The sequence below is a fragment of the Vitis vinifera genome, chromosome 13, assembly GCF_030704535.1.
Source record: "Vitis vinifera cultivar Pinot Noir 40024 chromosome 13, ASM3070453v1".
In the NCBI taxonomy this organism is placed as follows: Eukaryota; Viridiplantae; Streptophyta; class Magnoliopsida; order Vitales; family Vitaceae; genus Vitis; species Vitis vinifera.
The window spans coordinates 26,240,309-26,305,592 of record NC_081817.1 but is presented as its reverse complement, the minus strand read 5'-3'; the positions used below and the strand labels follow the sequence as shown (position 1 = coordinate 26,305,592).

At 35.2% G+C, this 65,284-nt stretch overlaps 2 protein-coding genes across 26 annotated transcripts; both read right to left on the bottom strand.

The window, feature by feature from the left end:
- Positions 1-4,880: 4,880 nt before the first annotated feature.
- Positions 4,881-24,135, bottom strand: LOC109121446 (putative disease resistance RPP13-like protein 1). Of its 8 annotated transcripts, none has more exons than XM_059742276.1 (9): positions 19,880-24,135; positions 18,186-18,637; positions 16,768-16,992; positions 16,135-16,352; positions 14,477-16,037; positions 6,003-8,346; positions 5,823-5,894; positions 5,435-5,693; positions 4,881-5,347 (listed from the first exon to the last, which is right to left on the bottom strand). In XM_059742276.1, the coding sequence occupies exon 1, from the start codon at positions 23,962-23,964 to the stop codon at positions 19,927-19,929; it is 4,038 nt and encodes a 1,345-aa protein (XP_059598259.1). In that variant the 5' UTR covers positions 23,965-24,135; the 3' UTR covers positions 4,881-5,347; positions 5,435-5,693; positions 5,823-5,894; positions 6,003-8,346; positions 14,477-16,037; positions 16,135-16,352; positions 16,768-16,992; positions 18,186-18,637; positions 19,880-19,926. The 8 variants fall into 8 exon arrangements, with proteins under 8 accessions (XP_059598259.1, XP_059598257.1, XP_059598260.1 ...); XM_059742274.1 differs by having other exon boundaries at positions 4,881-5,522; positions 5,617-5,693; XM_059742277.1 differs by having other exon boundaries at positions 4,881-5,430; positions 5,617-5,693.
- A 25,551-nt stretch (positions 24,136-49,686) lies between these two features.
- LOC100253303 (putative disease resistance RPP13-like protein 1) lies at positions 49,687-60,972 on the bottom strand. 18 transcript variants are annotated; one of them, XR_009467486.1, is made up of 10 exons: positions 56,785-60,972; positions 54,820-55,060; positions 52,788-52,986; positions 52,498-52,569; positions 52,149-52,207; positions 51,292-51,417; positions 50,893-50,993; positions 50,677-50,773; positions 50,412-50,544; positions 49,687-50,274 (listed from the first exon to the last, which is right to left on the bottom strand). XR_009467486.1 is itself a non-coding variant. In XM_019217819.1 (2 exons), the coding sequence occupies exon 1, from the start codon at positions 60,816-60,818 to the stop codon at positions 56,832-56,834; it is 3,987 nt and encodes a 1,328-aa protein (XP_019073364.1). In that variant the 5' UTR covers positions 60,819-60,972; the 3' UTR covers positions 54,814-55,060; positions 56,785-56,831. The 18 variants fall into 18 exon arrangements, 1 of the variants encoding a protein (XP_019073364.1); XR_002029239.1 differs by having other exon boundaries at positions 50,677-51,417; positions 52,498-52,622; XR_002029244.1 differs by lacking the exons at positions 50,893-50,993; positions 52,498-52,569 and having other exon boundaries at positions 51,023-51,417.
- Positions 60,973-65,284: the final 4,312 nt, after the last annotated feature.

Sequence of the window (65,284 nt, the reverse complement as noted above, 5' to 3'; positions counted from 1 at the left end):
AAAAATTTGTAATTAAAATTCATTAAAAAAAATCATGTATTTTCAAATAATTTATTTTTTTTTATTGAAAAGTTACAATAAGTAAAATGAGTTTGAAATAGCATATGAAAAATAATTTACTACCTTCAATTTTTATTTTTTTTTCTTTCATTTTTTTTTTGTTTTTTTTTTTTACATTTTTCATCAAATTTTCTTAAAACCAAACATATTTTAAATAAAACCTTAGGTTACCTTTGACAGGATAAAATAAGATATAATATGTATATCCTAAGATATCATATTTCATTTGATATGATATATATATATATATATATATATATATATATATATATATATATATAATATGTTATATTATATTATATTTATATTTAATTTTTGAAATAAGTAAGAAAATAATATGAAATATATATTATTTTTAATATTTAAAATAAAAATTATATCATATTCAAATATTTTTTATTTAAAAAAAATAAAAATTTTGTAATGTTCAACAATATTCATGATTAAAATATTTAAATTTCACAAATAAATTGTTTTTATACTATGTCATTTAATATATAAAAATAATTTATATTTGATATATTAATATTATTTTATAAATGTTTTTTTTTTTCAGTTTTTCTTTTTTAATCATCAATTTAGTTTATAATAAAAAAAAATTATTTTGTATAAAGAGTATATTAAAAAGATAAAAAATTGATAAAATAAATAAAATTTTGATATAGGGATATATTTCATATCTTACCATGAGAAAAAATTGATAATATATTTCACCACTTATCATATCTTATGTTGGATTGAACATAGGATAGGAGAAAGATAATTTATTATATCTCATCACCAATCAAATATAGGATAAAATATAATATCTCATTTCTTATACTATCTCATATTATATCCAATCAATCAAACATGATCTTAAAGTTTGAATGTTGAAGATTTTACAAACCATATATAAAATAAAAAAACATAAAGAAAAAATGGAGCCAAAGAGAAAATAAAGAAAATATATTGATTTAATTTTTTTTCTTCTTCTATATAAATAATGGTGAATTAGAATTTATAATTCACATATCTTTTAATTTTAAAAATGATTAATAAAATTAAATAATCATAATTAAAATGTGGAGCCTTTTTTGAAATGTGGTCTTTCTTTCCCACCTCCAACCTAGAACAAGCTTTTGATCTAGATACAAAATGTACCAAATCATGAAACAAACCATGCAATCACAAAAAATGATTTACAATAACTAGATTGACCTTCAATCTAGAACAAAATTTTGATCCAGATACAAACTGTGTCAAAACGTGAATCAAATCATACATCACAAAAAATTATTTACAATGACTGGATTGACCTCCATCTTAGAACAAAATTTTGGTCCAAATATAAATAGTGTCAAATTATGCATCACAAAAAATGATTTACTATGATGGGAGTGTTGAAAGAATAATCTTTGATAATAGGTTCTGAAAACACATTTCACCATCTTTTAATATCTCCTCTCCTTTCAAGCCACCCATAACAAAATTAACTTCTTTTCAAATTCATAATCTTTAGAAGAGATGAAGCAATATACAAAGCTTTGCTTCAATTTTGTAGGGGCTCAAGTGTATAGCAACATACCACAACCATGTTTGGTAATGAAGGAATCAACAACTCAGTAAAATACAATGAGGAAATCCCAAACAGATGTGAAGGCCTCTGCCCTCTCAGAACTTGCTCTTAATTATATCAGATGGGTTTAATTACTTGTTCACCCTTATACAGTCAAAATATTACCCTTCCTCACAATGAAAGTACAAAAAAAAAAAGAAGGGTTCTTTAAGAACTTCCACAAATTATACAATTTTAAAGAACTGTTCTACACGGTTCAATATTGAGAAGAATGGTCAATTAATATTGAAATAAGGAAAGAAAATACAATGCATGCTTTTGATTGTTTAAACCAAAATTAGTAATTTAACTTTAATGCCTCTTATCATACTTGTATCTAACTACGAGAGTGAATTAATTCATTATACCATAAGATCTAATGTAGAAAAGAGAATATAAATATTAAAACCCAAGCATGAAAAAAAAAATCAATCAATTTGCTTTAGTCTTATCCATACTGATGGTTGTTCGGCTATCCCAACCATTTTTTCCAAACCTTGATGGTATATAAGTCAAAATTTTCTTCAACATTGGCCCTACTCTTTTGGTATGATATGAAGATATTAAAAAAGAGGCGACCTACTTCTTTTGTTTTTATTTTTATTTTTTTGTTTCATTGGGTGTACATAGAGAGTGACCCATATTCTCATCATATTAAATAAGATATTTTTGAGATTTTGAAAGAGGAAAGACTCATAAAATGTATTCTAATATATTATTCATCTGGGTTTTTTGCCAGATTAATAGAAACATATTTAATAGTTGGAATGGTATATAAAAACCTGTTTGAGAGTCATTCTGATGGGATTATAGTACTTCTTAATACTTATAAGTATGATTAACAAAGTTATTAAAATCACTTTCTAGAATTAAAGAATCTTTTGATTCTTAAACTAGCATTTAATATGTGTTTCATTAAAAAATTATTTTTCTTACATAATATATTACTAAAAATGTTATAAAAAAATTTATATAAGATACAAATACCTAGTGGATTCAAACTTAATTTTTTAACATAAAATCAATCAAAATATGGAAATTCAAATATTCGTAGAGATTAAAATCTCTACACAAGCACTTAAGCACTCCAAGCAGCAATTGAGCGCTCGAGGGGTTTTAGTGATTAAGTGCTAAGGAGTCTTTAAAGTTGTTTTTAAAAACATTTTTTATAGTTTAAAACATACGATTCACACCATACTTTAACTCACTCCAATTCGCCTTTTCCAGATCTTTTTATAATTACCTATGTTATCCCAATTAATTGTACAACAACCTTAAGTCTTGAATCTTCAATAAAGAGTAAGACAATTTAAAAAGGTCTAATGATAAAAAAATTAGGAACAAAATTGTCAACTCTTAATCACATAACCTAATTATTCAACAATTCTAAGTTTTTAAAGTCATAGGGTCTCTTCATCATGAATTCTAGAATTTCTTTTGTTATTCTCATAACATCAAATTGATCATACAAACAAACCCAAACTCTCACACCAAAATGGCTCCCCACCCTCTCATCATTGTAGATGGTCTAAGCAAAGGTTCTTTCCAATCACATCCATGCTAACAAATTAACAATGGAAATTACAAAGACTCTATTATTCATAGTTACTTCATCCAACATTAGCAATCAATAATCTTCTCCTTATTAGCATCTCTACTATAAACCTAAGTCTCATCCACCAAAGAAGTAGTTTGTAACTTTTCTTTTGTGGCAAACGAAATCCCTCCCTCCGATACCTTTCCTCAATTGAAGATCATATTAAAGGAACTATCAAAGGAGACACAAAATCAAGTGCATAAAAGGTTGGAAGACACTTCCATAAATATTTTTATAAATCTAAAAATAAATTTAAACATTTTCAACTAAAACAACAAAATTTTGTTTTAAAAAAAAAAGAAGCTTTAAGTCAAAACCGTAGTTGGTGTCTACAGTTTTACTTGTTTAAAACAAAATTAAAACTAAAATTACCCACTATTATTTTGTCACATTAAAAAAGGAAAAAAATTAGGCCACATAGATGCATATGTGGTTGAAAAAAACCAATTGGGAATTATTTTGGCCAAAAATCTAGGATATGGACTGTTTTTTAAAATGAATTATTTTTGCTCAAAATTCCATTCAAAAGCTAAACCTTTTCTTCTTTTCTCTCATTTCCTATCTTTTCCTAGTTTCCTTCTCTTATCCTTCATTTTCCTCAAATGTTTTACACTGAAATTAAAAGGAAAAAAAATGTTACAAGGTGCATCTCCAAGCTTTAGGGCATGATCTACGATAGCACATGCCAGTGCAGCAGTGAACGGTCATGACCAAAAAAATGGAATTAGTAGATGCTGAGAGATTAACCAAGAAGGTATTTTAACCCTTTCATTTGTAAAATTTACTATTTAAAAGAAAAAAGTGAATTTGTGAAGAATTTAAGTGGATGTGTTAATAAATTCTCTTTTCCATATGTTAACAATGGGTTGAACAAGTGGGTCATGGGGTAATTGAGGACTTTATTGGCATTGCCATACCCATACATCCATCAATTTCAATATATGGGTCCCCTATATTGGACCATTCACAATAATGATTCAGAATTGGTAGATTGCATGGAAGTTCTTGGCATTGTGGAGTCCACAAAGCGCGTGAATGACTTGACTAATAGAAAAGCAAGATTGATCGCTGATACCTTCTTGTTACTAAATTTCAATTTCAATGAAAAAGTATTCTTCAGTCTTTTTCTCTAGAATCTTAAGAGTCTACTCCATTCAAATTAACCATTTTATGTTCAATGTGTTTTCGAGTGTTAATGTGAAAATAATTTGGAAGTTCCAATTTTTATGCTTAAGAAGTAGCAAATACCCTCATTTTTTGAATTAGCAAAATGTCAATGAAAATAATTTGCTAAATTGAATTAGCAAGTAGCCCTAATGGGATAGAACAATCATTTTTTGAATCAAGCCCTACATTGTCGTGATCTTGAGGCCTCAATACCCTCAATGGGATCACCAATTCTACTCGATGATCAATCATGAAGTGGCAAATAGTTCTAACCACTGACTTTACAACCGAACTAATTAACCATTAATTTAGATTAAGCAGGCAATTAGCTCTAATATTAGATAAAATTCCATCAAGCAAAGGAAACAATGGCAGTCATCTACTATAAAGTGATGAAACTGAAAATGGAGGTATTTCTAGCCACTTACAAAAGTAAAATGGGAGGAGAGACATGGAACATAGTTAAAAGAAGATCATTACTATTCAAAATGCAATAATTCTTAAGATTTGGAATCATATCAGTAAAACTGAATGACTAAAAGATCCTGAATAGCCCCCTATCATGCTGAACTATAGAAATAGTACAACTTCAATAATATCTCATCATAAAACACTCCCGGGGGGAATAGAAGGAACAACATATATTGGGAAAAATGTTTCATGTATTCAAAATTAAAAGACCTAAGAACTGTTGCCATGGAGGTTTCCAACAACTACAAATGTTGCCATTTTAGTTGATATATGAATCAATAATGAAGAAGGCGGTTCCTTTCTTTCCACAATTGCCCACGTTTTAATTCCATCTATTCATTGGAGAAAAAAAAAATACTGAATAGCTTGTTCTGATGCCTAGTCATTCAGTTAGTCTGAGTGCTTATGATTCTGCACCAAATTTGCAGCAGCTATGAGAACCAATTCTCCACTCACTGCGTGATCCATACATCAATGACAAATCCTTGAAATGAATTTCCAACAATTGCTTTTGTGAAGAACATATTCAATAGTTTACCTACATCAATGACAAATCCTTGCACATTTCAGTCTACTTCAAACAGCAATACTCTGCTTTTCCAATTTTAATAGCTTCTCTTTTAATTTTTCCTGTCAAGATTTTTCGACCATGTCAAGATGCACTGCACTAGATTCTCTTGCACAGCTAAAGAACCCAATAAATTTATCTTCCATTTACTATTACCTCATTTCTCAAACTTGGTTGTCCATCATTTCTTCAAGTTAGGGAATGAGAATTAAGTTATTAGGATGAACATCAACCTGTAATTCACAAACTACACCGTTAGCATGACTGTTCAAATTTTAACGACCACTGTTGGATCATAAAAAGACTTTCATTTTTGAGTGACAATAAACTCATCTGCAGTGATCAAAAATAGGATTGCTTACACATGGTTATATGGTGACAGAAGACCGTAGTTGAAGGTGGCAGAAATCTGTCTGAATACTGTTAGCCGAAGACTGAAGGTAGAGATAATACAGATTATTTTGATGATAGAGTCAGAAAAAACTTCTCATTAATAGCAAAATAGTAATCTGAGTATGGATGTCTTTGATTCTACATCTTACCATGCATAATGATGTACTTGAGTCACATTCAAGTGAGCAGAATAGGGATGGGTATCAATTGCATATCCCTCCCATATCATTTCACTTATTTGTGATTCCACGTCACCTTCCAAAGAGTAATCTTGTTGGTTAACATCCTAAAAGCAAGCAGTTGTAAATACATCCACAAATTTCACAAAAACTCTAAAACTAAAGTGCTAGTGTGAAAATGCATCTGCTGTAGGCACAGAAACCATCCAATTTGCCTACCTTTTTATTGTGTTGAAATTCCAAAGTTTAGAACCTACCATTTAATGTTGACTTGAGAAAGGCTCATTAACCATCCTGACATGCTCCAATGAAGCCTCCATCAAATGCCTTTGCAATGGCTACTACTTTGGTTCAAGTACATTTTTCAAATGCTACAATGGTGCCAAATGAAGAAGAAACTGATAAAACAATTAAATATTTTTTATCCACCAGTAAACAGTTGAATGCTTCATTGAAGGTAAACAAATTTGTTCAATTGGACTTTATGTTACTCTTTAATTTCATGCTAACAGTCTAAAACCAATTTGGAGGAAAACATACAAACTAACAGGAAAAAAGACTATTCAAAGTAAAAGTGAAATTGATAAAGGATCGGAGTAGTATTGTTGAAATGAAAGAAGTAATTTTGTTGAGAGAAGAGATTACCTTGTTTCGGCCCTATCCTAATTATCTTGACCATCAAAATGGAAACCAGTGAAACAGAATGCATACGATAACCTCTGAACCATACTTTAAAGATAGAGAGAAGCCTAATATAACCAAAGATATATTGATAATTTTAATAGTTCAGTATTTTCTCTTGGATAGGTCATCATCTTTCAGCCTTTTACATAACTACTGAATCTAGTGCAACACATGGAGAATGCTTTGCTAATATTAACATTTATGTTTCATTTGTACTATTAAAGATTAAGAAGTAATATAGTTTACATTTATAGAAGTAAGAAATGAAAATAGGTTGTAGGACATCAAAATAAATCTCTTCTACCTTAAAAGAGACAACCTATAGTTTTTCACAATTGCTTGTATTTAATAGTAGTAAAGAAAACTCAAGCATTTTATAGAAAAGCAGGTCAATGCAAATTAAAGCTAGAAACATCATATTATCTTCAAAACTAAATAATAGAAATGAAATGCCAAAACAAAAAATCTAGGTAGAATTTCTACCTAGATTATGTCAACCAAATTAATGAGTGACAACCAAATATTATATCAACCAAAGTGTAAATTAATAAACAGAACACCAAATCACATGAGCTACAACTCTTGACAAGTAGTGCTACCTTCCAAAGAATGGAGCACTCACAATTACAATCCTTCCGCAGATGAGTAAAAAACTTTTCTTTGGAGCAAGATCATGGAATAAATGTAAATGCATGCATTTGTCTAAAGGATTCTTGACTGCTAGCAGCGACTAAAACTCCTAGGATGGCAATCTTCAGTGGTCAAAACACCAACAATAGCATAGGACAAGTTGTCTTCACATTATGAGGTTCAAATCATTTGAATCCACCATATAGGTGTGACATTCCTAGAAATAGGATATAGATAAGGAGGACATTCCTAGAAATAGGATACAAATAAGGTTATCTCCAATTGAAATTCATTGTGTGAATTCTCAGTATAAGGCAAAACAAAATATTTTTTCAGAAAATAGATGACATACCTAAAAGAAAAGGATATTTTGATAGTGTAAGTGAAACAGACATTTTGATCATGCTTATGCGACATAAATACCTCTTCCAAACTCTTCATAGCATGAATGGGAATCTAGGTGTAAGGTTAACCACATAATACAGACTTACAGTACTTCACTAAAACAATGTAGATTGAATTTTTATAGATTGTAATCCTCAATAACCAAACAAATTCCCACATTATTAAATTCAAAGCATTCAGCAAAAGTAGATATTATGTTTGATGATTATAATTTTAATATTTTTATTAAAGATGAGGGTGTAAAAGATTTAATTGAACTTTTATTAAAGGAAAAATAAAGATGTTTGTATTTTTAGGTAAATTATACTAAGAAAGTGTAAGGTCTAGTTTAATAATTCTATCTAATGTCATCAAAAGTTGAATTTGACCTTCAAATCTTGTTTTTAGCATTTAAGAAGTTTTTCCAAACATAGATTCAATAAATAACATATTATAAAAATTACTTACAAATCATTTAGGGAAATAGAAGAGTATAAGAAGATGGCAGGAATAGGTTTGAATACTTGAATTCAAGCTACTAAACCTAATAACCAAGAGAAGAATCACTCTGCATACCTGATTAAGCTCTTCCTATACAAAATGGCATGTCCAAGACCTATTTTTTTTTTTGATACGTAAATCGAAATATATTAAGCAAAAAAGGCCAATAGCCACACAGTATACAGGAGATATACAAGGCGACTATAACCTCTCAACAAAAAAACAAAAGAGACCAAGAAGACCTCACCCCCCCTAGGTGGATGCTAGCCACTCTAAAAAACCTAGAAGGGATATAGAATCCTCTCCAATATCCAATCTAGACCAGCCCCACAAGTTACAAACAAAAAAATTCTTTAACTTCTGAATATGTAGCTCACCCCCCTTAAAGGCTAATCTATTCCTTTCTTTCCAAACCGTCCAAAAAATACATAACGGGATGGATTTCCAAATTTTTTTCCTTTTTTTCCCCACAAAAGAACCTCTCCAGCTCAATAGGACCTCCTTTACAGTTTCTGGAAAGACCCACTTTACACCTACAAGCCCAAGGACTAATTCCCAAAGGGCTCTAACCACTGTACAGTGAATAAGGATATGATTTACAGATTCTTCTGCACAACCACACAAAAAACAGCAATTCGGGAGATGCCATCCTCTTCTTTGGAGTCTATCAAGCGTTAACACCTTCTCCCACGATGCCTCCCACGCAAAGAAAGCGACTTTGGTAGGAACACTATTCACCCAAATGCTTTTTTCCGGGAAAACAATGTCACTGGGATTGACTAAACCACTGTACGCCATCTTGACTTTATATCTACCGCTTTTTCCTCCCTTCCAAGAGATTGAATCTTCCTCCAAAGCCGGCCTAAGCCCTCTCAACTTAAGGAGCAGATCTCCTACCATGCCCACCTCCCAGTCATTAAAATTCCTCAAGAATCTTAGATTCCAACCTCCTTGATCAGAATTCTGGTCCCACATCTCCTCCACCGTAGCATTCCTGTCAACCGCCAAGGCAAAGAGGTGCGGGAAAGATTGAGACAACGCTGTACCCGCACACCACACATCAGTCCAGAATCTGATCTTATTGCCCTTCCCCACCCTAAGCTCTAGGCTGTCCCAGCACCATTCATTTTCCTTCATAATCTCCTTCCACACCCCTACTCCAAACGCCCCATTAGGTTTTTTAGACCTCCACCCGTATTCTTCTTGCCCATACTTTGCCCAAATCACCTGCTTCCATAGGTTCTCTCTTTCACATGCGTATCTCCATATCCATTTACCAAGCAAAGCTTTGTTCATAAGGCCCAGCCTTCTCAAACCCAGCCCACCCCTCCCTTTGTCCCCACACACTATCTCCCATTTCACCAAGTGTGCTTTCCTCTCCATATTTCCCCCTCCCCATAGGAAGTCTCTTTGTAATTTTTCTAGCCTTCTAACAACTATATTGGGCATCCGGAATAGAGACATTTGGTAAATGGGTATGCTGGCCATGGTGCTTTTAATCAGAGTGATTCTCCCACCTTTGGAGATGTATTGCCTTTTCCATAACGCGAGTCTTCTCCTCACTCTTTCTTCCACCCCGTCCCACATCGAAGAGGCCCTATTAGGAGCCCCTAAAGGTAGGCCCAAGTACTGGGATGGCAAAGATCCCACACGACACCCTACCTCCGCTGCCAGCTCCTCAATATCATCCACCTCACCCACCGGGATGATTTCACTTTTGCTCAAATTAATCTTTAACCCCGAAGCAGCTTCAAACCAGAAGAGAACCCAACTTAAGTGACTCAGGTGCTCTTTGTTGGCCTCACAGAAAATAATTGTATCATCAGCAAAAAATAAATGAGAAATGTTCAAAGCACTCTCTCCGCCTTCCCGAATGCTACACCCTGATAGGAAACCCCCTTCCACAGCTCTCCTCAGAAGGATACCCAACACTTCCATGCCCATGACGAAGAGGTAAGGAGATAGAGGATCTCCTTGGCGGAGCCCCTTAGTACTCGGAAAGAAACCAGCAGGAACCCCATTCACTAAGACAGAGAATCTTGCTGTAGATATACAACTCCACATCCAACCCAACCATTTTTGCCCAAAGCCCATTTTTTGAAGAACTTTCATTAAGAACTGCCAATTCAAGCTGTCATAGGCTTTCTCAATGTCCAATTTGCAAATGACCCCCTTCTCTTTTCTTTTTTGCCACGAGTCTATCACCTCATTTGCAATTAGGGAGGCATCAAGAATCTGTCTACCCATCACAAAGGCATTTTGAGCAGGGGAGACCACTTTCCCAATCACTTTTTTCAGCCTATTAGCCAGTACTTTAGCCAACAATTTATACAACCCCCCCAAGAGACTAATAGGTCTAAAATCCCCAATATTTTCAGCCCCACCTTTCTTAGGAATCAGGACCAAGAATGTATTATTTAGGCTCTTGAGAAACGTTTTCTGCTCATGGAACTCCTTGAACATTGCCAAGATCTCCTCTTTAACAAAACCCCAACAACTTTGCCAAAAAGCTACTGTAAAGCCATCCGGCCCCGGGGCTTTATCCCCATTCATCTCCAACAATGCTGAATGAACCTCCTCCTCAGAAAAAGGGGATTCCAAATTTTCTGCATCTTGTTGACTGATCTGGTCTAAGCACAGCCTCCCAATATCAGCCTGCCACCCCGCTTCTTTTGAAAGCAGCTTCTGATATGCATTTGCCACTCCATCCCTCACTTCCTGCTCCTCCGTAAGGCTCACCCCATCAATTTTAATTCTGTCCAGATAATTATTCCTACGATTTGCATTTGCTATACGGTGAAAATAACCCGTATTTCTGTCCCCTTCCCTTAGCCAGATCTCCCGTGATAATTGTCTCCAATGTGTTTCCTCCAAAAGCACCCATTTTTTATAATTTACCTTAGCTTCATTTTTTAATTCTGTTTCCTCCATTGACAGAATTCTTTCACTTTCTACACGGTCCCAAAATTCCACTTGTTGCAGGGCTGCCGCTTTATTACATCCCAGATTCCCGAACACCTCCTTGTTCCAAATTTTTAATTTCTGTTTAATTTCCTTCAACTTAGTAGCCAATCTGTAACTAGCACTGCCTCTCACCTCAATCTCCCACCACCATCTTCGAATCATATCTTGGAATCCCTCCACCTTAAGCCACATATTCTCAAATCTAAAGGGAGAGGGGCCTCCTCTCAGACCTCCTCCCTCTAGTGAGACCGGGAAGTGATCAGATAAAGGCCGAGGCAGTCTACTCTGTAAAACGCTACTAAACTGATCCAGCCAGCTGGTATTCACCAAAAACCTATCCAATCTAGCCCAAGACTGATTGTTAGGTCCCCCACTCCAAGTAAACACTCCCCCTTGCATAGGAATATCCCTCAGCCCTAATTCATCAGCAACCTGGGCAAATCTCCTCATAGCTGAAGATATTCTCCCCTGTCTATTCCTTTCCCTTTGGAACAAGGTGATGTTAAAGTCACCTCCTACACACCACGGGTCTTCCCAGAGGCCTCTGATCGCCCCAATTTCTTCCCACAGCCACTCCCTTTCCTCTTTAGTGAAAGGTCCATAAACTCCCGTGAACACCCAAACCATCCCATTATCCACATTTTTGAATCTGCAGGATAAAGAGAATTGGCCCTCCTCCCAATCCATAATCTCCAATGTCCTTTTGTCCCAACATATCAGAATTCCTCCCGCAGTCCCGCTTGCATCCAGGGCCCTCCAATCCAAAAATCTTCCCGACCCTAGACTTCTTGCCACCCCCTCCGACATTGATTGGATTTTTGTTTCCTGGATACACATTAGATCTACCCTCTGATTCCTTATAAATGTCTTAATGATTTTCCTTTTCTCCTTTTCATTCACCCCCCTCACATTCCAGCTCAGCAATTTTAGCTTCATTGTAGCACTGAAAGATGGCACCCTTTACCCTTTGGTGGGTCTTTCTGCTTCCTTCCCTTCTCATAATTCACTGAGCACTCCAACCTCTTCAATTCCCTTTCAAACTTGGACTTTTCTAGCAGCACCTTATCATGTATTCTCTCCCTTCTTTTTCTGATTTTAATCAAAAAGTCCAGGATTTCCTTTTCTAAACCCTCAGTCGAAAATCCCAAGAAGTGACTGAATTTTGCCAGGCTGCTTTCCTCCCATCTCTCCTCCTTCTCTCCCCTTTCAGCTTGAGGGTCGTTCAATCCTGGACCCCACTCCTCATCCCTATACATAGTGCTGCTGCCATTATTCTCTACCAACGCCCAGCATCCAATTACATTCTCCTCTGACCCTTCACTCGGTACTACACATAAGGGAACCTCAAACTGAGGCTCCACCCCAGCATTTCCAGAACGATCGTAATGCCCCCCCTCCGGAGCCCGATCAAGAGAAAAAGAAATAAGATGAGAAGACCCAGGCACCCTTTCCCCCCTCAACAAAAGGACAGACCCGTACCTCATAGCTTCCTCAATAAGCGTCGAATCTGTCGCCGAGTGCAAGAACTTCGTATTTCTCTTTCTCAAATCCTCTGTCTCCCAATTTTTTAGAACTTCTTCCTCCATGTTGCTCTCGTTATTTACCAATGGAGAGGCCGGCGAACACGCCTTCAGTTGCTGATCTTTATTGGTGTCTTGAAGCAGTGGCTTACTTGGGCTTTCCTCCAGGTCCATTCCTCCATCACACGATGGGCTTTCCTCCTCAGTAGTCCACCATGTTTTTGATGGCCCAGCCTCCTGCCCAGCTAGCACTCCCACCACTCCTTTTAGCTTTAAGTTTAAGCCCATCGTTGCCCCTTGATTGTAAGGCCCACCCACCCTCTTCATTCCTTTTGGTCCCAAATCTGGGCCTGCCGATTGAGGCCCAAAATCCACAGCGTCCTGGGTTGATCGGGCCCCCAATCCTCCTTGGTCCCATTTTTCAATCACCCGGCCCACTTCTCCCTCCTGAATCCCCATCATTTTTTCTGGCAGCAGCAGCGCCTCGAGCTGTGTGCCTTCCACCTCCTTCCCCACTCGCGTAACAGCGCGTGAGGCACCATCACCCCTAACCTCTCCTCTGGTACTCTGGGTCACTTCGCTCCTATTCTCCTGAGCCTTTTTCAGAGACGGTTTCAGCTCCCACCAGAGGGCAAGAGCGTACACCTTCTCCTCCACTGAGATCTCCAACCTACTTGGCAGGTCTTCCCCGTTTGTTCTGATCAGGATTCGCGCCCATTGAAGCTCCTGCATCTTTTCCGTCCTAGGGTCCATTGCTATAAATCCGCCACACTCCTCCCCCACTCTTCTCAAGATGGTTTTGTTCCATAGCGATAATGGTAACCCTACGATCCTGACCCAAACTTCATTTGTAATCTCCACCTCTTCCGAGCACCCGATCCTAGGGTTCCATCTTTCTAGTCTCAAATGAGCCCCGTCAAACGATCTATTCCCCGTGGACATTACCCGAATAGCTTCACCCAAAATCTCGAACTCCAGCAGAACCCTATTCTTTTCCATCCTTGCCAGCCCCAGATTACCCTTCAGCCCCCAAACTTTTGACATTGTTTGCCCCAACGATTCCAGAACCTCTCCTCCTGCTGAGCAAGGATCCCAACTCCCAATAATGCAGTGTTCCAGCTTTCGCAAATTGTTTTGGACTTCCTCCTTTCTCACCTCCATCCTAACTAGTTTTCTATCTCTATTCTTCTGTTTCTTCACCACTTCCGCATACGATACTTCCATCCCAAGTTTCCCTCCACACCACTCTTTCTGCTTTTGCTCCTTTCTCCCACTGAAACCTCCCATTTGTTGAATTTTCTCCGCCATGGTCACCCATCCCCCCTTTTCTCCCCTACCTTTCGGAACGATGATACTATGCCTCTTCTTCTCCAGATCTACTACCTCCAACCTGAGATAGAGACCCCCCTTGTTCTCGCCACGTACCAGGGAGTAGGATCTCCCATTCTCTTTCCAGCCCCTTTCCCATTTTCCTCCTTTCCCATCCTTAATACAATACTCTAGGCCCTCCGACAGAAACCCTAGACTTGCCAGCCCCAATCTAACCCAAGAAGAAATCCCTTTCTTCATCTCCCAGATCTCAACTTGGATTTTTCCCCGTTTCTCTTCTAAGTTGATCTCGAAGGTCTTAGTTTCGACGACAAAGCTTTTCCTCTCCCTTTTCCTTCGCTTCGTCGCACCTTCACCCCCTTCATCACCTCCGCTCTCGCGCTCTCTCGCTCTCTCTCTCTCTCGCTCACCCATACAAACTTTCCCCAAGACCTATTGAAGAGAGAAGAATGGGAAAGTGGATTAATTGCTTATTGTCTCTACTTAATTCCATGTCCTCATGATTCCACATTATAGTCTAACCAGCAAATCTTGATTAGAATCTCCATCCTGGGATCAGGCATGTGTAAATGCATCCACATGTTTCCAAAAATCAAAAAACAAAAAACTCAAAACTAAATTGTAGGGCAGGGATTGATTTAATTTCCTCTCTTAGACAGGTTTTAGTATAAAAGTGCATTTGTGAAAGGCATAGAAGCTATCCAATTTCCATACCTTTTTATTGCATTGAAATTCCCAATGTTTAGGACCTTTCATTTATGGTTGACATCAGTAGAATGCACCTTGACATGCTCCAATGGTGTCTCCTTCAAATATCCCTCCTGTGGCAGTTATGCAGGTACAAGTACAGTACCCTTTTTAAAATGCTTCAATGATGCCCGGTGTAGAAGCAGAATAACATGAAGTGGGAGACATGTTTAAACAACTAACACATATAGAAGAAACTGATGTAACAATTAAATCTTCTTTATCCAGCAGTACTTAGTTGAATACTTCATTAAAGTTAAACAGAGTTTTTCAATTTTGGAGTTTATATTAATCTTAATTTCATACTAGGAGTTTAAAAACAATTTCATAGGGAAACTGATAAATGTAACAGAAGCGAGGATGATTTAAAATATTTGGAATGTAAAGCAATCTAAGTGTTGTTATTGAAATGGAAGAAGTGATTCTATTGAGACAAGAGATGGCAAAATGCATAATAATAGAGAACACTATCATAGCTACCTTGAACATCAAATGCAGACAACAATGGAACAAAATGCATTTGATTAACCTCTGTACCATACTTTAAAAAGACCGAGCAGCCTATCATTTCTCAAAGTTGTCTAATCAGGTATCATAATGTGAAATTGAAAATGTTTTATTCCATAAATAGTTGGTGAAATATACAGTAGGCTTTGCAACTATATTTTTGATGGTTTAACCCAGACCAAGGTGCAACAACTTCCTTTAGTTCATCAAGCACATGAACCATTTCTATTCACTTAGAATCTCAACAACAAGAACTTTTTTACTTGTTCTTTGATTCATTAGCTTATACTCAATGATTGGAAATTTGAAAAATATAAGCAAAAATATGTGTTGAATGCGTAACCAAAAGGATCCTCTGCTTTTTTCATGATGATTCTAACAGTTCATCATTTTTGGTTGGATATAACACAATAGTTTAGCCTTTTACATAATTATTAAGTCTAAAAAAACAAATGGACAGTGCTTTTGTTTACATAAACATACCTTTCAAGGAATGGAGCAGCCGCAATGGCAATCCTTAAGCAGAGTACTAAACTTTTGTTTGGAGCAAGATCATGGAATCAATGCAATGACATTGCCTTCAGGATTCTAGACTGGTAGCAGTGATCAGAAATGCCTAAGATTGAAATCTTGAGCAGTGAAAAACAATCTCTTGACAAGAACAACAACAAACTAGATGTTGTCCTCACATTATGAGATTCAGAGCATTTGAATCCACATTCAGGTGTGGTCATCATTCCTAGTAAAAACATTAGTTATCTCTTATTAAAACTCATTGTATGTGAATTCTTACTACAAGGCAAAGCATAGAATTTTTCAGAAAATAGAAGATATACCTAATTGAGGGCAAGGTACCTTGCAGCTGCTAATACATTTTCCAAAACACTCCATTCTATCTGAACTTTTTCAAAACATTCTCTTATGGATGATATGCCCACATGTCCTTCATCGGCTAGGAAAATTTTGCTCCATTTGTGGCATCATACATGCAGATATCAAAAAGCGCACAATCTTTCTCTACCAATGATATTAGTTGGATGCTTTAGAAGCATACCTGTTTCAAAAATGAGAAGTTTGTTCAAAGGTCACACCATAAAACCTACAAATACTTGTTGAGAACAAAGTCTAAAGTAACAAAGAAAATGGTAATCATAAAAATTTTGCAAAATCCATAAAAAATTTCAGTCATCATGTTTTGATTATGTTTCTCAAGGCCCTGCCTTATCCCATTTCTATGATCTTAAACTCCATGTTGAGTCACCTTAGGCTATCCTAGCAAATTTCAAGCATTGTTGAAAGCAAACATCAACATCAATCAAATTTGATGTTGTCTTAGTTAACCATCATGTGTTAACATTGGGGAGTCAAATCGATTCTTTGCAAGGTAGAAATTATCTCATAATGTGAATTATTGCTAAAGAAAATAAATTACACCTTCAAAAAGTAGAACGATAGAAGAAGAATGGTACCTAATTAGAATCTATGAATACATTTGTTGAATCCTTTGACATATCTAAAGAATCTAAATCGTAATATCTGGGAAGGAATGATTTGTCTGCATGGGCTTTACCACCTAGATTTTTCCATTTGTTCCCTACATTTTGATGTGCTTGCAAAAACCAAGTAGTGAATCAAGTAAACTGACAATTTTGGTGGACAACCTTCCTCCATCAATAAGATGATAGTAGATACTCCTGCATCCAAAATTCTTCATGACATGAATAGTTTTGCAATGAATTGTGATATTTACATATGTGAGCATATGTAGAATTAGAAAAAGGTTAGTTGTGTACACAAGCAATTTGAAAACCAATATCCCAACAAACTATAACCAAGGAATGACTTATATGATTTCACACATAATAGTTGTTTGAGTTTATTAACACTTATATTCACACATAATACAAAACTACTCAAAAAATGGTTGTTACTGCAGAGAGTTTACAATAAGAAAGTTGTAACTATACATATTGGTACAATTTTCACAAAATTATATGATTTCAAAGTAGGTATATTGGGCTTGTGGTCGTCTTATGAATCATAGGTATAGTTGATTTTTGGGCTCAAAGGAGAACATATTTACTAAGGTTTTACTTTATCCCATTTCAATGACTTATGCTTCATGTGGAATGACTTAAACTTCCGTTAACAGATATTAAGTTTTTTCCGTCAAAGTCGCACATGGAAATCAACAAACTCTCATGCCTAATGCCCTTTTTTTAGTGTGTTTACCTCCTAAAATTTCTTCATAGGAAAAAAAATTAGGCTATATTTGGTTGCTAAAATGTACTAAAGAAAAATAAGGAAAATAATTTTCTCACATTTGCTTTATCATGGAAAATATGAAAAAGAAAATCATTTTTTTGCAAAGTGCATTACTAAACAATTTAGTTTTTTCTTCACATTTTCCTCTCTAATTTCTTTCCCTAAAACTTAAGCTATTTGAGAAAGAAAATTTTAATCCATACATATATTATTAAATGAGCAACAAGATCTACTCCAATAGCATTGGTGAAACAAATTCAATGGGTAGAACCGTTCTTGAGGCCTCTTTGTTAAGCCCATTCAAAAATTTTGCACTTACCATTAGCTCATGAAAAATGAAATTTCAAGTAAAATGCATATAAAAAAAAAAGATAAAACAGAAAATGTAGCAACAACAGAAAAAAAAAATTTAAATGATATGTTGTGGTAGTGGAAAAGAAATTCGAAATCACAAGAGGAAGGAGTTTTTATAGTCGTATGCAATTCTTAATTGAAAACTAAACCTACAAGATATTCACAAAGCCAAATACAATGTTTCTTGATTAAACAGGAAAAATAAAATAATATAACAAAGCATAGTTATAAATGGGAATGAAAATATGGAACACAAAGCATAAAGTACCTGGGCTAATAAATGCAGAGAAGAGCAAGAGCTTGGATCGAAGGCCTTCATGATAAAATCACCTCATCTTCCTAATCGTATGTTATGTAGAGGATGTGAGAAATCTTGAGCCATTCTTTCCCTTTATCCCTTTGGCATCATTTCCTCAGCAGAGGACAGTCATCAATATCAAGATGAGAAAGGGAGGGGGCAGCCCCTGTTTTGGGAAGTACTTGAGGTTTCCACATTTCCAAATCTCCAGTGTTTCAAGAGAGGTGAGGTGCTGAAGCCCCTTATTGTCCAGGAATTTCAGATTTGGAAAACCCCTAATTTCAAGGGAGGTGAGAGAGGAGGGCAGAAATCGCTCCTCGGGAAATCTTTCTTTCTCACATCCCTCAATCCCCAACGTTCTAAGAAAGGGAAGCGTTTGCAAGCCCCACTCCATCCGATTAGCCACTAGTTTGTTGCCATTCCTGATGTGAAGCTCAGATAAATTAGTGGGCAAACCCCCTTCTAGAAATGAATTAACATCTATATTCACATATGATATTAAACTTTCCAAAAAAATGACTTGTGGTCTTGTTATGAATCATAAGTATAATTGATTTTTGGGCTCAAATGAGAACATACTTAATGGGGTTTGCCTTATCCCATTTCAATGACTTAAAGCTTGATGTGGAAATCACCTAAACTTCTTTTAAAAGATATTAAGCATTGTCCATCAAAATCACACGAAAATCAACAAGCTCACATATCTAATGCCCCTTTTTTAATGTACGTGTTTACCTCATAATACGGATTTTTGATAAAAGTACAATCAATTTAAAATTAATTTTTTAAAATACAACACATTAAAAAATATTTCAAATTCTACAGCATTTTATGTCATATTGAAAGTTGTCTATTGAAGAAATTTATGCTAAAGATGACTTTTGAAAAAAAACACTTTCCATGTTAAAAATATTGAGGAATTTACAACAGTTTTGATCATGTTGGAAGTTGTCACTTAAAGAAATAATTTCCACAATTTTATATTAGACACATATTGAAATTAAAAAATGAATTTATATTAAAGTTGCCTTTTGAAGTAATATTTTTATGTGATACAAGTTGTTTATCTTTAGTAAAAATTATCTAAACTTAAAAGAAAAAGAAGTTCTCTTAAAAGTTGTTTTTTGAACAAACAACTTCTATGCATAAGAATGTTGTCTTTTAAAGTAACAATTTTAATGAAACACACCAAGTAAAAGCATAAGGCTAATAAACATCTAATACAATATTTCCTGATTAAAAATGAAAAAACAATATAACAAATTAATGATATAGTTAGTTGCATTTTTTTTCAAGATTAATAATTTGAAAGTGACTTTGGAAATCATTTGGTAACTATTTTAAATTTTTTTTAAAAAAAAATTTTGATAACAAAAAATATGAAAAAAGAAAAGCAAAATTATAAAATAAAGAATATAAAATTATATCCAAACTACATTTAAGTGGTGCTTTGCCTTTATTCTTTATTTGAGTGATACCCCCACAACTTATATCTGGACTATCTACTGGACCCCCACTTGATGTCTCAAAAATAAGAGAATTATAAAATAAAGTCTTAAAATATTAGCACCATTAGGTAGCAGAGTCTGGATGCTAGAGTAGTTATAAACTTGCTGACTGACGGGGAATTGGTAAATGAAAATAAAACACAAAGCATAAAGTACCTGGGCCAATAAATGCAGAGGAGAGCAAGAGCTCCGATGCAAGGGCCTCATGATAAGATCACCTCCTCATTTTTCGGATAGTGTATGTCGAACGCTATGCAAGGGATGTGAGAAACGTTGGGCCATTCTTTCCCTTTATCCCTTTGGCACCGTTTCTTCAGCAGAGGACACCTTTCAATATAAAGACGTGAAAGGGAGGAGGGCAGCCCCTGTTTTGGGAAGGACTTGAGCTTTTCACATTTCCAAATCTCCAGAGTTTCAAGAGAGGTAAGATGCTGAAGCCCCTTATTGTCCAGGGATTTCAGATTTGGAAAACCCCTAATTCCAAGGGAGGTGAGAGTGGAGGGCAGAAATCGCTCCTCGGGAAATCTTTCTTTCTCATATCCTGCAATCTGCAACGTTCTAAGAAAGGGAAGCGTTTGTAAGCCCCACTCCATCCGACAAGCCAAGAGTTTGTTGCAATTCATGATGTAAAGGCTAGATAGATTAGTGGGCAAACCCCCTTCTGGAAATGAATCAATTTCTGGACAATTAGATATATACAAATCTTGAAGGGATGTAAGGAGGGTGTGCATCCCTTGGGGCAGTGACTTAAGCTTTTTGCAATTCCTTATATCAAGCATTCTTAAATTGGGAGTGGGCAATCCTCCTCGTGGAAAAGATACCAGATTAGGGCAATTACGTATTTCCAATGACCGGAGAGATGTGAGATCCACGTGGTGAAGTCCATCTCGAATGGAAAGGGACTCCAGATTTGTACAATTCCATAAATGAAGCTTCTCAAGCTTTGTGAAGGAGGCTAATGGAAAGGACGTGAGAGAATCCCAAATACCATTTATCTCGAATTCGGTAAGGGAAGCGTAGTGGTTGTGCGTCATATCCTCCTGGAGTGCTAACTCCAATTTCTTACACCCAGAGATTGAAAGTGTCTTCAATGAATCAATGTCCCTGGGCAAGGACCTCAGAGAACCACAACAACAAATTTCCAAGCATTGCAGAGTCGTATTATTTTGCATCATTCCCTCTGGTAGGGACTCCAGAATGGGACAGGACCAAATTCGAAGCCTTTCAAGCATGGGTGGCAGCGCCATCTCCGGAAAAGATGCAAGACTCTCACAATACCGGATGTTCAAGTTTTTAAGAGAGGTAAGGTTGTGAAGAATGGGTGGAATTTCCTTTAACTCGGGACAAGAACTCACATACAACTCTACAAGAGAATGCAGTTGTCCTAATTCATCTGGTATTTTACGTATATGCAAGTAAGCCAATGAGGTGAGACTGCCCGCACTCCTAACCATCACATCATCATATTCCTCCAACATCAATACACGAATGGAGGGCGCCATTGGAAGACAACACACCAGCTGCTGGCATTCTCTAATCTGAAGTGTTGTTAATTTAGGAAGGTGTTCGGGTAAATCCTTTTTCAGCTTTGGACATTTCTCGATATAAAGCTGCTTCAAACAAGGGAATTCAACTCCACGACAAACCCATTCCTCCCACTCTAACATCTCTTCAAATCTCAGAATCTCTAGGGATCCAAATGGCTTAAACGAAGAAGACCCAATATTCCCATAGAACTCTTGTCCCACCTTCTGCACTCCATCAATCCTCATAATAGAGAGCACCTTGAGAGATCCAAGTTGCCCTAGCGATGGCAAGGATGAACAAGTTTTACAATCGTGGAGGTGCATGTACACCATATTGGTAAATGAATGTTCGCTTAACCAGTTAGGAAATTTTTCACCACAATAGTGCTCGATGGTCAGCTCTTTCAAATTGTTATGAGGTTGTAGCTTTTCAAGCACAGTTGTTTCCTTCTGCAAATCACGAGCAGTAGCTTCGCCATCCCACTGCATTACTAACTCATCAAGACGCTCCTTGCCTTTCAAATTAGCCTCGAAGACATCCATAGCATCCACCACATTCTGCAACTTGGAAATGCAAAGTCTGCCACCAAGGTGTGACATGTCCCTCAACTCTTTAATTTTTGCCCCTCCATCCTCACCAACAACAAAAGCAGTCAATGTTCGAAGACGTTTCAACCCTTCCATTCCCATTGGCATCTCCTTTAATCTAGTGCCACTAATATCAAGATGACGCAAGTTGATTAGTTTCCCCATTTTTGTGGGCAAATGAGTAAGAGAATCACAATTTGACAACATCAATGTCTGCAAGTTGAAAAGGTTGGTTATTGATTCAGGGAGCCTTCTAATTGAAGTATGAGAAAGATCTAAGTAGCGTAGGTGTTTCAAAGTTCCAATTGAGTGAGGCAACTCCACAATATGATAATCAGGTAAAGAGAGAACCCGTAAGCATTTCAATGTTGGCAATAAAAGATCTGAGACCTTCTTGCTTAAAAAGATACGAGGATATTGATAACCTGAATGTACAGGAAGAAAGGTCCGCAAATTATGAGCTTCATAAAATGGATCAAATTTCTTGGAGAGTTCAAATTGCTCTGCCCTAACGTAAGAAGAATGTCGAGTCTGTTTGGAAATTTGACTTTTCTTTTCATCATCCAACGAAGAGCAGAATTTTCCCGATACAAATTGTGCTAAATCATGGATCAAATCATGCATCAAAAATATTGATTCATCATCACTAGCTTGTTGGAAGAAAGATCTTGAAAGTAGATTGTCAAAACACATGTTACCATAATCTTCTATAGTTTCCTCTCTTTTGGAGCCACCTAATAAGCCTTCGGCCATCCATAACAGCACTAAGTTCCTTTTTTCAAATTTATAGTCCTTGGGGAATATGGAGCAATATGCAAAACATCGTTTCAAATTTGTTGGAAGATAATGGTAACTCAAGTATAAAGCCGGAAGAATGTCACTTTGCTCAATTTGAAAATCCCATATGCCATTATTCAGTACTTCATTCCAAGCATTTTCATCTTGTTTAGTGTGTAATAGACTTCCAAGCGACTTTGCAGCCAAAGGCAAGCCTCTGCATTTTCTTACTATCTTCTCACCAATTGGTTCCAACTTTTGGCGGATGTTTGTATTCATATGTGCAAAGGCGTGTTTTGCAAATAATAGCCGACACTCTTCATAGGATAGCACATCAAGGTGATGAGAAGAGGCAGTAGTGCGCATAATCGATGCAACATCTTCATTACGAGTTGTTACTATGATCATACTGCCTTGTGCACCAGCCCTAAAAGGAGCCTTTAAGGCATCCCAGTTTTGGGGCTTCTCGTTCCACACATCATCTAGAACGAGGAAGAATTTTTTCCCATTCAATCCATTCTTCAGGCTATTTTGTAATGAGTCCAAGTTCTTAGAATCAGTTGAACTATGAGTGACGGACTCTAGAATTGCTTTGGTTATCCCTGTCACATCAAATCGATCCGATACACAAACCCAAATCCTGGTATGAAAGTGGCTCTCCACCCTCTTATCATGGTAGATAATTTGAGCCAGGGTTGTTTTACCAACCCCACCCATACCTACGATGGGAACTACAGAAACTCCATTATCACCATTATCCCTGGAGGCTTCCTCGGATAAGAGAAATTGAATGATAGCCTCCTTCTCAGCATCCCTACCATAAATGCTAGACTCATCTACCAAAGAAGTGGTTTGTAACCTTTTTTCCATCTTAAACGACAACCCTCCAACACCCTCCCTTAAATGAAAGTCATGCTTTCGTTTTGCAACAGCATCTAACTCCCTTGTAATTTTCTCTATCTTTTCCCCAATCTTTGCAGTAAATTTCACAGATGTAGGATGACAAGCAGCAAAACAAGTTGGGATGAGCTTGTGTACCTTACTGGTGCTAGCTTGGGGTCCATGTATCACGATCTGCAGATTAGCTTCAGTGTTGAACTCGTCCAGAACATCTTCCATGTCGTAAACCAAAGATTTGAGATCATCCAACCAAAGCTTAACAGCTCTCTCCCTTATCTGCTTCTGCTCAGCATCAGTCAGCACAGCTTCAATATGCAACAAAATCCTCCTCCATTCTTGGAGAGTGGCCTCAACATTCTGACTACGTGCATTCTCCAACAAAGGGGCAGCCACCAACTTCTCAAGCACCAGATCAAAGATGGAAGACACAGCCGCCTCCGCCACAAACATGTTTTCAGCAAAATTCAAACTCTCGAATAACCAAAGCAAATTAGCGAGAGTAGCAGTTGCTGTGAAAGCCTTTGCAGTAGTCTTTCAAGCCTTGTGAAAGCGCAGGAAAATGGTCTGTACATTGAATTGAAGTTTCAGGCATTGTGGAGCCCACAAAGCGCGTGAATGACTTGAATAATTAAAAACAAAGACCCGAGCATCAATCAATGCCATTGGGTTGCATGATTGCACCCTTCAATCCTTTTTTTCATATTTGGGTAACTTCAAGTGAAATAGTTGAATATTCACAATATTTTTTTATATTTTCATTGAAATAGTCATAACTCATAAGTTCATGACTTAGAGATGCTGATAATACTGAAAAAGGGAACAGACCGGAAAAATAATTTCAACAATTTTTTGGGTTGGAAGATGGAAAACAACTAAAGAAATTTGTAATTACCTTTAGAAAAGATTGTAAAATGCATAATTGCATTTAGAGTTTATTTATTTAAAAAATGGTATAATAATAATTATATGAAGAAAAAAAATAGAGTTATTCTAAAGCAATTTTTATCCGTAAACTTTTAATATTAATTGGTTCACTATTTAAGTTTTAAGTTATTTTTAAAAATTACTATACTCGTTGATAAGTTAAGACATTAAGTCTTGTTTAATTTGGAATCCATTTGCATAATAGAAAAAAATATAAGAAAGTAATAATTCTACATAGAAAATAAAAAATAGTCATTTGAAATCAATTTTTATTTATAAATTGATGGTATTAATTAGACAATTATTTGAGTTTTAAATTTTTTTTTAAAATTATTAAATTCATTAATGAATTCAACATATAAAATCTTAATTAATTTTGAGTTTATTTGTTTAGTGAAAAAAATTATAAAAATATGTTGTATGTGAAGAAGAAACTAACCAAGTTATTTAAAATAAATTTTTACCTATGAATTTATAATATTATTGTGTTTTTTACTTTTTAATACTAATTAAATTGGTTTTTGAGTTTCAAATTAATTTTAAAAATTAATAAATTTTACGAATGAGGTATAGTTTGATTCCAAATTTATTTACTTAATGAAAAATTTAAGAAAAGTTAAAAGAAAGCTAGAAAACCACATGCAATTAAAGAAAAATAATATTTCAAGATTTTTTTGTATTAGGATTAGATTGTGGAGAGAGAAAAAATGGCATTTTATGTTTTTTTATTTTTAAAAATAAAAATAAAACAAGTTCTGTACGTTCTTTAAAAATTGTTTAAAATTTTACTTTATTTCTAAAAATTAGAAATAAATAACAATGACCCCACAATATTATGAAATTTTAAAAACAAATTTTTGTTTTTAAAAACATAAAACCGTTTTTTAACCACAAGATTGCTTGGAAGTTTTGATCGCAGGTACTTTTCTTAGTTGATTATGGGACTATGGACTTTATTGTCATTTCCATACATCAATCGTTTTCATTGTAGGCATTGGACCATTCACTCGGTGTTGACTATTGGGTGGATAAGCGGTGGTGCAGAAAAATAGTTTGGTAGGCATTGTGGAGCCCACAAAATGCGTGAATGACTTGACTAATTAAAACTTGAAACTGAGCTTTGACCCAGTACATTTAAAAAAAAATTCTAAAAACTAAACTTCTTTCCAAAATAATGTCTAATTTAACATGTGCCACAAAGTGCTATATCATAAAACTATAATTGATAATTATAATTTTATTTTTTAAAAATAGTTAGAAACCATAATTACTAACCACGGTTTTAACTTTAAATTTAAAGCTGTCACGATTTTAAAAAATGGTCAAAACCGTAATCATCAACTACGACTTTAACTTTATATATATATTTATATATAATTTTTAAATAAAAATATTATATTATTTTGATTTTAAATATATTTATTTTATTATTTAAAAAATAATAATATATGAAATTAAATAATTGATATTTTTAATTTGATATAAAAATAAATTTTTTAATTTTATTAAAACAATAGGCATTATATTTAATATAAATATAATTAGTTAATTAAAATTAAATATAAATAAAATATAATAAATTATATTTATTTAAAATAAATAAATTATAAATGCCTATTTAGAAAAAAATAAATAATATAAAGTATTATATTAATTAATAATTTTTTTATATATTATATGTAAGAGGTATATAATATCACATATATATATATAAAAGTTTAATGTAAGTTTAAAATTTATCACATTTTTATTTAAATATATAAATAAATTTTATTAAAACAATTGACACTATATTTAATATAAATATAATTAGTTAATTAAAATTAAATATAAATAAAATATAATAAATTATATTTATTTAAAATAAATAAATTATAAATGCCTATTTAGAAAAATATATATAAATTATTATATTAATTAATATTTTTATATATATTATATGTAAGTGGTATATAATATCACACACACACACACACACATATATATATATATATATATATATATAAAAGTTTAATTTAAGTTTAAAATTTATCACATTTTTATTTAAATATATAAATAAATTATTATCATAGATATGATATTATGAACTTAAATTAAAATATGATAAATTTTAAACTTAATTGAACTTATATACATGTGATATTATATACCACTTACATATAGCATATAAAAAATTATTAATTAATATAATAATTTATATTATTTGTTTTTTTAATAGGCTTTCATAATTTATTATATTTTATTTATATTTAAATATAATTAACTAAATATATTTATATTAAATATAGTGCCTATTATTTTAATAAAATTAAAAAATATATTTTTATATCAAATTAAAAATTTTAATTATTTAATTTCATATATTATTATTTTTTAAATAATGAAATAAGTATATTTAAAATCAAAATAATATAATATTTTTATTTAAAAAATTAAAATTATATAAAAATAGATATAAAGTTAAAGTCGCAGTTGGTGACTACGGCTTTGACCATGTTAAAACTGTGGAAACTGTGGCACAGACGCATTAGATTGAGCATTATTTTGTAAACAAGTTTAGTTTTTGGAATTTCTTTTTTTAAATGTACTATCTTGGGTCAAAGCTCCTTGAAACTATAAGGAAAATCCTAAATTTTATAAATTAATTTTACCTTGTTTCACAGTAAATATTTTAAAATTCAAATTTTATAAATTAATTTTATTTTCATTCATTTAAAAATATTTTAAAATATATATATTTTTCATAAATCAATTCATATTTTGAAATCACCTCGTATTTATTTTATTCAATAACATTAAATAAAATTATCAAATAATAAGAAAATTTTAAATTTCAAAATTAAATTAAAACAAAAAAAATTAAAATATTCACTTTCACTTCACATAAAATAAAAAATATAGATATTAAGAAAGATATATAAATATATTGAGAGTCAATATTTTTTTAAAAAATTTAATTATTTTAGTCTTAATTGTATTTAAAAAAATTTAAATATTTTATTTTATTGTTGTTGTTCGATGATCCAATGTTTGTTTTTAGAGAGAGAAAAAAAATTATAATCAAGTATCACAATTAAAAAAGAAAATCATAACTAAGGTGGTGATTGTATTTTTTGCTGAATAAAAAAAACTATAACTAAAAGTAATCTATTGACATCCTCCAACATAATTAAAGTGAATCTATTAAAATGTATTCACCTATTAATTGATGTTAATTATTATAATAAGTAAAAAAAGTCATTTTATAAAATAATTATTTAATTATATGTATATTTTTTAAAAAAATTAAAAGAAAAAAGTAAAATAAATTTATAAATTAAAAAAAATTATATTTTTTTAAACCGTGAATCATAACTCACTTTTTCCCGCATCAACCAGTGTGATTGGGTTGTTTAAACAATTTTTCTAAGTTGAAAGATGGGAAAACAAAAGTTGTAAAGAAATTTCTCTATTTGGATAATTCGTTTGCTCTTCTCTCTCTGGTTCTAAGTTGCAACGAAGGCAACTAATTAGGAAAATTACGGAAAATTCTAGGGTACCTCTTCGGTACCTACCCAAAAAGCTTTTCAAGCCATTGGATGTCCAAGATTACATCTTGGCCATCCATTTTAAATGTGAAATAAAAATTCTACTTAACCAGTTAAGGGAAGAACCGGTTGTGGCATTCTTTCTTCCTCCATTCTCAACAATTTTGGGTTTAAATAAAATAAATATTAGATAAAAATAGAATTGGAAAAAAATAAAATGATATAAAATTTGAAAACATATTTATTAACAAAAAAAATCATCATATATCAGAATTACGTTATTTTATTTTTAACAAATTATTAAACATTTAAATTCAACATAAAAATGAATATGGTAATATTTTAATATGAAATGAGTATTTTCATAAAAATTCAACATTTTGGTAATCATATGTAAAGTTTAGGTAATTAGATCGTCCTAATTTTTTTCCGTACTCTCCAAATTTTACATTTTTTGAATTTAAGGTTTTTAAAGTTAAATTACAATAAAATAAATTACTAATACTCTTTTAAGTTACTAATGATAGTATTTTCGAAAATAAATTTGTAATTTCAAAAATTTTTAAACTAAAAATCAATATGAAAAATGTGATAAAAGTACCAAACATGTATTTATCACATTTTTCATACCGTTCTCATATTTTTTGTACCCTAAATTATTTATATTTTTAAAATTTTAGATTTACTTTTTAACTTGAAATAACAATAACATAGTTTAATAATATTATTTTGAGTTATTATTGATAGAATTGTTAAAAAAAAAAATTAAACATTAAAAAAATTTAAAATTGGAAATAATGTAAATTATCCTAAAAAATTAAAAAATTAAAACACTAAAAAATTAGAGAGGATACGAAAAATGTGAGAAAAGGTATGAAGATTATGAGAAATCCTCACATTCTTCATACCTTACCTCACATTCTCCGTACCCTGAGTTTAAATATGAGTTAAACTTGGATCCTCAAACATCACTTAAAAAAAAAAAACAATATTCAGGAATCAACGGAAATAACTGAACGATGTTTAACATCTAATAGCCAGAATGATGAGAAAGTGATGGAGTACGAAGTGTCTGGGGATCTAACCTGCAAGTTGCCTCTTCACCAGCAAGACTGACCCAGTTCCCTGAGTTGCTCTGTTTTTTCTTCTTTCTTTCCTTCCACTGGCTACCCTCTCCCTTCCCACCGATGCCTTCTCAACCAAAGGAACCTCTATTTTCTATCTTCCTTGGCAAGTCTCTACTTGCTTTCCTGTTCCTCCATCAGCAGCATGGCCTCCTCAACTGCCAATTTGGCCATCCATGATTGCACGTCCAATCCGGCTTCCCCTCCAGCAGAAAAGGGGCCCCCCTCCTTATTCAAAAAGAAATGCAAAGAAGTAAAGAAAAACTCTTCCCCGGGGCCCCTCACCAAAAGGGGTCTATAATATTACTTTTAAGAAAATTAAAAAATTAAAACACTAAGTAATTGTAGAAGGTACGAATAATGTGAGGAATTGTACAAAGAATGTGAGGAATCCTCACATTTTTAGCACCCTTCGTCACATTCTCTTTACCCTCGAAAATTTTACAAATTTTCAAACTTTTCAAATTTTTTTTCCACATGGAAATACAATAATATTATTTATTGATACTAATTAAGCTTAGAAATGATGGAAATTACTCTTAAAGAAATTATGGAAGTTCGTACCCCATCTCACAAAGTTCGTACCCCATCTTACAAAGTTCGTACCTCATCTCACAAAGTTCGTACCCCCTCTCATAAAGTTCGTACTATTTCTCACAAAGTTCATACCATCTCTTACAAAGTTCGTACCCTCTCTCACAAAGTTCGTACTCTCTATTAGAAAGTCTATACCCTCTCTTAGAAAGTCCGTACTCTCTCTTAGAAAGTCTGTATCCTCTCTTAGAAAGATCAGTTCGTACCCTCTCTTACAAAGTTCGTATCCTCTTTGACAAAGTTTGTGCTATCTCTTACAAAGTTTGCACCCTCTCTTAAAAAGTTCGTACACTCTCTTAGAAAGTTCGTACCCACTCTTAGAAAGTTCGTACCCTCTCTTAGAAAGTTCGTACCCTCTCTTAGAAAGTTCGTACCCACTCTTAGAAAGTTCGTACCATCTCTTAGAAAGTTCGTACCATCTCTTAGAAAGTTCGTACCCTCTCTTAGAAAGTTCGTACCCTCTCTTAGAAAGTTCGTACCCACTCTTAGAAAGTTCGTACCCTCTCTTAGAAAGTTCGCACCCTCTCTTAGAAAGTTCGCACCCTCTCTTAGAAAGTTCGCACCCTCTCTTAGAAAGTTCGCACCCTCTCTTAGAAAGTTCGCACCCACTCTTAGAAAGTTTGTACCATCTCTTAGAAAGTTGTACCCTCTCTCAGAAAGTTCGCACCCAGTCTTAGAAAGTTCTCTTAGAAAGTTCGTACCATCTCTTAAAAAGTTCGTACCATTTCTTAGAAAGTTCGTACCCTCTCTTAGAAAGTTTGTTCCCTCTCTTAGAAAGTTCGTACCCTCTCTTAGAAAATTCGTTCACTCTCTTAGAAAGTTCGTACCCTGTCTTAGAAAGTTCGTACCCATTCTTAGAAAGTTCGTACCCTCTCTTAGAAAGTTCGTACCATCTCTTAGAAAGTTCGTACCCTCTCTTAGAAAGTTCATACCCACTCTTAGAAAGTTCGTACCCTGTCTTAGAAAGTTTGTACCCATTCTTAGAAAGTTCATACCCTCTCTTAGAAAGTTCGTACAATCTCTTAGAAAGTTCGTACCCTCTCTTAGAAAGTTCTTACCCACTCTTAGAAAGTTCGTACCCTCTCTTAAAAAGTTCGTACCCTCTCTTAGAAAGTTCGCACCCTCTCTTAGAAAGTTCGCACCCTCTATTAGAAAGTTGCCTCTCTTAGAAAGTTCGTACCCTTTCTTAGAAAGTTCGTTCACTCTCTTAGAAAGTTCGTACACTATCTTAAAAAGTTCGTACCCATTCTTAGAAAGTTCGTACCATCTCTTAGAAAGTTCGTACCCTCTCTTAGAAAGTTCGTACCCACTCTTAGAAAGTTCGTACCCTGTCTTAGAAAGTTCGTACCCATTCTTAGAAAGTTCATACCCTCTCTTAGAAAGTTTGTACAATCTCTTAGAAAGTTCGTACCCTCTCTTAGAAAGTTCTTACCCACTCTTAGAAAGTTCGTACCCTCTCTTAGAAAGTTCGTACATTCTCTTAGAAAGTTCGTACCCTCTCTCAGAAAGTTTGTACCCTCTCTTAGAAAGTTCGTACCCTCTCTTGAAAAGTTCACACCCTCTCTTAGAAAGTTCGCACCCACTCTTAAAAAGTTCTTTTAGAAAGTTCGTACCATCTCTTAAAAAGTTCGTATCATCTCTTAGAAAGTTCGTACCCTCTCTTAGAAAGTTCGTACCCTCTCTTAGAAAGTTCGTACCCTCTCTTAGAAAGTTCGTACCATCTTTTACAAAATATTGATGACAATTTCATAACAAATTACTAAATGCTCTCAATTGGATTAAAAATAACTCAGAAAAAAAATTAAAAAATCTAGATATTATAAATCATTACATATTTAAATGTCATTTAACATGACATTTCTACCTACAATAGTTATATATAAATGGAAAAAAAAAATCAAATGTTACCTTTTAACACTTGTAATCACTTGACATCCTTCAAGACATATAAAGCTTCATCTTCAAATTTAATCTATGAACAAAAAAAAAAAAAATTATATAAAAATATTAATAACAATTTGAGAACAAAATTTTATAATAAACTCATAAAAAATTCTAAAATCGTTATTTAACATCACATTTCTTCCTACAACAATTATATTTGGATAAAAAAAATATCAAATATTACCTTTGACACTTGTAATCACTTGAAATCCTTCATCTTCTTCATATAATACAAATTTTAAATTTTCTCTCTCAAAAAGTTTTAAACTTGATCTTGAAATTTGATTCATCAAAATACATCTTACATATTTTGTAATTTGATAGTTGAAATTATGTAGTTTTCATATTAAATTACTATCCTTTTTTTTATATATGAATAATGAGAGTATAAAAGTAGTAGGTAAGATTTTCTTTTTTTAGATAGAGTTAGGTAATGCATTAAATAATAAATTATATTTGATATTTAATAATAAATTATAAAAAAGTTGTAATATTTAGATATATATGAAATGCATGTGATTATTTCTCACCAACAAGTCATCCTTACCGATTTGATAAGTTTTTATAAATTTTTTAATGATATACACTTTACACGTGTCATATTTTTATTGGGGTCAAATATGGGTAGGTACCCAAAATGAAAAGTGGGTACCATAGAACAACCCGGAAAATTACTTGAAGTTTCATGGCAGGTACCAGACAGCTCTTCTTGGTTATGGAGTACGGACTGCCATTGCCATAAACTGGTGCAGAAAAATGGTTGGTACATTGCATTCAAGTTTCAGACATTGTGGAGCCCACAAAGCGCGTGAATGACCTTGGCTAATTTAAAAGCAAGGGCTGGCTCGTGTGTTCTTATTTTTATCGAGTATTTTACTACATAGCTTTATCCAAATTTAGTATTAATAATAATCATATTAAAATCATAAATTCAAATATTATCTGATTATTAACCTATTTAACTCATTTAATAATTAGATTTTTCTATTAATAATTAAGTTAAATTGAATCTTATAAATATCCATGTAATTAATGTCTTAATCAAACATGTTTTTGAATCAATCGACCTATTTATTTAAAAACAAATTTAAAATGAGTTAAATAATTCAAATATATAATTAGGTGAATAACGGGATTATTAAATTAGTTAACATGGTTAGATTCGTATTATACAAGTTGACCCAAAAATTACCTATTTATTAAAAGAATTATAAAGGTAATTTAACCCAAATTGGTTGCATCCTTCAATCTTTTTTTATATTTGGGTAACTTTATTTTTACTATATATGGGTAACTTTATTTTGACTGATAAGTGAAATAGTTGCTATCAAGGAGTTTGATGAGAATATTCACGATATTTTTTATATTTTCATTCAAATAGTTGCTATCAATGATAAGGAAAAATCATTTAAACAGTTTTTCTCGATTCAAATATGAGAAACCAAATAAAGAAATTTATAATTTGCCTTTTGAAAAATATTGTAAAATGTATTTTGAATTACCTTATTTTCTTAAAGATAAGGTTTGTTTCATCATATTTTCTAATATTTATTTTTAAAAACTATTTTAAAATTAAAAAACAAAAGACACAAATAATAGAGTCACAATGAACCGAATTTAATCTATAAAGTTATGAGTCTATTACTTGAGAGTACCAAATAGTACTTTTTGGGTACCCTACTAAAAAATACCACTTGATATGTTGCACTCTAATGTCATTCTATTGTGATCACAAGTATTGGTTTTGTAGCTTAGCATTTTCCAACTTAAATTAATCAAAACATTACTTGTTACATGTTATAAAGATTTTGTTTTATATCAACTTGGTATTAAAAAAACTTTTCTAAATGGATATATTAATGAACATGCGTAATGACTTTCCAAATCCTGTCTTTAAATAAAAAATAAAAAAAAAAGTCTATGGTTTAAAGCAAGTTGCAAAAGCTTTGTATGAAAAATTAAAAATATATTTGGTTCTCATAAATTTTAAGGGAAAATAAAAGGAAAAGAAGACAGAGAAGAAAAATAGAAAAAAAAATTAAAATTAATAAATTAATTTTATATATTATTTTAAATTCATTTAACTTATTTTAATTTTTCTATATAAAGGTTGAATAATTTAAAAATATAGAAGTTGTAGCTCCACCATTGACATCTCTTTAAATGCTATTGCAATACCAATCTCTACGGGAAAGAGAATAATAAAAAATATAAGATTTATTTGAAAACTATTTTCAAAAACGGTTTTCTATATTTAAGAATAAGAAAATATGAAAACAGTTTGATAAAAAAAGGCGGTTTTTCAAATCTTTGAGTCCACATATTCTGCTTCTTTTTAAAAATACACATAGTACTCAAAAGAAAAGAAGAAATGAGAGTGAGAGAGGCACATATGAAGCTCACTTTTGTTGATCCTGTTCAATAAAAGAAAAGCAAGCAAGTTATAACAGGCCCAAATCCAAATCAAATTAACCAATCTCAAATAAACTAAATGAAAGCCCTAAGCCCAAATCAAATAACCTATATAGAAGGTCCAAATCAAATAACCAAGCCCATACCAAAACAGATTCAAAACAATTATAAAGCCCAAGCCCAAAGTAATACACAATGCCCACAATCAAACTAAAACCCAAAACAATAGACCATGCCTAAATCACAAACAAGCACAAGCACAAGCACAAAAACAAAGTCCAATTTAACAAATCAATAGGCCAAAGTGAAATAATCCAACCAGGGGCTCAAATAAGAATTAAGCAAGGTCCAAACTACATATTAAAAGTGAAGCCCAAAAGCCAATGTTAAATATTACTTCCAAATTAAGAAACAAAAAATCCAAGACCCAAAGCCAAATCAAATATCAATCCAAACCAAAGCCCAAAACAACAAATTAAATGATCAAAACTAGGCTAAATCAGAGAACCCAAAGCCAAAAATAATCTCAGCCCATAGCCCACATCACATAATTGAAGCCTCGATCAAATGAATTATTAGTGTACCCAAACAAAATTATAAATGCCCAAAATGCAACAAGCCCAAAATCAAATGAAACAACTAAAACCCAAGATCTAATCCTAATAGCCCAAGATCCAATTAAAAAAATCAAAGTCTTTAAAAGCATAACATGATTTAACGAAGTAAAATTTCATAATAGATTTATAATATGATTTTTGTTTCCACTATTTTTCATTATTTACATTAATATTTATTTGAACACTCAGGTATATATCACTTGCATTGCATATGATTTGAGTATATTTTAGGAGTTGTACGGAAGATACAAGTTATAGGTTACTTGCAAGTTGATGAATTGTTTACAACCAATTCATAAAAACTTAGACAATCAATCTAAGGTTTTAGCACACTACTTCTTAATTTGAAGGATGACATGTTTTAGTTATCAGAATGAGTTTATATAGTGAGTGTACTCGTATGTATAGTTATACATTTGATAAAACTTACAGTGAGTCGTGACATTAATTATTGGGTAGTCATGACTTCACCAAGCCACTATGTTATATGAGTTCTCAACCTTAAAAGAATATTGAATTAGTGTTGAAAGCTTCAATGACTTTGACCTATAGGTAAAACTCTAAAGTGGTCATATATTCCTTATAAATCGAGTTACTATTAATTAAGGCAAATGACAATAAATATTTTTAATATAGGCATCATGATATCTTATTGTTTTGAGACAATATGTTTTTTTAAGTAATTATAAGGACTTATGATTATGAAATCTGTAACTCGCAATAATTCTTTTAGGGAAATTTAACATATGTTCTTAATGAATTAGAGTATATTAGTTGATCACATAGTATGAAGATCTAAGACTCAAGGATGATAAAAATAATCTTGAAAGGTTGATAGTTTATGTCTCATTAGATTATGGATACTATTTCAAATGGAGCCCAACATGCAATGAATACTATGTTAAAGACTTGAGAAATTGATTAAATTGAATTTAATAGATTTTATTATATTGATGTAACATCATAAGGTATTTGATTACTTTTGCAAGGAAAGCTGTGTCATGCTAGTTTAAGTTACAAAAATATGTTGCTATATACACAATACAAAGTTGAATATAATTGTTACTAAAGTAATGGAGACATTATGGTTAAAGATAGGGGTGACAAAATTTGATATGGTTCGTTAATACGACTTGAATCTAACATGCGTTTAGTAGGTTTGAATTTAAGTTTTGGTGAAATTCGCATCAACCTGTATAACTTGTTTAATAAATAAGATAGTTTTGATCAACTTGCATAATACAAATTTGACATGAATTGACCCATTTAATAATCTCATTGATTAACCTAATTATAAATTTAAACTATTTAACTTGACTTATTATTGAGGAATTGATTTTCAAATATTGCCACCCCAACTGGGCTAAACCAAGTTGCAGTGAACAAAGAAACCCATCACAATTGTTTTCTTCATAGATTGTGTGATAATTAAGCCACAAAAATAAATAAAAAGCACTTCAAAAAGACATGACCCATATATGATTTCCTCATCAAAGAATGCAGTCATTCACCAACCTAGGATACCTAAATGAACATGTTAACAGATCCAACATGGTTACAAGTGCATTATGGCTGCACAGGAGAAGAAAAAGCAAGCTGGGTTTCTTTCTTTAGCAACCAAACAGGAGGGTAAACACTTACCTAAGATCTTGGTGCTTTCTCTGCTTCCTCCTGGTTCACCTTTCTGTAGGGACCCCTCCCATTGGGAAACACGTGGCACGCAGCTCATGGTGACACGTGGCACGTGTTATCAGCCGGACCATCATCATCCGGATTCCCCTAAGGATATGCATGGTGCAGTTATCCTATCCGGACCGCCTCAAGGAAAGGCAAACGACGTTTCAGCTTCTCCTATCCAAGGAAGAGCAAACGACGCTGGCAGAGCGTAGACATCCGGATAATCTCCACAACACATCCGGATAATCAGCATAAGCCATCCGGATATAAATCGTCTGGATGGTCAATTAAAGTAAAGCGAGTCTTACACGCAATCACAACAAGCAGCCATGGCCCACATCTTGTCACCTGCAGAGTGAGAAGACAAGATGAAGTGATAGCAAGTCACTTCCCACGATCATTCTACATGATCACCTTCCCACGATCTCTGACAGCCGCATCACCTACCATGGTTTCTGACAGTCGTTCGTAGGGTGATAATGCTCCTACTGACACCTATTGTCATCATCACAACATAAAATATCTCATCACCATTAATGAGAGGAACAGTACCCCTGAAGCTGTATATATATGCCTTCATACGAAGAAGAGGGGGATCCTACTGGTAACTTCCTAACACCTAGAAAAAGGCCAACTGCCTCATATATCTTCCCCTCTTACCATGGCTAACAAAACCATCGGAGGGTGCGTCCGGACACCCTGTCCGGATGCCTTTTGCAGGTACAACCGCTGAATCAAGAACCCTTTGTGTGTTGAGAATCGTGTGTCCATCCATCTCACAGCAACGTGGACCACCGGATACGCGAGGTGACAACATTGGCGCCGTCTGTGGGAAGCTTTACTTTTTATTTTGATTCAGTCACTAGCAAAGATGGCCACACCTTCCCAAAGTCGATCATCTGGTAGAGGGGAGGAAGATAATCTCGAATGGCGTCAGGCCATTGAAAAAAGACAGTTGGCGAGCGAAAAACAGCTAAGAGCTCTCCTCCAGGAGACGGAGAGGTTAAGGGAAGAAAACGCTGTGTTACGCGTTCAAGCCTCAACGTCAGGTCCTCCTCGTCGTCAGCATTCAAGAGGCCAGGTGGCAAACTCAAGGCCAGAGCCAGAATCAATATATCCTGGGTCAACAGGAGCTGTCCCAGGAGCATACAACGCAAGGCCCCATGAGCCACATACACCTATGCCTCGAGCTCCCCGTGAGGAAAGCTCAGATTCCACTCATTTTTCAGCAAAAAGACAACGTGATAGAAAATCACAGTTGTCAAGTTCTATGCGCGCAAGACTAGGCCCACAAGAGCCTAGGAGATCAAGGCCACCAGTAGCCACAACCCGGGTGCCACGCCCCGATCCTATGATCGCTCCCATGGTGCAGAACGTACCTCCGCATCGTGACCCCATGGTCACCCCAGCGATGCGGAACGTTCACTCACACCTAGCGGAACGACCAGCTGGGAGAAACCTCTCAAACGAGCCACCCATTGGCTCCATCAGCAAAAGGCTGGATGACATGCTCTCCACGCCCTTTTGCTCTCATATCACCCATTACGAGCCCCCAAGGGGATTCCTCGTACCAAAGTTTTCCACATACGATGGGACCAACGATCCCTTCGATCACATCATGCACTATCGACAGCTTATGACGCTCGATATTGGCAACGATGCATTGCTATGCAAAGTATTTCCCGCCAGCCTTCAAGGGCAGGCCCTCTCATGGTTTCATCGCCTACCTCCTAACTCTGTTAACAATTTCAGGGACCTCTCTGAAGCTTTCGTGGGACAGTACTTGTGCTCTACTCGACACAAGCAGAATATCAGCACCCTCCAGAACATAAAAATGAGAGACAACGAATCCTTGAGGGAATTTGTGAAACGATTTGGCCAAGCCGTACTTCAAATAGAGGCTTGCAGCATGGATGCTGTCCTACAGATCTTCAAGAGAAGCATCTGTCCAGGCACTCCATTTTTCGAATCGCTGGCCAAAAAGCCTCCTACAACGATGGACGATTTGTTCAGACGTGCTAACAAATATTCAATGCTCGAAGATGACGTACGTGCAGCCACTCAGCAAGTTTTGGTTGCCGGATGGGCTTCTAGAGATAACGCGGACAGACATGCCAAACCTCCGGACCGGCCAAAACCAGTTGACCGGAGGCAGGACGGGCCGAGTCGTCCGAATAGGCCGCCCATCACACCCCTATCCGTATCATACGAAAAACTTCTCCCAATGATCCAAGGGTTGTCCGACTTCAGGTGGCCTAGACCCCTCGAAACGGACCCATCCATGAGAGACCGCAGCAAGAAATGCGCCTTCCACAAAGACCATGGTCATACAACAGAGACATGTCGGTCCCTCCAGTATCTAGTTGAAAGGCTCATCAAAGCAGGACATTTAAAACAGTACCTCCGCTCAGATACTAGAGGAAGGGACGCATCTCAACATCATAACTCTGGGGCCCCGAGGGCCCCAGTCGCCCCCAAGGCTGTCATAAACTATATCAACGGGGGCCCATCTGACGAGGAATACGATTCCAGGTGGAAAAGGCAGAAATTGCTGCGAGCCGCGTCAATACGCGAACGCATTAATTCCATCCGGCCGGGTCTCGCTGGAGAGGGCCCTCGCCCCATAGATGGGGACAATCATTTTCCCACCAGTAGATCCCACCCGGACGCTACAGCCACATCGCGACGCCCTCATCCTCTCCCTAGAAATAGGAGATTTCGATGTAAGACGTATCTTGGTCGACCCAGGCAGTTCAGCTGATCTGGTGCAAGCATCAGTCGTTGGCCATATGGGACATAGTCTCGCGGGTCTCGAAAACCCCGGACGAATCTTATCCGGATTCAACGGGTCATCAACCACATCCTTAGGAAACATTATACTGCCGATCCAAGCTGGCCCAGTCACTCTCAACGTGCAATTCTCAGTGGTACAAGAGTTATCACCCTTCAATGTCAACTTGGGACGCACATGGCTTCACTACATGAAAGCCATCCCTTCCACATATCATCAAATGGTGAGTTTCCTCACCAATGAAGGGCAAACTGACTTGTATGGCAGCCAGTTGGCCGCTCGACAGTGCTATCAAATAGCACGAGAAGCGGGAACTAGCCAGGAGGATGCATCTCCCCCTGAACCCAGCCATACGCATGACCAATAGCAATTATTGGGTCCGGCGGACAAGGATCCCCCGGCAGCAGATCCCTTACAAACAATCCAAATCTCAGAAGAGAATGATCACCTCACGAACATCAGTTCCCTCATGACACAAGAAGAAACTCAGAGCATACAAAATATCCTTCGAAACAGCCATGACATCTTCGCATGGACACATTCGGATATGAAGGGAATTCATCCCTCTATTGCCTCTCACAAGCTTAACGTCTTTCCAGCAGCCAGACCCGTGCGACAGAAGATTAGACGCTTTCATCCGGATAGACAAAAAGTTATCCGAAATGAAATTGACAAATTGCTGGAAGCCGGATTCATCAGAGAAGTATCTTATCCGGATTGGTTGGCAAATGTAGTGGTGGTACCAAAGAAAGAGGGCAAATGGCGAGTCTGTGTTGATTACACCAATCTCAATAACGCATGTCCAAAAGACAGTTTTCCCTTACCACGAATAGATCAAATTGTGGATTCCACTTCCGGACAAGGGATGCTCTCTTTCTTGGATGCCTTCTCCGGATATCACCAGATTCCCATATCTCCGGATGACGAAGAAAAGACAGCATTCATAACACCACATGGCCTCTACTGCTACAAAGTCATGCCATTCGGACTCAAAAATGCTGGCGCCACTTATCAGAGATTAATGACTAAAATCTTCAAACCTCTAATAGGCCACACGGTAGAAGTGTATATTGATGACATTGTGGTTAAAAGCAAAACCCGAGAGCAGCATGATCTTCACTTACAAGAAGTTTTTCACCTCTTGCGAAGGTATGGCATGAAGCTAAATCCTTCTAAATGCGCCTTTGGAGTAAGTGCTGGCAAGTTCCTGGGATTTATGGTCAGCCAGAGAGGCATAGAAGTCAGTCCGGATCAAGTCAAGGCAGTCATTGAAACACCCCCTCCCAGGAACAAGAAAGAGTTACAGCGCCTCACAGGCAAACTCGTTGCGTTAGGGCGTTTCATAGCCCGCTTCACTGATGAGTTGCGACCCTTCTTCTTGGCGATACGAAAAGCTGGAACGCACAGGTGGACGGACAATTGCCAAAACGCTTTGGAAAGAATTAAACATTGTCTTATGCATCCACCCATCTTGAGCAGCCCCATCCCAAAGGAGAAGCTATACATGTATTTGGCTGTCTCAGAATGGGCAATCAGCGCCGTTCTGTTCCGCTGCCCTTCACCAAAGGAGCAGAAACCTGTCTACTATGTCAGCAGAGCATTGGCAGATGTAGAAACCAGGTATTCAAAAATGGAGCTAACAGCCTTAGCTCTTCGAAGTGCTGCTCAAAAGCTCCGCCCCTATTTTCAAGCCCACCCAGTGATTGTACTGACCGACCAACCCCTTCGTAGCATTCTGCACAAACCAGATTTAACTGGGCAAATGCTACAATGGGCCATCGAATTGAGCGAATTTGGAATCGAATTCCAACCCAGATTATCCAAAAAAGGCCAAGTAATGGCCGACTTCGTGCTAGAATATTCACGAAGACCCAACCAGCACCACGAATCAAGTGAACAGGAGTGGTGGACTCTACGAGTTGACGGAGCCTCACGCTCATCAGGCTCTGGAGTTGGGCTCTTACTACAGTCCCCAACTGGGGAGCATCTGGAGCAAGCCATCCGGCTGGGATTCTCCGCGTCTAACAATGAAGCAGAATACGAGGCCATCCTGTCCGGATTGGACCTCGCCCTTGCTCTATCCGTCTCCAAACTCCGGATCTATAGCGACTCGCAGCTAGTGGTAAGGCATGTCCAGAAAGAATATGAGGCTAAGGACGCACGCATGGCGCGATACTTGGCCAAAGTAAGAAGCACCTTACAGCAATTCACCGAGTGGACAATCGAAAAAATTAAGCGAACTGACAACGGGCGCGCTGACGCCTTGGCCGGTATAGCTGCTTCCCTCCCCATCAGAGAAGCCATTCTATTGCCTATCCATGTACAAACCAATCCTTCTGTCACAGAAAATTCCACTTGCAACACCATTGAGGCAGACCAAGCGGATGATCAAGAATGGACGCATGATATTGCAGAATATCTCCGGACAGACACTTTACCCGAAGATCCTAAACAAGCGCACAAAATCCGGGTGCAAGCTGCCCGTTTCACCCTGATTGGGGGGCACCTGTACAAGCGATCCTTCACAGGGCCTTATCTTCGCTGTCTTGGGCATTCAAAGGCCCAGTATGTGCTAGCTGAATTACATGAAGGAATATGCGCAAATCATACGCGAGGACGATCCCTGGCACATAGAGCTCATTCACAAGGATACTATTGGCCAACAATGAAGAAAGACGCGGCAGCATATGTCCAAAAATGTGATAAATGTCAAAGATACGCTCCCATTCCACATATGCCATCGGCAGCATTGAAATCGGTCTCAGGCCCATGGCCTTTCGCGCAGTGGGGCATGGACATAGTGGGACCCCTCCCAGCAGCACCTGCCCAGAAGAAATTCCTCCTTGTCGCCACTGATTACTTCAGTAAATGGGTAGAAGCCGAAGCATATGCAAGCATCAAAGATAAAGATGTCACCAAATTCGTATGGAAGAACATTGTTTGCCGCTTTGGAATTCCCCAAATCATCATAGCTGACAATGGTCCACAATTTGACAGCATTGCATTCAGGAATTTCTGTTCGGAACTGAATATCCGGAATTCATACTCCACGCCGCGTTATCCTCAAAGCAATGGGCAGGCGGAAGCCACAAACAAAACTCTAATCAATGCCTTAAAGAAAAGGCTTGAGCAAGCCAAAGGGAAGTGGGTGGAGGAGCTACCCGGCGTCCTGTGGGCCTATCGAACCACACCCGGACGACCAACAGGAAACACTCCTTTCGCCCTCACATATGGAATGGATGCAGTCATTCCCACTGAAATAGGCCTTCCTACTATCCGGACCAATGCAGCAAAACAAGAAGATGCCAACACGGAACTAGGAAGAAATTTGGACTGGGCAGACGAAGTCAGAGAAAGCGCGGCCATCCGGATGGCAGATTATCAACAAAGGGCATCAGCGCATTACAATCGAAAAGTCAAGCCCAGAAACTTCAAAAATGGTACGCTAGTACTTAGAAAAGTTTTTGAAAATACTGCTGAAGTAGGCGCAGGAAAGTTCCAAGCCAATTGGGAAGGACCCTACATAGTGTCTAAGGCAAACGAAAATGGAGCCTATCATTTGCAAAAGCTAGATGGCACTCCGTTACTCAGACCATGGAATGTGTCCAATTTAAAGCAGTACTATCAATAAAAAGTAGACACAAGTACAAATGAGAAAGAAGTATTTTTTTATTGATATGAATAAGTGTAATTACAAAGAGACCTCCGGACCACAAAAATACAGAAGGAAAAATTACAGCAGAAAAATTGCAAAAAGAGATAAACTATCAGGGAGCGGGCTTCTCGTGGAGCTTCTTTTCTTCACCCGGAGGAATCGAAGGGGTATCTCGCTTGATACCGTTCTTCTTCATGCAGCAGCGATACCCAAAGATAAACGTATCATCAACTTGTTGCTGGTAATCCGCTGCAAGTTCCTCCATTTCCACAGCAAACTCCCGTTCAAGTTCTTCTTTTTGCACATCCAGGCGCAGCTGCAAGTCTTCCTTCTGTTTCTTTTCATTCGAAACTTCTATCCGGAGTTGACTCACTTCATCCCTTAGCCGGGCTACCTCACCTTCCGCCTCATGTAGGCGGCCCGCAGTTGATTCTTCTCGACTCTTCGCCTCAGCCAACTCCATTCGGAGGGCTTCATTTTCCTCTCGCATGGTGGATAGATTGGCATCAGCCTCCTCCATTCTCAGACGCAGCTGATTTTCAATCTCTTGGCGCCGAGAGGAGAAGGTCCTCATATAGTCTGCAGTCTGCAGCAGCTGAGTAAAAAGATCGTGTTGTTGAGCCATGCCGCGGAGGCCCCTCACCAGCTGACACGCAAACAAGAAAAGCAAAGACATAAATCGTACTACAACAAACACATCAGTGCAACAAAGAGTCAAAAAGCAAAAGCACAAGACAACGGTATACCGTTTCTATCATATCAAACATCTTAGCAGAGGGCTTGATGGCTTTCCAGTCGGGTGTAATCTGTTTTAGCTTAACTTCCAACTCCGCGTAGCTGAAAGGGCTAGCAGGAGCTGCATCGTCAGCAGGTTCCTCCTCATATGAGGAAACAGAAGGTGACTCTTGTCCCGGATTCGGGACCTCCACATCTTCGTCCGGACGCATCTGTCCGGATACATCTTCAGCCGGAATTATTATCGGGGCGGCCGAAGTCTCAGTTGTCATCTCCACCTCGCCTCCATCCGGATGAGCGTCATGGGCAGAAGCGCAGCTAACTTCAATCTCTTGCTGCCGCTCTTGAAGCCGCCCAAGGAGTCCGGACCGTAGATCGTGCGTCGAACGCGGCTTCTTTGAAGGAGGCCCTTTCACCGGGACTATGGCCAAGCGATCCGGGTCGTCGGAAGGCTGACTTTGGCTTTCTGCCCCCGCTTCCTCCAACGGGGTCGTTTCAGCTGCATCAGCATCCGGATTAAGGTTGCCCGGACGGTTGATAGATGCAGCTTCCTCAGCCACGTTAGCCAGACGCGCAACCGCGGCCAAGGAAGTGCCTGAATGGTTCAACCCCGACATGCGTCCGGGGCCGCTTGAGATAGAGTGCAGAGCAGCGTTTACTGGCTCCTCTATCATTACTTCCCCCTCATAGGTAATTTGCGGAGGAGGAAACTCCTTGGGAGGAGTGGGTTCCTTCACATCCTTCCCATTCTTCTTCACCAGCTTCCTCCTTTTTGCTGGAGCTTTCTTTGGAGGAGAATCCGGACCCCGCTTCTGTCCGGGAGCCTTCCGGATAGTGCCTTCATTTTTCCTCTGATCTCGATCCTCCAGGAGCTTTCGCCGTCTCTCAGCATCAGCCTCTTTAGCTTCCTGATAGAGGGGGAGCTCCTTCACAGTATAATGCTCCCCAGACACTATCTCATCCTTTGCCAGTTTCCTGGGGAGAATATTGATAACATATTCCTGGGACTCCCGGACGACCGCTATCAAATTCCGCGCGGAAAGCAATGTCTTGTAGGCCCTCTCCTTGGGATCTATCTCGGATAATTTGCAGACACAGGCGAAGGACGCCTTTTCCACCCAATCCACAAGGTGGCCCCTCAATTCCAGACCTGCATTAACAGCAACAAAAGGTGAGAATTCCGTCCGGGAAAATCAGCAAAAAAAACCAGCAAAGTAAAATCCGGACAAAGAATCGCAAAACAAGAATACCCGGAATTTTTAAGGTATAATTTGGAGAAAAGGGCCTCGACGCACGCTCCGGTAGCCCCGCCCATCCACCCCGGACCGCCACCAGCCCCTTCGCCCCTCCCTTTGTCGAATCTGGCAGCTCTGTCACCACTTGAAGGGAGGGCAGGTGCGCGGACACACTGAAGATATCATTTTTTGCTTTCTTCAGGGAATAGACAAAGAACACTTCCAGTAGCGTAAGGTCGAGGTTGTACAGCATGTTGATGATGCTGCATCCCATCAACACCCGGACAAGGTTGGGATGAATGAAGATGGGTGGAACCTGAGAGAAGTGGAGGAATTCCTTGAACAACGCCGGCAGAGAGAACCGGAGCCCCGCGTTGAATTGTTCCTTTGTGAAGAGGATAACGTTTTCTTCACCTTTCTCAGTAGGCATAGCCGCCTCCTCGTTCACCAAGTTTATAAATACGTCATTTGGGATGCAGAACCGCTCCCGAAACTCCTTCACATCTAATTTGTCTATCGCCTTTTCGCCAGCCTCGCTAACCCGGGCAGATGAAACAGTCTTTTTTGGAGCCATTTCTTACCACAAAGCCAAACCAAAATCTACATACAAAAGCAATGCAACGGTTCAAACCAAGCAGTCAGAAAATACACAAACCCTAACCCAAAGCAGTCAGAGACACCCCTCAAAAACCCCCCCCGAACACCGACAAAGTACCAACATTCAACAACAAATTGCAAGCGACTTGCCCAAAACAATGCCCAAGCAAGCCAGAAACCAAGTTTAAAGAACCAGCAAACGCAACCAAAGGAATGACAGTAGCAAAGAGGTACGTACCAAATAAAGCTCTGAAGAAGAAGAACGGTTACTGTCTCGGTGCGAAATCACCAGCAGCAAACAAACGAAGTCGCGATACAAAAACACCGGTGCAAAAGAGCTTTCGAAGTTTTTCTCAGAGAAGCAAAGGGCGCAGAAAAAAGCAAGAAGAAGAAAGGCTCTCAAGAGAATGCAGTAGGAAAAAATGCAAAAAGAGGTACAGTGCCCTATTTATAGCAGGACAGCCATGTTATCATTGAAACGACATATTGTCTGGGGATACACAGGGTCGACGGCTCGTCATAAATGCCTTTTTGGTTTCCGCACCCCCACTCGCCACGTGGCCCAGTCAGGCGAAGGGACTTCTTCAATTTTCACAAGCCAGTTATTTTTAACCCGCCCATTTTTTGGGCAAAATAGGCAAGTTAAAAAGGGGGGCAATGTAGGGACCCCTCCCCTTGGGAAACACGTGGCACGCAGCTCATGGTGACACGTGGCACGTGTTATCAGCCGGACCATCATCATCCGGATTCCCCTAAGGATATGCATGGTGCAGTTATCCTATCCGGACCGCCTCAAGGAAAGGCAAACGACGTTTCAGCTTCTCCTATCCAAGGAAGAGCAAACGACGCTGGCAGAGCGTAGACATCCGGATAGTCTCCACAACACATCCGGATAATCAGCATAAGCCATCCGGATATAAATCGTCTGGATGGTCAATTAAAGTAAAGCGAGTCTTACACGCAATCACAACAAGCAGCCATGGCCCACATCTTGTCACCTGCAGAGTGAGAAGACAAAATGAAGTGATAGCAAGTCACTTCCCACGATCATTCTACATGATCACCTTCCCACGATCTCTGACAGCCGCATCACCTACCATGGTTTCTGACAGTCGTTCGTAGGGTGATAATGCTCCTACTGACACCTATTGTCATCATCACAACATAAAATATCTCATCACCATTAATGAGAGGAACAGTACCCCTGAAGCTGTATATATATGCCTTCATACGAAGAAGAGGGGGATCCTACTGGTAACTTCCTAACACCTAGAAAAAGGCCAACTGCCTCATATATCTTCCCCTCTTACCATGGCTAACAAAACCATCGGAGGGTGCGTCCGGACACCCTGTCCGGATGCCTTTTGCAGGTACAACCGCTGAATCAAGAACCCTTTGTGTGTTGAGAATCGTGTGTCCATCCATCTTACAGCAACGTGGACCACCGGATACGCGAGGTGACAACACTTTCTCCTCCTCCTTTCTTATCTTTTTCTCACCATTTATTGTGGTTTATTCTTCCTTTCTCGCTCTTTGCTTTTACTAGTTTAGTCTTTTCCAGTGTCCTTTGTGTCATTAAAAAGACTGACAGTTCAAATCATTGGTTTTTTTTTCTTCTTGATTTAATAAATAAGAAAAACTTTGATAAACAATGTTTGAATAAAAAAGAGAAAAGAATTCCTCACAAAGTGAATATTAAAAAATTTATTAAAATTTTAATTTTATGAATTAATTTCATTCAAAAATAATAAAATAAATATTTAATAAAATTTTAAACTTATAAAAATTAAATGTATTTAATAGAAACAAAAACCTTAAAGAAAATAAATAAAATTAACCCTAATTTTAATTAAATCACTATAATATAGGTGTACTCATGAGGATTATTTTAATTATTTTTTAATTTTTTAATTTATATATATTTTTTATTTTTATATGTATATTTTTTATTAGTTATTATTTTAAATTTTTATTTCCATTATTTTTATTATTTTTATTATTTTTATTTTTAAAATTTAAAAAGGAAAAAGAGAATAAGATATTATTATTAAAAAATGGAAAAATAAAAATAAATTTCATATAAAATTATAAAAAGTTATTTAAAAGAAAAGAAAGAAAAAAGAGTAACTTGGTCAACAAGTTTTCAAAGCAATAACAAATAAAATAATAAATAAAAAACAAAACTTTCCTCCCTGTTTCTCATGCTTCTGTCCCCATATTCTCTCTCATGCCCTCTCTCCCCACATTTTCTTTTTTCGTAGTCTCCCAAAGCTTTCTATGAATTATATATATAAAAAAAAAATTAAAAAAAACGCCTTTAAAAATTGAAAAAAAATATTTTTTTAAAGAAACACTTCATATAGATATATTAATGTTTTTAATAAAAATTTGAAATTAATATGAACTTATTTTCTATTAAAGAAAAAAAAAACACTTAGCCCTAAAATACCATATATCGATGCAAATGATGCATTGATCAATTTATCTGACAAATTGTTGTATCTTGGGATAACTAATGTGGGATTATTTTGCTCACCAAGATCAAAATAAACACCGTTTAGATATTTATATGTTAGGTTTTCTGATACAACAAAATTTGGATTCAACAAATAATGAGTCGCACACACATTTAACACGTGACATGTATTCAAAAGGTGACACATGACTCAATCCTAAACAGGATAAATATTTACCACATCAATCAAACAATATTAGTTATCTCTTTAAATCATTTAAAGATACTCATGATTGATGAAGTAAATCGTGAATTTGTATGATTAAGATCATGGTCCGACATATTTAGAAATGATGTTAACTATTCTCGTACACAAATAATTAAAAATGTGATACAAATATAATTTAAGGAAAATATTTAACAAGTAGCATAATTAAACACATCTCTCGTAAATTCTTCTATATTCATGAGCTCCATTTAGTTCTACAGAAGGATCAATAATTTAGGAAAAGTGACAACTAGTTAACATCAAAAAAGTTGCACAAGAAGGGGGGAGAAGAATCAATAATTCAGGAACATAAAACTTGCACAAGAAGAGGTATACCAATCATCACCTATAAAGTGATGAAAAGTGGAAATGCTTTTTATCATGCATGAATTTATCCATCATCATATATAAAAAGGATCAAAGATCCTTTACCTTCATTTCATTTTGATGATGGACTAATATAATTCGAGGGTTTTTCTTTTACCAAAAAGCGATGACATTAATTTACCTTATGTTTGTTTCTCAAGAATATAGGTGGGAAAAAATAAAAGAAATAAAAAAGTAAATGTAAAAAAAAGAAATATGATTAAAGGTAATAAATTACATTAGAAATTATAATTATAGTTAATAAATTATTTTTATTTATCATTTTAAATTTATTTTAGCACTTTCATATAAGGATTAAATAATTTAAAAATATTATTTTTTTCCCTTTCTTTTATATCTCTATTCAATGATCCAACTTTTGTCGCATACCTTAATATTTGGATGCTAGATATGATACCAAATTAGTGCCTTCCAATTTTCCTATAACTTATTTTTATTGAAAAAGGGAATTTTTTTTTTCATTCCTCCATTTAAATATCATTGCAATTAAATGTCACTTTTTGCCATAAATACAAAATTCATATCAAAATCTTATAAAAAATTATTTGTCACAAATATATGATGTGATTAAATATACTATTTTGCTATGAATGTAAATTTCATCTCAAAAAAATCTTTTTTGCTATAAAAATAAAATTTGTTCAAAAAATCTTCTTTGTGGCTAAAATTATGGTAGCAAATGTAAAATTTGTTGTAGTGAATCAAACAAATGTCCTTATTGATTTTGCCAAAACACAAACTCTTGGAATGATAAATCAATTTAATTACTTTATATATATGCCTTTATAAACAATAAGGATACTTCAACTATTGTAAGGCTATCTTGAGTTCAGGAAAGTATTTAGCAAAGGAAAAAATGTTAAGAAAAATTATTTTCTCATGTTTGATTTTACTATGAAAAATACGAAAAAGGTTAAATATAATTAAAATTACTAAGAAACTTTTATGTTTTTAAATTATTATTATTTTTTTGTAGAAGAGTTAAACAAGTTAAATGAGTCTGAAATATGATATAAAAATAATTTATTGACTTTATATCAATTTTTATTTTTTCCTCACATTTTCTCTCAAATTTTTTGGGAATCAAACATAGCGAAAAAACATTTTATTAAATAAAAAGTTGTTTTCCCACTAATTTGAGCAAGAACAACAGAGTCTCTTCCTCTCATATAAATAATTCAATAGATCAAGGAAGTATTTGTCACATCAAGTGGTAAGTAAAAATAAACATATATGAATATATTTTCAACTGCATATAAGAGGAATGAACTCAATCATATCTGCTTTGAAAGTTTGAAAACAGATCACTTCTATTGAGAATGCAACAACTTTTAAGATTTGGAATGACCTCACAATAAGTTGAATCTCTAAAACACTGAACATCCTACCTATCATATACAAATAGCAATATCTCATCATAAAACATCTCCCAAGAGAGAATAGAAGATGCATGGTTTGTGGGAACAACATATGTGTACATGGGAAACAGTGAAAGAAACTTGCCATCAATGGAGGTTTCCAACATCTGCAGATGTTGAAGAAATGTGAAGTCGCTACCATTTTAGTTGACATATAAATCAGTTATGATGAGAATGGCTTTCTTTCATGGGCCAAGGCTAATGCTTGCCATCTTTTCATGGGAGCTTAAAAACAAAAAATAAAACTGAATAGCTTGTTCTGATGGTCAAGTCATCCAGTTAATTGGAGTGTGTGTGATATTTTGCGCCAAATTTGTAGCAACTATGAGAACCCCAATCATTGAATTGCACATCCAAGTATTCCATGAACAAGCTGCCATATATGAGGCACATTTACAACCTAAAAAAAAAAAATAAAGGAATCAAAAAGACAAAAGATTTCGTTGCACACAATAGAATTGAATACCCACTTCTAAAAATAATTATAGCAGAAGAATGCAAGTGTGGAAACAAGTGCAATCCAATATATATTCATACCTTATGAACAACTGAAAGGGATATCTGAGGAATTTTGAGTTCCTAGACAGCATGGAGCAAGATATAAAACCCCAGTAAAACGGGAAATGAAGGAAGGAAAGTATTTGAGAAATCCAATGAGTTGGGCAGAAGCCTGCAAGTGATGAAGTGCAATACAATGTTCATAAACCAATGCTAAAATTCAATCTTAAAGTGAAAAAACAATTGTCTTAGGATATGCATCTCCAACAAACTGCTTTTGTTAAGGACCTACTTAATATCTTACCTACATTAAAGACAGACGAAATCCTCGAACATTTCTATCAACTTCAAACATCATTACTCCGCTTTTCTAAACTTAAAAGCATTTCTCTTAATTTTTCCTGTGAAGATTACCATGTCAGGATGTGCTGCTAGAGAAACCTGATAAAATTTCCATTTATAATAGCCTCTCATTTCCTCAAGTTAGGGATTGAGAATTAAGTTATTAGAATCAACATACATTTCAGTTTGCATGATTGTTCTCCTTTTGGAGTCCAGTGTTGGATCAAGGTACCATGTAATGGAAGTCAACAAAAAGCATTCATTTGATGATAGGCTCTTCTGCAGTGATAGAAAGTAGGATCGCTTACACATGGTTTTATGGGAACAGAAGATCTTAATTAAAGGTGGCAGAAATCTATCTGAATACTGCTATCCCAAGACTGAAGGCAGGGGATATACAAATCATTAGCAAAATACAATCTAAGTTCCACCTGCAGATAATTTCCAAGAAATATCATAATGGTGCCAGTATGGATGTTCATATCATCCACTTGGATTCCAGCTAATTAACGATGAACTAATTAATAACAAAGAAGAGAATCACTCTTCCCACATCTTTCCATGCAGAATGGTGTACCTAAGTCCCATGCAAGAGAGGAGAACTTGGAAGTGTATCATTTGCTTATCTCTTCCATATGATTCCACGTCTTTATGATTCCACATCACCTTCCAACAAGCTATCTCTATTGGCAAAATCTTCGTCCTAGGAACAAGTAGTTATAATTGCATTCTCATATTTCACAAAATCAAGAACCAAAAACTCCAAAACAAAATTGCATGGCAGAGTTAATTTCCTGTCCGGGACAAGTTTTAGATCAATTTGCCACCTTTTCATTGCATTGCAATTCCAAAATTAGATTACTACTGAAATTGAGTTGTTGAAATGAAAGAAATGGTTTTGTTCATGTGGAATTCCGGGTTTATGGATGATTGTAGGATGAAATTAGAAGATATTACAAGCTGTAATTAGAGATTTGCTAGTTGTAAATAGCTGTAGATTATTTTCTATAGATAGAAGATAGTTTCCTCTCTTGTGGGATCTGACAGAGTTTTTTTTTAAGGAATTACCAGGCTGTTGGTAATCTCCTATTTCCCTATAAATGTATATTTCTGCAGAGTAAATAATATGAAAAGAAAATTCTCACAGTTTTCTTCAGTTCAGAGAAGAGATAATAAAACTCATAATCATCTAAGACACTCTTTCAGTCTTATCATAATCATCTTGACCATCAATGCAAACACCGATGGAATAGGATGCATATGATAACCTCCATACCATACTTTAAATATAAAGCAGTCTACATAAGCAAAGAAATTTCTTCAATGTGTAAGCAAAAAGACCATCTACTTTTATCTCGATGATTCTAATAGTTTAGTATGTGAATTTTTACTATAAGACAAAACATGTTATTTTTCATAAAGTACAAGACATACCTATCGAAAGCAGGGCACTTTGCGGCGGTTAGTACATTTGTCAGAGCCCTTCATTCTATCTGAAAATTTTCAGAACACAAAAATGTAACATCTCTTATGGATGGTTTCCCTACATGAGCTTTGCTAGAAAGATCTTTCCATTTTCTCTTTGTCACATCATCCTAGCAGAAATTAAATATTATATCGAGTAACAAAATAATTCAAGTGCACAACCTTCCTCTGCTAATGATATTAGTTAAAGATGCTTTAGATGCTTATTTTAGTAAATTTTGATTGTGGAATCACAAATGCATGGATATGAAGCCACTATGGATGTTCATATCAGCCACTTAAATTCTAGCTACAGAACCTGATAATCAATAGGAGAATCACTCTGCATGCCTGATTAAGCTCTTCCCATACAAAAGGCAATACCAAAGTCCTATGCAAGAGAGAAGAATGGGAAAGTGTATTAACTTGATCAAAGTCTCCAACCTAGGAACAAGCATGCGTAAATGTATCCACATGTTTCACAAAAAAGAGAAACAAAAAATCAAAACTAAATTATATGGAAAGGTTGATATAATTTCCTCTCTGAGATAGGTTTTAATATAAAAGTGAATTTGTGGTAGGTTAATAGAAACTATCCAATTTGCTTACCTTTTCATTGCACTGGAGTTCCAAAAGTTTAGAACCTCTAATTAAATTTTGACTTCTGAAAGGCTGATTAACCATCTTTTACTTCCCCAACAGTATGCACCCCGACATGCTTCAATGGTGCCTCCTTCAAATGAACCTCTCATTATTATGCAGGTACAAGTACTTCTTTCAAATTCTTAAATGATGCCCAATGTGGAAGCTGCATAAGATGAAGAGGAGGACATGTTTAAAGTTTAAAGAACTTTATTAAATTATAGTTTTCACATATAGAAGAAGCTGATGAAATAATTAAATCATATGTATTACCTTTTAATTTTGGAGTTAATATTACTTTTTAATTTCATAGAGTTTAGAAATAAATTGAAAAGGAAATAAAGCAAGGATGATTTAAAATATTCGGAATGTAAAGTAGAACTAAAATTCAGAAAGGATCTAAGTAGTGTTGTTGAACTGAAAGAAGTGAGTATGTTGAAAGAAATGAAAAGTATAAAATAGAAAACAATATCTCAACATTAAAATGGCTAACGCAAGCAACAACGGAACATTTGATAATCTTTGTACCATAGTTTAAAAGATAGAGCAACCTCTCATTTCTTGAAAATGTTCTACTCCATAAATAGTTGGTGAAATATATTGTAGGATATGCAAATGCATTTTGAAGGTTTAACCTTGACCTAGATGCAATAGCTTTCATTAGTTCATCAAGCACATGAACCATTTCTCTTTGTTTAGAATCTCAACAATAACAATTTTTTCCCTGTTATTTGATTCATAAGCTTATTTTCAATGATTGGAAATTTGAAGTACATAAGCAAAAATATAAGTTGAATGTGTAGGCAAAAGGATCCTCTGCTTTTCTTATGATGATTCTAACAATTCAGTATGTTTCTTTGGATATAACATAATAGTTCATCCCTTTACATAATTACTCAATCTAGAACAACAAATGCACAATGACTTTGTTAACATTAATATACCTTCCAAGAAATGGGGCACTAGTAATGACAATCCTTAACCAAAGTACTAAACTTTTGTTTGGAGCAAGATCATGGAATCAATGCAATGACAGTGCCTTATGGATTCTAGACCACTAGTAGTGACCAAAGACGCATAGGATGGAAATATTGAGCAATGAAAAAAAAATCTGAACAAGAACAATAGGCTATAAGTTGTCCTAACATTATGAGATTCAAAGCATTTGGATCCACATTTAGGTGTGGGAAGCATTCCTGGAAAAAAGATTTGATACCCCCAATTGAAACCCATTGTATGTGTATTCTCACTACAAGGCAAAGCATAACATTTTTTAGAAAATAGAAGACATACCTAATCGAGAGTAAAGTAATTGCAACTACTAATACTTTTTCAAAAACCCTCCATTCCATCTAAAATTTTTCAAAACATTCAAGCGTAACATCTCTAGATGGAAGATATGCCTACATGTCCTTCACTAGGTAGGAAAAGTTTGTTGTTTTGTGGTACCATACTTGCAAATATCAAGAAGTGCACAACCTTCTCTACCAATGATATTAATTGGATGCTTTAGATGCATCAATGTTCGAAAAATGAGAAGTTTGTAAAAAAATCACAACATAGAACCTATAGACACTTGTTGAGAGCAATGTCTCAAGTAATAATAGAAAAAGGATTCGTAAAAATTTTGCAAAATCCATCAAAATTTTCATAGCCACTATGCTTGGTTTATGTTTGTCAAGGCCTTATCTTATCCCATTTCCATGATTTTGAACTTATACTAAGTCACCTTAGCTTATCCCCACAGATTCCAAGCACTGCTGAAAGCAAACATCAACACCAATCAAATTTTGATGTTGCCTAAGTTAAACATCACGCTTTTCTCCAAAAATGATCTTAATGAATTTTTTTTTTAGCAATTTTAGGGAGAAACATGTTTTTTTATTAACTTTGAGGAGAGAAATTGATTCTCTAGAAGGTAGAAATTATCTTGATATGTGAACACCAAAGAAAATAAATTACACCTTCAAAAAGTAGAATTGTAGAGGAAGAATGGTACCTAATTGGAAATAGGCACTTTGTTGCTATGAATACGTTTGTTGAACCCTTTGCCATATTTGAAGAATCTAAAGTGGATGTCTTGGAATTAGGAATCATTTGTCTACATGAGCTTTACAAGGTTGTTTTCTCCATTTGCTCCCTACATTTTGATGTGCTTGCAAAAACCAAGTAGAAAATCAAGGAAGCCAACAATTCTGGTAGACAACCTTCCTCAATCAACAACAAGATAGTAGACACTCCTGCATCCAAAAATTCTTCATGGCGTGAATAGTTTTGCAATGAATTGTTATATTTACATATGCCAACATATATAGAATTAGGAAGGGACAAGTTGTTTACAAAAGCAACTTGAAAATCAACATCCCAACAAATTATAACCAAGGAACAAGCTCACCTAGTCACTAAACTACTAATAGTTGTTTGAATTTATTAACACCTATATTCACATATAATACTAAACTTTCCAAAAAAATGACTATTATTGGAGAGAGTTCACTATAAGAAAGTAGTAAATATATATATTGGTACAATTTTCACAAAATTATATGATTTCAAAGTAAGTATATCGAGGCTTGTGGTCATCTTATGAATCATAGGTATAATTGATTTTTGGGCTCAAAAGAGAACACACTTAATGGGGTTTGCCTTATCTCATTTCAATGACTTAAGCTTGATGTGGAATTGCCTAAACTTCTTTTAAAAGATATTAAACATTGTCCATCAAAATCACACATGGAAATCAACAAGCTCACATGTCTAATGCCCCTTTTTTAATGTACATGTTTACCTTATAATATGGGTTTTTGATAAAAGTACAATCAATTTAAAATTAATTTTTTAAAATACAACACATAAGAAAATATTTCAAATTCTACAACATTTTATGTCACATTGAAAGTTGTCTATTGAAGATATATCTTTCACGATTTTCATATCGGTCACTTATTTTTTTTTTAAAATTATATTAAAGATGTTTTTTGAAAAAACACTTTCCATAGTAAAACTATTAAGAATTCACAACAATTTTAACAACGCTAGAAGTTATCTCTTAAAGAGACACCTTTTACAATTTTTATATTAAGCACATATTAAAAATAACTGAATGTATAATAAAAGTGTCTTTTGAAAAAACAATTTCCATATTGAAAGAATTACAAATTTATACTAAAGATGACTTTTGAAAAAAATACTTTCCATATTAAAAATATTGAGGAATTTACAACAGTTTTGGTCATGTTGGAAGTTGTCACTTAAAGAAATAATTTCCACAATTTCATATTAGACACACATTGAAATTAAAAAATGAATTTACATTAAAGTTGCCTCTTGAAGTAATATTTTTATGTGATACAAGTTGTTTATCTTTAGTAAAAATTATCTAAACTTAAAAGAAAAAGAAGTTCTCTTAAAGTTGTTTTTTGAACAAACAACTTCTATGCATAAGAATGTTGTCTTTTAAAGTAACAATTTTAATGAAACACACCAAGTAAAAGCAAGAGGCTAATAAACATCAAATACAATATTTCCTGATTAAAAATGAAAAAATAATATAACAAATTAATGATATAGTTAGTTGCATTTTTTTCTCAAGATTTAAAATTTGAAAGTGACTTTGGAAATCATTTGGTAACTATTTTTAATTTTTTTTTTATAAAATAATTGATAACAAAAAAAATGAAAAAAGAAAAGCAAAATTATAAAAATAGAGAATATAAAATTATATCCAAACTACATCTAAGTGGTGCTTTGCCTTTATTCTTTATTTGAGTGATACCCCCACAAAATATATAGTTGGACTATCTACTGGACGCCCACTTGATGTCTCAAAAATAAGAGAATTATAAAATAAAGTCTTAAAAATATTAGCACCATTAGGTAGAAGAATCTGGATGCTAGAGTAGTTATAAACTTGCTGACTCACGGGGAATTGGTAAATGAAAATAAAACACAAAGAATAAAGTACCTGGGCCAATAAATGCAGAGGAGAGCAAGAGCTTCGATGCAAGGGCCTCATGATAAGATCACCTCCCCATTTTCCATATCCGATTGGTCGAACGCTATGCAGGGGATGTGAGAAATCTTGGGCCATTCTTTCCCTTTATCCCTTTGGCATCGTTTCCTCAGCAGAGGACACTCTCCAATATAAAGACGTGAAAGGGAGGAGGGCAGCCCTTGTTTTGGGAAGGACTTGAGGTTTCCACATTTCCAAATCTCCAGAGTTTCAAGAGAGGTAAGATGCTGAAGCCCCTTATTGTCCAGGGATTTCAGATTTGGAAAACCCCTAATTTCAAGGGAGGTGAGAGTGGAGGGCAGAAATCGCTCCTCGGGAAATCTTTCTTTCTCATATCCTCCAATCTGCAACGTTCTAAGAAAGGGAAGCGTTTGTAAGCCCCACTCCATCCGACAAGCCAAGAGTTTGTTGCAATTCACGATGTAAAGGCTAGATAAATTAGTGGGCAAACCCCCTTCTGGAAATGAATCAATTTCTGGACAACCTTCTATTGTCAATAATTCAAGGGATGTAAGGAGGGTGTGCATCCCTTGGGGCAGTGACTTAAGCTTTTCGCAGTTATATATCCCAAGCCATCTTAAATTGGGAGTGGGCAATCCTCCTCGCGGAAAAGATACCAGATTAGGGCAATTCCATATGTCCAATGACTGGAGAGATGTGAGATCCATGTGGTGAAGTCCATCTCGAATGTAAAGGGACTCCAGATTTGTACAATTCCATAAATGAAGCGTCTCAAGCTTTGTGAAGGAGGCTATCATTCCCTCTGGTAGGGACTCCAGAATGGGACAGGAAAAAATTTGAAGGCTTTCAAGCATGGGTGGCAGCGCCATCTCCGGAAAAGATGCAAGACTCTCACAATTCTCGACCTTCAAGTCTTTAAGAGAGGTAAGGTTGTGAAGAATGGGTGGAATTTCCTTTAGCTCGGGACAAAAAAGCACATACAACTCTACAAGAGAATGCAGTTGTCCTAATTCATCTGGTATTTTACAAACATTGCTTATATCCAAGGAAGCCAATGAGGTGAGACTGCCCGCACTCCTAACCACCACATCATCACATTTCTCCAACTCCAATTTACGAATGGAGGGAGCCATTGGAAGACAACACACCAGCTGCTTGCATTCTCTAATCTCAAGTTTTGTTAATTTAGGAAGGTGTTTCGGTAAATCCTTTTTCAGCTTTGGACATTTCTTGATATAAAGCTCCTTCAAACAAGGGAATTCAATTTCACGACAAACCCATTCCTCCCACTCTAACATCTCTTCAAACCTCAGAATCTCTAGGGCTTCAAATGGCTTAAACGAAGAAGACCCAATATTCCCATAGAACTCTTGTCCCACCTTCTGCACTCCATCAATCCTCATAATAGAGAGCTCCTTGAGAGATCCAAGTTGCCCTAGCGATGGCAAGGATGAACAATTTTTACAATCGTGGAGTTGCATGGACACCATATTGGTAAATGAATGTTCGCTTAACCAGTTAGGAAATTTTTCACCACAATAGTACTCGATGGTCAGCTCTTTCAAATTGTTATGAGGTTGTAGCTTTTCAAGCACAGTTGTTTCCTTCTGCAAATCACGAGCAGTAGCTTCGCCATCCCACTGCATTACTAACTCATCAAGACGCTCCTTGCCTTTCAAATTAGCCTCGAAGACATCCATAGCATCCACCACATTCTGCAACTTGGAAATGCAAAGTCTGCCACCGAGGTGTGACATGTCCCTCAACTCTTTAATTTTTGCCCCTCTATCCTCACCAACAACAAAAGCAGTCAATGTTCGAAGACGTTTCAACCCTTTCATTCCCATTGGCATCTCCTTTAATATAGTGTTGGTAATATCAAGATGTTGCAAGTTAATCAGTTTCCCCATTTCTGTGGGTAAATGAGTAAGAGAAATACAATTTGACAACATCAATGTCTGCAAGTTAATCAGTTTCCCCATTTCTGTGGGTAAATGAGTAAGAGAAATACAATTTGACAACATCAATGTCTGCAAGTTAATCAGTTTCCCCATTTCTGTGGGTAAATGAGTAAGAGAATCACAATTTGACAACATCAATGTCTGCAAGTTGAAAAGGTTGGTTATTGATTCAGGGAGCCTTCTAATTGAAGTACGAGAAAGATCTAAGTAGCGTAGGTGTTTCAAAGTTCCAATTGAGTGAGGCAACTCCACAATATGATAATGAGCTAAAGAGAGAACCCGTAAGCATTTCAATGTTGGCAATAAAAGATCTGAGACCTTCTTGCTTAAAAAGATACGACCATATTGATGACCTGTATGTACAGGAAGAAAGGTCCGCAAATTATGAGCTTCATAAAATGGATCAAATTTCTTGGAGAGTTCAAATTGCTCTGCCCTAACATAAGAAGAATGTCGAGTCTGTTTGGAAATTTGACTTTTCTTTTCATCATCCAACGAAGAGCAGAATTTTCCCGATACAAATTGTGCTAAATCATGGATCAAATCATGCATCAAAAATATTGATTCATCATCACTAGCTTGTTGGAAGAAAGATCTTGAAAGTAGATTGTCAAAACACATGTTACCATAATCTTCTATAGTTTCCTCTCTTTTGGAGCCACCTAATAAGCCTTCGGCCATCCATAACAGCACTAAGTTCCTTTTTTCAAATTTATAGTCCTTGGGGAATATGGAGCAATATGCAAAACATCGTTTCAAATTTGTAGGAAGATAATGGTAACTCAAGTATAAAGCCGGAAGAATGTCACTTCGTTCAATTTGAAAATCCCATATGCCATTATTCAGTACTTCATTCCAAGCATTTTCATCTTCTTTAGTGTGTAATAGACTTCCAAGCGACTTTGCAGCCAAAGGCAAGCCTCTGCATTTTTTTACTATCTCCTCACCAATTGGTTCCAACTTTTGGCGGATGTTTGTATTCATATGTGCAAAGGCGTGTTTTGCAAATAATAGCCGACACTCTTCATAGGATAGCACATCAAGGTGATGAGAAGAGGCAGTAGTGCGCATAATCGATGCAACATCTTCATTACGAGTTGTTACTATGATCATACTGCCTTGTGCACCAGCCCTAAAAGGAGCCTTTAAGGCATCCCAGTTTTGGGGCTTCTCGTTCCACACATCATCTAGAACGAGGAAGAATTTTTTCCCATTCAATCCATTCTTCAGGCTATTTTGTAATGAGTCCAAGTTCTTAGAATCAGTTGAACTATGAGTGACGGACTCTAGAATTGCTTTGGTTATCCCTGTCACATCAAATCGATCCGATACACAAACCCAAATCCTGGTATCAAAGTGGCTCTCCACCCTCTTATCATGGTAGATAATTTGAGCCAGGGTTGTTTTACCAACCCCACCCATACCTACGATGGGAACTACAGAAACTCCATTATCACCATTATCCCTGGAGGCTTTCTCGGATAAGAGAAATTGAATGATAGCCTCCTTCTTAGCATCCCTACCATAAATGCTAGACTCATCTACCAAGGAAGTGGTTTGTAACCTTTCTTCCATCTCAAACGACAACCCTCCAACACCCTTCATTAAATCAAAGTCATGTTTTCGTTTTGCAACAGCATCCAACTCCCTTGTAATTTTCTCTATCTTTTCCCCAATCTTTGCATTAAATTTCACAGATGTAGGATGACAAGCAGCAAAACAAGTTGGGATGAGCTTGTGTACCTTACTGGTGCTAGCTTGGGGTCCAGGTATCACGATCTGCAGATTAGCTTCAGTGTTGAACTCGTCCAGAACATCTTCCATGTCGTAAACCAAAGATTTGAGATCATCCAACCAAAGCTTAACAGCTCTCTCCCTTATCTGCTTCTGCTCAGCATCAGTCAGCACAGCTTCAATATGCAACAAAATCCTCCTCCATTCTTGGAGAGTGGCCTCAACATTCTGCCTGCGTGCATACTCCGACAAAGGGGCAGCGGCGGCAGCCACCAACTTCTCAAGCACCAGATCAAAGATGGAAGACACAGCCGCCTCCGCCACAAACATGTTTTCAGCAAAATTCAAACTCTCGAATAACCAAAGCAAATTAGCGAGAGTAGCAGTTGCTGTGAAAGCCTTTGCAGTAGTCTTTCAAGCCTTGTGAAAGCGCAGGAAAATGGTCTGTACATTGAATTGAAGTTTCAGGCATTGTGGAGCCCACAAAGCGCGTGAATGACTTGAATAATTAAAAACAAAGACCCGAGCATCAATCAATGCCATTGGGTTGCATGATTGCACCCTTCAATCCTTTTTTTCATATTTGGGTAACTTCAAGTGAAATAGTTGAATATTCACAATATTTTTTTATATTTTCATTGAAATAGTCATAAGCTCGTGACTTAGAGACGCTGATAATACTGAAAAAGGGTACAGATATTTCACAAGACAAATTAGATGGAAAAATAATTTCAACAATTTTTTGGGTTGAAAGATGGAAAACAATAAAGAAATTCGTAATTACCTTTAGAAAAGATTGTAAAATGCACAATTCAATTGTTTTTTAAAAGCTAAAGGTCCGTTTGATCATGCCTTCTAATACTTGTTTTTCAAAATTATTTTTAAAATAAAGAACCAAAAATACAAATAATAGAGTCATTATTAATTATTTTTAATTCATAAATTTCTTATATTAATGAGTTTATTATATGAGTTTTAAATTATTTTTAAAAATTATTAAACTTATTAATGAATTTGACGTATCAAGTCTTGTTTAATTTAAAATTTATTTGTTTAAAAAATTAGATAATAATGATTATATGAAGGAAAGAAAAAATAGAGTTGTTCTAAATCAATTTTTGTCCATAAAATTTTAATATTAATTGGTTCATTATTTAAGTTTTAAGTTATTTTTAAAAATTACTAGAATCGTTGATGAAGTTAAGATATTAAGTATTGTTTAATTTGGAGTCCATTTGTATAATAGAATAATAATAATAATTTTACATAGAAAATAAAAAATAGAGTCATTTGAAACTAATTTTTATTTATAAATTGATGGTATTAATTAGATAATTATTTGAGTTTTAAATTTTTAAAAAAATTATTAAACTCATTAATGAATTCAACATATAAAATCTTGATTAATTTTGAGTTTATTTGTTTAGTAAAAAAATTATAAAAATATGTTATATGTGAAGAAGAAACTAATCAAGTTATTTAAAATAAATTTTGACCTATGAATTTATAATATTGTTGTGTTTTTTACTTTTTAGTACTAATTAAATTGGTTTTTGAGTTTCAAATTAATTTTAAAAATTAATAAATTTTAAGTATGAGGTATAGTTTGATTCCAAATTTATTTACTTGATGAAAAATTTAAGAGAAGTTAAAAGAAAGCTAGAAAACCACATGCAATTTAAAGAAAAATAATATTTCAAGATTTTTGTATTAGGATTAGATTGTGGAGAGAGAAAAAAATGGTTTTCTATGTTTTTTATTTTTAAAAATTAAATAAAACAACTTTTATGCTTTTTTAAAAAATTGTTTAATATTTTACTTTATTTCTAAAAATTAGAAATAAATAACAATGACCCCACAATATTATGAAATTTTAAAAACAATTTTTTGTTTTAAAAAACATAAAACTGTTTTTTAACCGCAAGGTTGCTTGGAAGTTTTGATCGCAGGTACTTTTCTTAGTTGATTATGGGACTATGGACTTTATTGTCATTTCCATACATCAATCATTTTCATTGTAGGCATTGGACCATTCAGTCGGTGTTGACTGTTGGATGGATAAGCAGTGGTGCAGAAAAATAGTTTGGTAGGCATTGAGGAGCCCACAAAACGCGTGAATGACTTGACTAATTAAAAAGCAAGTTGTTCTTCGGTAACCACCCTTCGTTTTGGGCACCTACCCTAATAATAAAATAAAATAATATGTGTAAAGTATATATCATTAAAAAAATTTATAAAAACTTATCAAATGGATAAAAATAAATTATTGATGAGAAATAATCACATGCATTTCATATATATCTAAAGATTACAATTTTTTTTATAATTTATTATTAAATATCAAATATAATTTGTTATTTAATGAATTACCTAACTTTATCTAAAAAAAAAAAATCCTACCAACTACTCTTATATTCTCATTATTCATATATAAAAAAAGGGATAGTAATTTAATATGAAATTTTAATAATTTCAATTACCAAATTACAAAATATGTAAGATATATTTTGATGAATCAAATTTCAAGATTAAGTTTAAAACTTTTTTAGAGAGAAAATTTAAAATTTGTATTATATGAAAAAGATGAAGGATTTCAAATGATTATAAGTGTCAAATGTAATATTTGATATTTTTTATCCAAATATAATTGTTGTAGGAAGAAATGTGATGTTAAATAACGATTTTAGAATTTTTTATGAGTTTATTATAAAATTTGTTATCAAATTGTTATTAATATTTTTATATAGTTTTTTTTTTGTTCATAGATTAAATTTGAAGATGAAGTTTTATATGTCTTGAAGAAAACATTATACGAAGGATGTCAAGTGATTACAAGTGTTAAAAGGTAACATTCAATTTTTTTTTTTCATTTACATATAACTGTTGTAGGTAGAAATGTCATGTAGAAATGTCATGTTAAATGACATTTAAATATGTAATGATTTATAAAATCTAGATTTTTTAATTTTTTTTGTGAGTTATTATTAATCAAATTGAGAAAATTTAGTCATTTGTTATAAAATTGTCATCAATATTTTTATATTATTATTTTGTATAATCGTGGACTATATTTGAATATAAAGTTTTATATATGGAGAGAATGTACGAAAATTGTGGGAGGGGGTACGAACTTTGTAAAAGATAATACGAACTTTATAAGAGATAGTACGAACTTTCTAAGAGAATGTACAAACTTTCTAACATGTTACGAACTTTGTAAGAGATTGTACAAACTTTATAAGAGATGGTACAAACTTTGTAAGAGATGATACGAACTTTGTAAGAGATGGTACGGACTTTGTAAAAGATGGTACAAGACTTTGTAAGAGATGGTACAAGACTTTGTAAGAGATGGTACGGACTTTGTAAGAGATGGTACGGACTTTGTAAGAGATGGTACGGACTTTGTAAGAGATGGTACAAACTTTCTAAGATATGGTACGAACTTTGTGAGAGGGGGTACGAACTTTGTGAAAAGGGGTACGAACTTCCATCATTTCTAAGCTTAATTAGTATCAATAAATAATATTATTGTATTTCCATGTGGGAAAAAAAATTGAAAAGTTTGAAAATTTGTAAAATTTTCGAGGGTAAAGAGAATGTGACGAATGGTGATTACCCTTGTATCATTCTTATGTCTTTCCTTATATCATTCTTTCCTTGTATCATTCTTTCCCATTCTTAGAATAGTGATTACCCTCTATATATACTCTGTACATGAACAAATGAAAGAATGAATGAAAGAACTACCATTTATCAATTTAAAGATGGTATTAGAGCCATGGAACTGAAATCCTGGATATTTTGTCGCTATGGTAGTCTGACAGCGATCAACCATCCTAAGATAAGCCATAATATTGATAAGTCAACCTTCAAATGCACTCATTGTAATAAGATTGATCCCACCAGTCTGGATATCCCACAATTTCAAAGCAACGACTCTTGGTATGACTAGGAAAACAATGAGGAACCGAGGGTTTTAACCATGGATCTTTAGATCATGTTTAGGCTATCACCACTTTGTTATTAATGATAATAATCGTGATCAATAGAAAAATGATTCCAAGAAAACCTCGACTGCAACTGTTGCCGAAATAAAAACAGAGGCTAATGTTGCTAAGAAAGCCTTTGCATTGGTAGTCGCTACAGATTATGGTAGTAAGTTTTTAAATACTTCTACACCTATTATCAATAGTGCATGGATAATTGATTCTAGTGTTACAGATCATATGACTTTTGATTCTAGACAAGTTTCACCCCTTAGACCTTCCTTACAAAAAATTGTTTCCACAGCCAATGGTAACACAACCCCAGTCATTGGGGAAGGATCCTTAACTCTTACTGATACTTTGAATTTGGATTCTGTTTTAGTTGTTATATCTTTATATTACAATCTTTTGTCAGTTTCTCACATCACTACAACCTTATCTTGTATTGTCATTTTTTGGCCTGAATTTTGTGTTATTAAGGACATCCAAACAAGACAGAAGATTGGTTGTGGTATTAAGCGAGGAAAACTCTATTGTTTGGACTTGCAGTCAAATAAGTTGCAATAAGCCTTGATGGCAGATGTTTTAAGGGGGAGAAGAAAAAGTCTGAAATTTGGTTGTGGCATCAACGTCTGGGACATGCTTCTTTTGGTTATTTAAAAAAATTGTTTCCTAGTTTGTTTGCAAAGAGTGATATTTCTGATTTCTGTTGTGATATTTGTGAATTGGCTAAAATTCATCGTGCTTCGTTTCCTTTAATTTTGAATAAAAGTCCACTTCCTTTTATGGTTATAATTTCTGATGTTT

Excerpts from the sequence above, each read along its gene's own strand:
- LOC109121446 (XM_059742273.1), bottom strand. The coding sequence starts at position 23,964 with ATGTTTGTGGCGGAGGCGGCTGTGTCTTCCATCTTTGATCTGGTGCTT.
- LOC100253303 (XM_019217819.1), bottom strand. The coding sequence starts at position 60,818 with ATGTTTGTGGCGGAGGCGGCTGTGTCTTCCATCTTTGATCTGGTGCTT.